Below are 72089 nucleotides of genomic sequence, written 5' to 3' on the forward strand. Positions count from 1 at the left end.
CTTCAGGGTGTCTTTTTCATAGAGACCTCATCTTCCAAACTGGTGAAGCATGGGCCAGTCTGGAGTGGCAAGGCATTCATTTTGTTCATCATATTCAGAAAGGCACTAAGGACAACCACACTGATAATGACCACTTTATTCTGGTCTTTGAAGGGGATACCCCCAAGACAAGGTCAAGGTTATGGCTTATCACTGTGCACTGTGATGTATGTCCTGCCACTGCTAAAATGTTTTTGGTGTTTATGATTTGTACACATGTATTAATCCAGTATGCAATGAATGAGGATGCCCAGGTGTGCCTTTGTTCTACTGACCACATGTATTCATTGTCACAACTGTCGCTGGTTTGTAAGAAGGAAAGAATATATTGGGGTTTACGATCAGCTTCGCCTTGTGTCTACAAAAATCTACTATTGACTCTGTTACATCCTTTCCCCCACCTTATCCCAGTGATGCCTCACTCTTCTCTCCCTCTCCCCTGAACTTACATCTTCCTCCCCTCCAACTGTTGCTCCTTTCATCCACCAGAGAAGTGCCTCTTCTCTGGTGTCTGCTGCCATTAGGGCCTCCTCTCAGTCCAAGAGTCTGCTGGTACACATTGGCCATGGAACCGTTAGCTCTAGCATCCCCAAGGTTGCCTGGTCTCTCTTTATAGAACTAGCAGAAGCCTCTCTCCCCCCCTTACCTCTCTGGCATCTAGCGTGTGTCCTCCTCTACTTATGAAAGGGAAGAAGGAACATAAGTCCTGGGATGAGGACACTCCATTGCTGAGGAGGATGGCATTCCATAGGGTTCAGTGAAGTATCCTTTTCCTCATCACTATTAAAGGACTTGTGACCTCCGTCAAACTGTTGGTCACCCCTGCTCTGCATGTGGATGACTTCTGTGTCTGAGTTATTTTACACTTGGTGGCTTTTGTGAAGTGATAGTTCCAGGGTGCCATGTGGTATGCTTCTGCATGGACCTTCTCACACAGTTTTCAGTTTTCTCCTCTTAAATTGTGGGTGGTGCATTTCTGTCACCATATTGTGTACGATACCTACTGGAGCTCTATCTCGAGACCCAATTTCTGATTGTGGTCCACCACTTCCATTTCTTGGGTCGTCTTATGACATTTACTTGTGTGTGTGTGTGGGGGGGGGGGGGGCGGGAGGGGGGGGGGGCATGGTAGCCAAATTTAGGGCTCAGTTGCTCCTTCCATACTGATCCTCTTGGAGCAGGGCCACCATTGTGGTATCTATCTGATCATCAGTACCTTTTGCACTAACCGTATTGTTTCCTGGTTGAAGCTGGGATTGTCCCCCACTCACTGCCCTTCTGGTTCAACAGTCTAAGCTTCTTGTTTCCTATGCCATCACCATCTTCTCTTTCCCCACACATCCCTTATATTTTATACTTTAGCAGCAGGAAATTGCTCACTCTTCAGGTGAGTTTAACAGTTGGGCTCTAGCTTGCAGTCCTTTGCCATGATTTTTAACTTCCCTCTTTGTCCTGTTCCCCATTCTCTCCAAAAACCTCCTCCCCCTTGGTTAGTTCCTTGATTCCAGTTTCAGAGGGGTCTGTGTTTCATTGTTTGTTCTGCCAGCTTTTATGGGAGTTTCAGGCTGCTGTTGTGTTTTAATGGAATGGCTCTAGGCTCTAAATCTGCTAATTACAAGGAATGTGCCTTCTGCTGGCAAGTAACACCATCTCTTACCTGCCCCATATAGCATGTGTACTGCATAGCTAATGGCCATTTACCAGGTTCTTTAGTATGTTTAACAGTCCTCTCCCACCCACGTTATGTGCAGACTCGATAACTGCCCTTGAGGCTATCAGACAGTGGTTTTCCCTCCCTCTTCTTGGTCTATGACATCTAAGACCACCTTACCAATCTTGACCATGCTGGTTGTTCAGTTGACTTTCTACATCTACTACATCTACATCCGTACTCCGCAAGCCACCTGACGGTGTGTGGCGGAGGGTACCCTGAGTACCTCTATCGGTTCTCCCTTCTATTCCAGTCTCGTATTGTACGTGGAAAGAAGGATTGTCGGTATGCTTCTGTGTGGGCTCTAATCTCTCTGATTTTATCCTCATGGTCACCTTCGGTGAAGGTATGTTCTCGAAACTTTAACAAAAGCCCGTACCGAGCTACTGAGCGTCTCTCCTGCAGAGTCTTCCACTGGAGGTTATCTATCATCTCCGTAACGCTTTCGCAATTACTAAATGATCCTGTAACTAAGCGCGCTGCTCTCCGTTGGATCTTCTCTATCTCTTCTATCAACCCTACCTGGTGCGGATCCCACACTGCTGAGCAGTATTCAAGCATTGGGCGAACAAGCGTACTGTAACCTACTTCCTTTGTTGTCGGATTGCATTTCCTTAGGATTCTTCCAATGAATCTCAGTCTGGCATCTGCTTTACCGACGATCAACTTCATATGATCATTCCATTTTAAATCACTCCTAATGCGTACTCCCAGATAATTTATGGAATTAACTGCTTCCAGTTGCTGACCTGCTATTTTGTAGCTAAATGATAAGGGACCTATCTGTCTATGTATTCGCATCCCATTACACTTGTCTACATTGAGATTCAATAGCCATTCCGTGCACCATGCGTCAATTCGCTGCAGATCCTCCTGCATTTCAGTACAATTTTCCATTGTTGCAACCTCTCGATACACCACAGCATCATCTGCAAAAAGCCTCAGTGAACTTCCGATGTCATCCACTAGGTCATTTATGTATATTGTGAATAGCAACGGCCCTATGACACTCCCCTGCGGCACACCTGAAATCACTCTTACTTCGGAAGATTTCTCTCCATTGAGAATGACGTGCTGCGTTCTGTTATCTAGGAACTCCTCAATCCAATCACACAATTGGTCTGATAGTCCGTATGCTCTTACTTTGTTCATTAAACGACTGTGGGGAACTGTGTCAAACGCCTTGCGGAAGTCAAGAAACACGGCATCTACCTGTGAACCCGTGTCTAAGGCCCTCTGAGTCTCATGGACGAATAACGCGAGCTGGGTATCACACGATCGTCTTTTTCGAAACCCATGCTGATTCCTACAGAGTAGATTTCTAGTCTCCAGAAAAGACATTATACTCGAACATAATACGTGTTCCAAAATTCTACAACTGATCGACGTTAGAGATATAGGTCTATAGTTCTGCACATCTGTTCGACGTCCCTTCTTGAGAACGGGGATGACCTGTGCCCTTTTCCAATCCTTTGGAACGCTTCGCTCTTCTAGAGACCTATGGTACACCGCTGCAAGAAGGGGGGCAAGTTCCTTCGCGTACTCTGTGTAAAATCGAACTGCTATCCCATCAGGACCAGCGGCCTTTCCTCTTTTGAGCGATTTTAATTGTTTCTCTATCCCTCTGTCGTCTACTTCGATATCTACCATTTTGTCAACTGTGCGACAATCTAGAGAAGGAAGCACAGTGCAGTCTTCCTCTGTGAAACAGCTTTGGAAGAAGACACTTAGTAATTCGGCCTTTAGTCTGTCATCCTCTGTTTCAGTACCATTTTGGTCACAGAGTGTCTGGACATTTTGTTTTGATCCACCTACCGCTTTGACATAGGACCAAAATTTCTTAGGATTTTCTGCCAATCAGTACATAGAGCTTTACTTTCGAATTCATTGAAAGCCTCTCGCATAGCCCTCCTCACACTACATTTCGCTTCGCGTAATTTTTGTTTGTCTGCAAGGCTTTGGATATGTTCATGTTTGCTGTGAAGTTCCCTTTGCTTCCGCAGCAGTTTTCTAACTCGGTTGTTTTACCACGGTGGCTCTTTTCCATCTCTTACGATCTTGCTTGGCACATACTCATCTAACGCATATTGTACCATGGTTTTGAACTTTGTCCACTGATCCTCAACACTATCTGCACTTGAGACAAAACTTTTGTGTTGAGCCGTCAGGTACTCTGTAATCTGCTTTTTGTCACTTTTGCTAAACAGAAAAATCTTCCTACCTTTTTTAATATTTCTATTTACGGCTGAAATCATCGACGCAGTAACCGCTTTATGGTCGCTGATTCCCTGTTCTGCATTAACTGATTCAAATAGTTCGGGTCTGTTTGTCACCAGAAGGTCTAATATATTATCGCCACGAGTCGGTTCTCTGTTTAACTGCTCAAGGTAGTTTTCAGATAAAGCACTTAAAAATATTTCACTGGATTCTTTGTCCCTGCCACCCGTTATGAACGTTTGAGTCTCCCAGTCTATATCCGGCAAATTAAAATCTCCACCCAGAACTATAACATGGTGGGGAAATCTACTCGAAGTATTTTCCAAATTATTCTTCAGGTGCTGAGCCACAACAGCTGCTGTGCCCGGGGGCCTATAGAGACATCCAATTACCATGTCTGAGCCTGCTTTAACCGTGACCTTCACCCAAATCATTTCACAATTCGAATCTCCGTCAATTTCCTTCGATACTATTGCACTTCTTATCGCTATAAACACGCCTCCCCCTTCACTGTCCAGTCTATCTCTGCGGTATACATTCCAATCAGAGTTTAGGATTTCATTACTGTTTACGTCTGGTTTCAGCCAACTTTCTGTTCCTAGTACTATATGGGCGTTGTGACCGTTTATTAATGAGAGCAGTTCTGGGACCTTTCTATAGACGCTCCTGCAGTTTACTATTAGCACATTAATATTGTTATTCCTTGTTGCATTTTGCCTACTCCTGCCTTGCCGCGTCTCAGGAGGCGTCTTGTCGGGCCTAGGGAGGGAATTCTCTAACCTAAAAAAACCCATGTGCACTCCACACGTGCTCCGCTACCCTCGTAGCCGCTTCCGGCGTGTAGTGCACGCCTGACCTATTCAGGGGGACCCTACATTTCTCCACCCGATAGCGGAGGTCGAGAAATTTGCACCCCAGCTCTCCGCAGAATCGTCTGAGCCTCTGGTTTAAGCCTTCCACTCGGCTCCAAACCAGAGGACCGCGATCGGTTCTCAGAATGATACTACAAATAGTTAGCTCTGATTCCACCCCGCGAGCGAGGCTTTCCACCTTCACCAACTCCGCCAACCGCCTGTGGTTTTCTTTGGGTTCCCACTCATGTGGGTATCCCAGGTAATGAACTGCTGATCCTGTGGCTGGAGGGTGTGACCCTTTTGTGTGACCTCTCTGGTGCTGGGTTTGCAGCCTCATGTCCAATTCCTTTTTGCTCAGCCTTGAGCTGACTCTTGGAGGCCAACCCCCTGCCTAATAAACTTATTGCGATAAGGGGACTCTTGCCACATGGCCCACTGGGGATCTACCATCCTCTGCGAACTTCGTATTGGTCATACAAGGTTGAATCTAAGCCTCTTACTCCATAATGATCTGTAACCCCCACATTTTATGAGACTCCCCTACCATTTGGCCTTTTGCACTAAACACACTCTTCCATTCTCCATTATCACAGATGGTAGCATACAACCTTACATAGTTACATCTGTCCTTGGTTTTCATCATAAAAGTGGTTTGTTCCCTAGATTTAAGTACCTGAATTCTCTTCCACAATTGAAGGCTTTCATCATTGCTTTCATGCTGGTCAGGTTTTCCTCTCCATTTTGTGCTGTTTCATCACCACCCCCTCTTCTTGTGTCATCCCCCATTGTGTCGCAATCATGGTATGAAGTGGGAACTGGGGTGGGTTAGCAGTGATTCCAGCACCATGTCACACATAGCACCATTGGGGTGTCTTATGATCTCCCCCTTCCTCCCTCCAGTTCTTTAATCTTCCTGCCACCCCAGTGTTCCATCTTCATTTGCCTGTTTTGCTTCGCCATCAAATAGATTGTGCTGTTGGTTTGCTGCTCCCACAGTCTCTGCCACTTTGGATCTTGGGACAAATGATGTCACTGTTTCGTTCCTCTCCTCATTCAGACAATCAATCAACATCTGCAGCCAGCAGGCAAGCAGTGAGACTTGGTATCTGCTCTCTTAGCATCTGTGTCAGGGTGTTACTAGCATTAATGACAAGTTTGAAATTATTACTTGTTTCCAAATAAAAACAGCCACTTTGGTGACCTGGTGAACTAGAACTACAAAATTATATGCTTCAATTTAGGAAATAATGGCCCGCTAAAAACAGAAAATTCTGGAATATGAGTTATTTGGTTACAGATAACTTTTCAAAAAGGGGAATTTTTTTTAAAAAAGTAAAATTATACTGCAAATTGGAACCTGAAAGGCTTTCAGTTGGGTTATATTGCTAATTCATAATTACTCATTCCTAATTCCAACTGCATGTGTTTGTACTGATACTGAAATTATTATTTATTCACCAAATTTATTTTTTGGTAAATGAGTTACATTATCAGGAAAATTGATTGTTCACAATCAGATGTTAGTGTATTCCTTGCTAGAATATGAAAATATTTAATCTGTTTAACAGTTGCACTAGTGTTACCCATCTAGCTAGATCAAAAATAAATATATATTACAAGTTGACGATTGCAACTCACTCTGTTGTCACGTTGGGACAGTTGTCAAATGTGTGGCCATCACCAGCAGTGCGCTGAGCCTCAGTCACAGTCATCACTGCCCAGCACGGCTTGGGAGGGGGCTGACCCAGTGATGCCAGCATTCTAGGCTGCAGGCACAAGCCGCAGCAGTTTCTGGTGGTCCCATGTGTCAGCAGAACTGCCGCACCAGAGGCCAGTGAAGAAGGAAGGAATATCGACATCTGACATTCTGTCAACAGTGAGGCCGTCAGAGACAGAGCATAAGCTCTGACTGTTTCAAGGATGGGGGAGAAAATTGGCCTTGGCCTTTCAAAGGAACCATCCCAGAATTTGCCTTGATTGATCTAGGGAAATAATGGAAAACCTAAAACTGGATGGCAGGACACGGAATAAAACCATCATGTTCCTGAATGTGAGATCAACACACTAGCTAATGTGGTGTAAACCTTCATCCAGAAGTGTTCACAGTTTCTTCTGTATCAGGAACTGCGATGAGTATGCAGCTTGAGGAATTTGTTTTCTTTGCTCAAAACAGTCTCCTCTGTACTGCAAGTTTTCTCTTGTGACTCCTTTGTGGGCTATTGAAAGAGACGCCACTACTGGCATGAACAGCACCTACACTAGCCTTCAGTGAAGTTACCATTTTGTTGGCCAGCTAAACTTCAGTAACTGAAATACCAGAAACAATTTCTGCCAGTACCTCTGTGTCACAGGAACAAACTGGCTTCAGAATTTTCCTCTCCAACATTCATAAGTAGTACATCTGGTAATTCAGAAATTTCAAACGGTTTTTCTTCTATACTCTCTACTTCATAAACATTATGTATATGCTTGCACGTATTTAACTTAATGCTATAATCAATACATGCATAGTAATATCTATGAATTCTTACTTTACAGTCAGTGCACACTAATTTGGAGTTACAGTGGATAATATTTTCTTCCACAAGGTAAACTTCAAGTGATTTTGTGGCTGGTACTTTCCAACCTCTGCCTACCTTTCTAGTTGAGTCCTTATTCATCAAAATACTGGATTCGTGCTTATGGTGGATGTTTTCATTTTGCTTGTTAGTTTTTCTTTCACAATGACAATGAGCCTGTCAAACAGATTTGCTGTTACAAGCAACGTGAATGCAAGTACACCTTTATCCAAATGTTTCACCTGCTTTGCATTACCATGTAGAGTAAGTGGTGGTAATATGCACCCCCCCCCCCCCCTTAATATCTTAATAATATTTAGCTGAACTCTAGTGGTGTATTAACATACCATTATTGGTTAATACTTAGATGCAACCTACTAAGCATTGGCAACAGTTTCAAATAGATTAAAAGTATGGTATTATTGCATTTTTAAGCTGTCTACACTAGTTTACAAGGTGTAAGTGTAATGTGGATCTCAGGGTCCATATTATAAGCAGACCGTAAAATGTTTTTATTTCTGTTTTCAGATGCCTAGGACTAATCTGGCACCTAAATGAACCTGTAAAAGGCAGGTGTGGGATAAAAACAAAATGCGAGAGGCAGTGTCTGCTGTTGTAGTAAAAATCATGGGAGTTAAAAAAGCAAACATTTCGCTGTCCCAAAAACAACTCTGTGCCAGTATGTGTATGAGGCTAATACCTGACAGATGTTGAAACTAAAAAGTTTGGAAGAAAACCAGCTGCCCTAGAAAGAGAACTAGTGGTTTACATACACTATATGGAGGCCAAATTCTATGCTTTTACTAGTATGGATGTTAGAAAAATGGCCTACCAACTTGCAGTTGTGAATGGAAGGGCTTGTCTTGGCCATTTTCTTCGACGTCATCAAGATAAGCTTTCGATTAGAAAGCCAACTGGAACATCATATGCTCGAGCAAAACGCTTTTCGCATGAGAGAGTTAACTCATTCTACGACTTGCTATAAGCTGAATTCTGGAAACATAAATATCCAGAAGATCGTGTATGGAACGTTGAGGAAACAGGCCTTAGTGTAGTTCAGACTGATACTGCAAGCAGAGGTAAACGCCAAATTTGTTCTCTGACTGCTGCTGAGTGTGGGTCTCTAGTAATGGTCATCTGTTTGCTGAGTGCAGGAGGTTCTTATGTTGCCCTGATGTTCGTATTCCCGAGAATGGATGAGGGGAAAGACCATTGTTTCAACTGATTTGCTGTACAAAAAAGAGTTAGAAGTCATTATTAAAGAAAAGAGAGGAAAAGAACTTTGCCAAAGACCCCCTAGTGAGATAAGCTTCTACATCCTTACATTTGTCCTCTAGCCATCCATGTCTGCTTAGCCATTTTGCGCTTCCTGTCGATCTCATTTTTGAGACGTCTGTGTACCTTGTTGGCTGCTTCATTTATTGTATTTTTATATTTTCTCCCTTCATCAATTAAATTCAATATCTCTTCTGTTATCCAAGGATTTCTAATAGCCCTCGTCTTTTTACCTATTTGATCCTCTGCTGCCTTCACTACTTCATCCTTCTACTGTATTTCCTTCCCTTGCCAAAGAAACACACTATATCATAGGATCCAACAAGTTTGCTTTCATGGAGCATCCACTGCCAAATATTCTCGCTGTAGTGAGTCTTAAGTGCACCCATAAATGTACGATCTAGCAGTTGCAGGACTAGAACAATTAGCCTCAATAACTTCGTCATTCTTGGGCGGCAGTTCATAGTTACAATTCGCTGAAACCTGCCAGCTTGGTCACCCAACCTGTTGGCGTCGTCTTTTTTACCTGGTGTGCTAGGTGAAGGAAACTCCAATCGTTCAGCTCCAGATACAATAACCTCTTTATCTGACGGCCTCTCAAGTCCGATGTCAGTTTTGTCTTCCGGGAGGAAATCTGCATCGGTGAATACGGACTGGTCCGTGGGCCATACTCCAGTAGCTTTCAAACCTTTAATAGCAAATAGCATTGTTGCACTTTTGATGAAAAAAGCGTTGAAATTTGAAAGACCACCGCGGCCTGCACATCCCTCGGTCCATACGCGGAGTCAGTGGAGGGGAGAGGCGACAGGTATATATACCACACCGCCCGCCGGCATAGGACGTCAGTCAACAGGAGTAATCTGATGATGATGGCACGCTACGCCGTGACTGGAACACGATAGTGGGAAAAGGAAGAGAAGGAAACGGAGTAGGTGAATATGAATTGGGGTTAAGAAATGAAAGAGGAAGCTGCCTGGTAGAATTTTGCACACAGCACAACTTAATCGTAGCTAACACTTGGTTTCAGAATCATGAAAGGAGGTTGTATACATGGAAGAACCCTGGAGATACTAAAAGGTATCAGATAGATTATATAATGGTAAGGCAGAGATTAAGGAACCAGGTTTTAAATTGTAAGACATTTCCAGGGGCAAATGTGGACTCTGACCACAATCTATTGGTTATGACCAGTAGATTAAAATTGCAAACAGGTGGGAATTTAAGGAGATGGGACCTGGATAAAGAGAAAGAACAAGAGGTTGTACAGAGTTTCAGTGAGAGCATAAAGGAACAATTGACAGTAATGGGGGAAAGAAATACAGTAGAAGAAGAATGGGTAGCTTTCAGAGATGAAATAGTGAAGGCAGCAGAGGATCAAGTAGGTAAAAAGACGAGGGCTAGTAGAAATCCTTGGGTAACAGAAAAGATATTGAATCTAACTGATGAAAGGAGAAAATATGAAAATATGAAAATACAGTAAGTGAAGCAGGCAAAAATGAATACAAACGTCTCAAAAATGAAATCGACAGGAAGTGCAAAATGGCTAAGCAGGGATGGATAGAGGACAAATGAAAGAATGTAAAGGCTTGTCTCACCAGGGGTAAGATAGATACTGCCTACAGCTGCATGCCCGAGAGACCTTCAAGCACATTCATATTATATTAATATCCAGAAAAACTTGAATTTCAGCACAGTCTAACATGTGTTGGACTGTGACGATACGGTAACAACTTTGATACAGCTTCCAGTTTGCGGAACTGGCGGCTGTTTAGGGGAGGCCCTTTGGGCCGGACTTGTTCTGGGTGACATCCTGGCGCTAAGAGCACGTGTCGGTTATGCCATCGGCACCCGGACTGTTCATTCGAACGTAGAGCTTTGAGAATGCCGAGTTTATATCGTCATAGCATGGAAAACGCACGCTGGGGAGTCTTTCCAAACGTGCAGCGCAATATCAAGCAAGACAGCAAGAAAGTGTGTTCGAACATTGACCAAAGAGATGGAAGAACGCCTTGCACGCCATCTTTCTTCAGTACAGACTCGCCATACACCATACTGGCTTTCAGTTGGTGTTGGTTTCAAGGTATACTGTCTGTAAACTCAAGAGCGAGCAGCGCTTTTGGTGGGGGAAGCGGCCTTTTCCGGGAGAACCCTGCCGCTGGCCTACAGGGCCTACAGCGGCGTAGATCGGCGTGCAGTGGTGTACAATACGTCGTTTCTGTTCGTGAGATCCTTGTTGTCAGCATCAGTCACTGACATACTTCGGTATCTGGAAGTGCTGGATAACAGCGTCGCATTGCAAGAAAATTGCAGAAGACGAAGAGGAGCTATTTGCGGAGTACATTTCCCCACCATGTTCTAGTTTTGGGTGGAGATTTTAATTTGCCAGATACACCAGGTGACCAAGAAGTCAGTATAAATTTGAAAACTGAATAAATCACGGAATAATGTAGATAGGGAGGTACAAATTGACACACATGCTTGGAATGACATGGGATTTGATTAGAACAAAAAAAAAAAAAAAAAAAAAAAAATACAAAAGCTCAAAAAATGTCCAACAGGTGGCGCTTCATCAGATCAGAATAGCATGACAAAGCAAAAATGATGTTCTTTACAGGAAATGCTCAATATGTCCACCATCATTCCTCAACAGTAATTGTAATCGAGGAATAATGTTGTGAAAAGCACTGTAAAGCATGTCCGGAGTATGTGGTGAGGCATTGGCGTTGGATGTTGTCTTTCAGCATCCCTAGAGATGTCGTTCGATCACGATACACTTGCGACTTCAGGTAACCCCAAAGCCAATAATAGCACGGACTGAGGTCTGGGGACCTAGGAGGCCAAGCGTGATGAAAGTGGCGGCTGAGCACACGATCATCACCAAACGACGCGCATATGAGATCTATCAGACATTTTGTGAATTTGTTTTTTCTAATAAATCCCCATGTCATTCCAAGCATGTGTCTCAATTTTTACCTCTCTATCTACATTATTCCATGGTTTATCACTTTTTCCAATTTATACTGACTTTTTGATCACCCGTTAGACTGGGAGACTCAAACGTTTATAACGGGTGGCAGGGACAAAGAATCCAGTGAAATTTTTTTAAAGTGCTATATCTGAAAAACTACCTTGAGCAGTTAAACAGAGAACCGACTCGTGGCGATAACATATTGGACCTTCTGGCGACAAACAGACCCGAAACAGTTAACGCAGAACACGGAATCAGCGATCATAAAGCGGTTACTGCATCACTGATTTCAGCCATAAGTAGAAATATTAAAGAAGGTAGGAAGATTTTTGTGTATAGCAAAAGTGACAAAAAGCAGATTACAGAGTACCTGACGGCTCAACACAAAAGTTTTGTCTCAAGTACAGATAGTGTTGAGGATCAGTGGACAAAGTTCAAAACCATCGTACAATATGCGTTAGATGAGTATGTGCCAAGCAAGATCGTAAGAAATGGAAAAGAGCCACCGTGGTACAACAACCGAGTTTGAAAACTGCTGCGGAAGCAAAGGGAACTTCACAGCAAACATGAACATAGCCAAAGCCTTGCAGACAAACAAAAATTACGCGAAGCGAAATGTAATGTGAGGAGGGCTATGCGAGAGGCATTCAATGAATTCAAAAGTAAAGCTCTATGTACTGATTGGCAGAAAACCCTAAGAAATTTTGGTCTTATGTCAAAGCAGTAGGTGGAGCAAAACGAAATGTTCAGACACTCTGTGACCAAAATGGTACTGAAACAGACTGAAGGCCGAACTACTAAATGGCTAATTCACAGAGGAAGACTGCACTGTAGTTCCTTCTCTACACTGTCGCACATATGACAAAATAGTAGATGTCGAAAGAGATGGCAGAGGGATAGAGAAACAATTAAAATCGCTCAAAAGAGGAAAGGCCGCTGGACCTTATGGGATACCAGTTAGATTTTACACAGAGTACGCGAAGGAACTTGCCCCCCTTCTTGCAGCGGTGTAGCGTTCCGAAAGATTGGAAAAGGGCACAGGTCATCCACGTTTTCAAGAAGGGACTTCAAACAAATGTGCAGAACTATAGACCTATATCTCTAACGTCAATCAGTTGTAGAGTTTTGGAACACGTATTACGTTCGAGTATAATGACTTTTCTGGAGACTAGAAATCTACTCTGTAGGAATCAGCACGGGTTTCGGAAAAGACGGTCGTGTGATACCCAGCTCTCGCTATTCGTCCATGAGACTCAGAAGGGCATAGACACGGGTTCACAGGTAGATGCCGTGTTTCTTGACTTCCGCAAGGCTTTCGATACAGTTCCCCACAATCGTTTAATGAACAAAGTAAGAGCATACGGACTATCAGACCAATTGTGTGATTGGATTGAAGAGTTCCTACATGACAGAACGCAGCATGTCATTCTCAATGGAGAGAAATCTTCCGAAGTAAGAGTGATTTCAGGTGTGCCGCAGGGGAGTGTAATAGGACCGTTGCTATTGACAATATACATAAATGACCTTGTGGATATCATCGGAAGATCACTGAGGCTTTTTGCGGATGACGCTGTAGTATATCCAGAGGTTTTAACAATGGAAAATTGTACCGAAATGCAGGAGGATCTGCAACGAATTGACGCATGGTGCAGGGAATGGCAATTGAATCTCAATGTGGACAAGTGTAATGTGCTGCGAATACATAGAAAGATAAATCCCTTATCATTTAGCTACAATATAGCAGGTCAGCAACTGGGAGAACGCATTAGGAGTGATTTAAAATGGAATGATCATATGAAGTTGATCGTCGGTAAAGCAGATGCCAGACTGAGATTCATTGGAAGAATCCTAAGGAAATGCAATCCGACAACAAAGGAAGTAGGTTACAGTACCCTTGTTCGCCCACTGCTTCAATACTGCTCAGCAGTGTGGGATCCGCACCAGATAGGGTTGATAGAGATGATCCAACGGAGAGCCGCGCGCTTCGTTACAGGACGATTTAGTAATCGCGAAAGCGTTACAGAGATGACAGATAAACTCGAAGACTCTGCAGGAGAGACGCTCAGTAGCTCTGTATGGGCTTCTGTTGAAGTTTCGAGAACATACCTTCACCGAGGAGTCAAGCAGTATATTGCTCCCTCCTACGTATGTCTCGCGAAGAGACATGAGGATAAAATCAGAGAGATTAGAGGTCACACAGAGGCATACCGACAATCCTTCTTTCCACGAACAATACGAGACTGGAATAGAAGGGACAACTGATAGAGATACTCAAGGTACCCTCCGCCACACACCGTCAGGTAGCTTGCAGAGAATGGATGTAGATGTAGATGTAACGAGCGTTCGATCGTCTGTTATGTTACAGCGTGTGTTAAGGTGACACGAAAAGAACTGTTACCCGTTCCAAGCAAAGGGCTCCAATTTATGCAAACGTCTGTCACGCCTAAGGAAGGAACGCAAAAATAAACCGCGTGGTTTACAGGGATCGCCACGAAGGAAAACTAGTAATTTTGGGAGGAAACCCGTCGTCGTAGACAATTTCATAAAATCGATCCTTCCACAAACGATGGAGGGCTTTTACATCAATCTAAAAATAGTGCCGACATTACGGAAACTACAAATTGCCGTGAAACAAAAAAATCCAGTTTTACTCGTAACAGGCTCGCCAAAAGGAATATTTAACTTTTCTAAAATTCCATACTCTTTATGTAAGAAAGATTCTCTAATCTGTTTTTACACAAAACAAATAATCGTTGATGCTACCAAAACACATGTATCCTTTTTGACAGCTGATAATAGAGCAAATAGCCAATGCGTATAACATTGTCCACATACTTTTCACGTACGTTTACGAAGGCAGTGACAAAAAATGTAGTGCAAATCGGACTAGTACAACACAAGAAATTGTAAATTTCTTGTTACTTTTTAAACACTCATCGTGTTGCAAGACCTGTTAAGTTTCAACGCAATCCTTCAAAGGAAACTTCTATCCTTTAGTAGAAACACAAAGTGAGAATAATTCTTAAATTCTACAGTTTCATTGCGCTTTATGGGGTAGCAGTAGAGGAACGTACATTCACATGAATAGGCATTCGGTTCCATGTTTGTAGTAAAATCCCGACTTACGTTCATATGTTAATATTATTTACTCTATAGCGTTATGTTTCGGAAGAAGCTATCGTCTTTTGTATTCTTTACGGTACTAAAACACTTGTCTAAAAATTAACGCTGCCGGGCCGTGTATGCAGACGGCGTCGCTGCCGATTTAAAGCGCGCGCCGCGGCAGGGCGGTACTGCGTCGTGAGACAGCCTGTGGAGGCGCCCCGTGACGTGGCTGGGTAGCCAGAGTGGGGACAGACTGTAAACGGGCACAGTGAGGATCCATAAGAAACGCATTGTCGTTGATACAATCTGTCATATTTCAGTGTCAGTTAATAACGTATCTACCATTAAAACTTTCAGTCGGTCAGATTCAATGTATGGCCATTCGAAAGTCACAGTCGGTAGAGCGAAATGATGAGGTAGCTGGTAATGTGATTCTTGTTTGCGCCTCAGTGGATCCGAATATTTTTATTACTAGTCTTCGCTTTTTCTGTTAGGATCTGATACTTTTATTGCACCGAAAAGAAAGTATATTCGATGTTACATATGTACGTTCCATCTGAGGATGGAGTTTGTTCGAATGGTTTAATCTACAAGACAGATTGCACTACATGCAGTAAGATATAACAAGAAAGTGTAAAACAATTCTTTTTTATTTCACATGTTGTGAAGATTCTGCTGCTGAATAGGAACAAATGTAAAGTAAGACTTTGAATCGCGCTATTTGTTACGGAGCTTCTCTTTCTGCCTTATAACATGTCCGTGGACACTACACGCAGAACAACGTGACTCTCACGTGGACAAGAGAGGAAAGGCGCGTTTTAATAGCGCTAGCTTAAGAATTTTACGCCCATGCATTTTGTAAAGTGGGTGATAGAGAGAAACGTGTGACGAGGGCCTCCCGACCGCTCGCCTGGTGCAGGTCTTTCGACTTGACGCCACTTCGGTGACATGCGCGTAGTTGGAGATGAAATGATGACGATTAGGACAACACGACACCCAGTTCCTGAGCAGAGAAAATCTCCAACGCAGCCAGGAATCGAACCCGTCTGTCACGCTGACCACTCAGCTACCGGGGCGGACAACCGGGTGATGTGTGACCCAGACGCGGTCGCGTGTACCACGTTGACACGCACATGCTGTATGCACAAGTCAGAGCGTTCGGCAGCACTTTCAACTTGGCACGCTCAAGACTGACGTTCACAACACCGTCCGTGTAGTGACGGCATTACACTTTCCTAAAACAGTGCACGGAGATCGGCGTAAATACTGTTGAGTGGTACTTAAGATAGGGAAATAAATTAGTGAAATCAAGGTGAAGTGAAGTAGAAATTTAAAATTAATGAGAAACTTCGTTTAGCTTAGAAGAGTTACACTCTGGCAAACAACGGGCAGAGCAGAAGAGGCAATGACCGCGAAGTCAGCACATTCAGGAGAAGCTATCGTCCTCCCCCACGTAAGCAGAAGCTGTCGATTCAGCCGTCAGGGCATCGCCCGTCCGGCTCACGTGTTTCTCAATTGTCACACGTGATCAAAGGCCCTCGCCTACATTCCGAGAGCCAATGACCGACGTTAAGAAGATTCTTCGCGAAGCTTTTCGACGTGACAGAAGAGGCAACGACAGCGATGTTGTTCACCTCCAGTGAAGTGAATAAGTACGCGAGACGCAGTGGGCCCGACAGGAGTAGCTTTCAGTTCAGTTCCGGTACAGTCGGTGCTCAAGACCGTCATGCAGGAAGATACTACATCGTACACAGAAGCACCGAGTCCGCCGCTGTAATGGAATAGCAAGCAGCCTCGGCGCCAGAAGACAGAAGGTATTTGAGGCCAGATTTTTATGTACCCGAGTGACTCGTGAGGACGGGAAGGAGACAGCGCACATCAGCAGTCACATCCGAGTCGTCACCGTCCGATTCACGACTTCTTCCTCAATAATTAAACGGACCACCTCGCGATGCGCGTCTCCAGTCAACTGGGCGAAACGGCGACACGAGATACACACCGCCGTGCGTAATCAGACGCCGCCGCTCACGCAAGCAGAAGGCTTCGCAAACGACACAGTTGCCAGTATCCCAGCCAGAAACCCTTGTACAAAACTTTCAATAAAAGTTATCTTATGTAAAACTGCTGTTTCATTCTACCTCATACCTGAGCCAAGGATGAACCCACCCTGCAAAAATGTTGTTAAGAGAGAAAAAGTAATTTATTTAGTGTTTTTCACCCTGACATAATGCTTTAGAATCAAATGCCCTTTGCAGTAGTGCTCATCCTGACAGATGACCATCACAAACAGAGAAAACCCAGTTACAGTACGGAGTAGAGAGGAGCGGAGAGTATTCGTTGTGAAGGGGTGCCGTCGAGAATAGATACGATGTGTCAGGGGACGAAAAGCAGTTCGCTACAAAATTAACGAAGAATGCCAACAAGTTAGGAATTACTACAATAATAGTGATTGCGATATTTCTCTCGGCAGTTTAAACCGAGTAGGTGAGCGAGTAAGGTAACCAGGAAAATAACAATAGCTACAGTTGTATGCTATAGCATACAATGTAAAGAATTTCAGGCAAATAGTTTCAGATCAAGTAATACTACAGTTAACGGTAACAGTCGAAGACACTAGCAGGAAGATAATTACGGAGTTACAGTTACAAGAACAATAGGTAAAGGCACAGAAACAGAGATAGTTGGAGAGTAGATGCAATTTCAAGATAGCATTCAGAGAAGGAGAGATGTTGCAAAAGATTAGTATTAAATTAAGGTGAGAGGTGCTAGGTTTTCGCTTTGGCTCGCATAGTTTCTCTTGATGCAGTTCAGTTCTGACACGTTTCTAAACGCATTCTTTTCAGGGGGGGGGGGGGGCGGTCTTAATTATGCTGCCGCCCAGAGTACATACATTCTGAAGGCCGAAATGGGGTGTGGCGTTGTTTTAAATCCTTAGATGGTCCTTTGTACACTCCTGGAAATGAAAAAAAAAACACATTGACACCGGTGTGTCAGACCCACCATACTTGCTCCGGACACAGCGAGAGGGTTGTAAAAGCAATGATGACACGCACGGCACAGTGGACACACCAGGAACCGCGGTGTTGGCCATCGAATGGCGCTAGCTGCGCAGCATTTGTGCACCGCCGCCTTCAGTGTCAGTCAGTTTGCCGTGGGATACGGAGCTCCATCGCAGTCTTTAACACTGGTAGCATGCCGCGACAGCGTGGACGTGAACCGTATGTGCAGTTGACGGACTTTGAGCGAGGGCGTATAGTGGGCATGCGGGAGGCCGGGTGGACGTACCGCCGAATTGCTCAACACGTGGGGCGTGAGGTCTCCACAGTACATCGATGTTGTCGCCAGTGGTCGGCGGAAGGTGCACGTGCCCGTCGACCTTGGACCGGACCGCAGCGACGCACAGATGCACGCCAAGACCGTAGGATCCTACGCAGTGCCGTAGGGGACCGCACCGCCACTTCCCAGCAAATTAGGGACACTGTTGCTCCTGGGGTATCGGCGAGGACCATTCGCAACCGTCTCCATGAAGCTGGGCTACGGTCCCGCACACCGTTAGGCCGTCTTCCGCTCACGCCCCAACATCGTGCAGCCCGCCTCCAGTGGTGTCGCGACAGGCGTGAATGGAGGGACGAATGGAGACGTGTCGTCTTCAGCGATGAGAGTCGCTTCTGCCTTGGTGCCAATGATGGTCGTATGCGTGTTTGGCGCCGTGCAGGTGAGCGCCACAATTAGGTCTGCATACGACCGAGGCACACAGGGCCAACACCCGGCATCATGGTGTGGGGAGCGATCTCCTACACTCGTCTTACACCTCTGGTGATCGTCGAGGGGACACTGAATAGTGCATGGTACATCCAAACCGTCATCGAACCCATCGTTCTACCATTCCTAGACCGGCAAGGGAACTTGCTGTTCCAACAGGACAATGCACGTCCGCATGTATCCCGTGCCACCCAACGTGCTCTAGAAGGTGTAAATCAACTACCCTGGCCAGCTGGATCTGTCCCCCATTGAGAATGTTTGAGACTGGATTAAGCGTCGTCTCACGCAGTCTGCACGTCCAGCACGAACGCTGGTCGAACTGAGGCGCCAGGTGGAAATGGCATGGCAAGCCGTTCCACAGGACTACATCCAGCATCTCTACGATCGTCTCCATGGGAGAATAGCAGCCTGCATTGCTGCGAAAGGTGGATATACACTGTACTAGTGCCGACATTGTGCATGCTCTGTTGCCTGTGGTTCTGTCAGTGTGATCATGTGATGTATCTGACCCCAGGAATGTGTCAATAAAGTTTCCCCTTCCTGGGACAATGAATTCACGGTGTTCTTATTTCAATTTCCAGGAGTGTAAGATCTTGTCTTATTGTAAGCCCTGCCCTTGCTAACTATTTTTTCTCGTGGCTGAAGATCTGCGTCCTTTTTCGGTGTGAGACAAATTTGACAATTATTGGATGAGATTTCGAAGCACCTTATAATCCACGTACCGTCCAGTGTCTACCTTACCTATGTCAATGCCTAATATTTCTCGTGCAACCTGTATAAGGAGGTCATCTGTGTCTTCCGGCTCATCTTCGCCGCCGGCTATTTTTCCTTTTTATGTAGACTGTAGCGAGGAGAAAGGAAACGGAAGGAACTATTAAGGTAAGCTGCACTGAGACCTTGCGCGGAATCAGCGGCAATGAGAAAAAATGTATGCAACCCTGGAACTCGAACCCGGGGTCCGCTGCTACATGATTCATTGCTCGTAGAGGCGAATCAGTTATATGAAAGCGTGCTGTCCGTTTATTCAAACATGTCACAAAGAACAGACATCGCGTATGCCTAATATTTCGCCTTTACTGCCCTCTCTGAAATTCGTCACACACAAATTATTCTCGGGACCGAGAGCTGTATAAAGCTCTGAAATGTTTAGCGATTCGTGAAACGTGTAACGAAAAGACATGTTAAACGCCACTGATGGGGAAGCGTTTACCGAGGGCGACAAAAATGTTGTTTCTACTCAAGTCGGATTTCAGTGTGGCTGTGAAGTTATCTGGTAACGCACAACAGGTCTAGGTGAAAAGAAGGTAATTGTTGGATGTTATTAACGGCCTCCCGATTCCGTCGAGACAGAGTTATTCAAAGAAAGTCTACGCTCAGTAGTGCGGAAGTACCCAAATCGTGCAGTATTAGTTCCGAGCATAGACAAGGACACCGAAGGATTCATTACAAGGTTTCCACATAAGTAGCCTTGCAGAGTACTGTTGAACATGTTTTTTCGAAAACTGTCTTGAGCACCTAGTTCGAGAGAGCACATACAATGGAAATACACACATAAAAAAAAATTGCGTGACCCCGGTTACCAGAACTCGGGAAGATAAACGTTGGCTGTGGATATCGTATCAGATACACAGTCCCTTTGACTTTTTAAAGATGTCACTAAGCCCGACCACAGATGTGAGCAACCGTGTATGAGCAGCGCCTATTAGACAGACGGGGTCCGACAGCCGATCCGTTCCAGTCATTCCACCACGAAGGAGGTACACGGCTCGTGTTGTCTGTAGTTCAACCGTGCCTACACCGTCAATACAGCGGTCCGCATTGTTCGTTTGTGCCAGGAAGGGCTCTCAACAAGTGAATTGTCAAGGCGAGTCGGAGTAAACGAAAGCGATGTCGATGACATGTCTCGCTCAGGATGCCCGGGGGCGACTACGGCAATCGATGACCGCTGCTTGCGGATTATGGCTCGGAGGTACCCCGACAGCAAAGCCAACATGTTGAATAATGCCTTTCGTGCAGCCACAGGACGTCGTGTTAAGACTCAAACAGTGCACAGTAACCTGCACGATGCACGTCTTCACTCCCGACGTCCGTGGCGAGGTCCATCTTCGCAACTACGACACAGTGCAGCGCGGTACCGATGGGCCCAACAACATGCCGGATGGACCTCTCAGCATTGGCATCACGTTCTCTGCACCGATGAGTCTCATATATACCTTCAACCAGACAATAGTCGGAGACGTGCTTGGAGGCAAACCGGTCAGGCTGAAAGCTTTAAATACACTGTCCAGCGAGTGCAGCAACATAGAGGTTCCCTGCTGTTTTGGGGTGGCATTATGTGGGGCCGATGTACTCTCTCGTGGTCATGGAAGGCGACGCAACGGCTGTACAATACGTGAATGCCATCCTCCGACCGATTTTTTAATTTCGTTTTTAGTGCAACGAGATCGGCAGTATACAGTAATGGCCGAGGCATTCGTCTTCATGGACGACAATTCGCGGCCCCATCGTGCACATCTTGTGGCTGACTTCCTTCAGGATAACGACATCGCCCGACTAGTGTGGCCAGCATATTCTCCAGACATGTGCCGGCCGGAGTGGCAGAGCGGTTCTAGGCGCTACAGTCTGGAGCCGGGCGACAGCTACGGTCTCAGGTTCGAATGCTGCCATGGGCATGGATGTGTGTGATGTCCTTAGGCTAGTTAGAACTAATTAGTTCTAAGTTCTAGGCGACTCATGACCTCGTAAGTCAATTTGCATAGTGCTCAGAGCCATTTGAACCATTTTTCTCCAGACATGTACCCTATCGAACATACCTGGGACAGACTGAAGAGGGCTGTTTATGGCCGACGTGACCCTCCAACCACACTGAGTGATCTACGCCGAATCACCGTTAGGAATGGGACAATCTGCCTTGATGAACTTGTGGATCGTATTCCACGACGAATACAGGCGTGCATTAATTCAAGAGGACGTGGTAGTGGGTATTACAGGTTCCGGTGTGTACACCAATCTGGGCAACCGACTCTGAAGGTCTCGCTATACGGTGGTACAACATGCCATGTGCCATTTTTATGAGCAATAATAAGGGCGGAAACGATGTTTATATCGATCTCTGTACAAAAAATTGGAATAGTTTCCGGAACCAACCGAAGTGATGCTAAACTTTTTTTGATGTAAGTATTTTAGAGCATGTAGCTACAAAGATGCCTGGACTCACCGAGGGTGTCACTACAGAGACAGGCGTTAGTGATAATGACGTTGCCGTAGCGACGATGGTTACTTAAGTTATTAAATCAATCAAGAAAGCTAGGAGAGTAGTTGAGCAGAAAAGCGGTTGTTAGAATTTCAAACAGTGAATGGACATTATTTAGTTCCAGTATGATGGGTGTAGAGTAATTATAAGCCAAGTTTGAACAGATTCTAAATCGTGCTGTGGAAAAGTATGTGCCTAGTAAGCGAATGAAGGATGGAGAAGATACATTGCGGAAAATGATGATGAAGCAGAGACTGTTGCACACTCAGTTCAACAGAGAGCACGCTAACAACAATTCAAGGTTAGTAGAGATTCGTGCGTCTGTGGAAAGATCGAAGCTCGAGCATGAAGCTGCCGCCGTCATACCTCAACAAATTATCTTGAAGAGATCGCGAGACTATTCTGGTCCTGCGTAAAACCGCTGAGTGGGGGGCGAAGCTTCAGCCTGGTGTGCTAGTAGAAAACAACAAAAGGAATGCTCAAGTTTTAAATTTCATGTTTAAGGAATATTTCACGCAGCAGAATCGTAGAAACATGCAGTCGTTACACTCTCGTGTCGACACCACGGTAATGGACATTCCTAGCCTAGAGAAGCAGCTGGAACATTTGGTAGCAAATAAGTCGCCAGGTCCTGACCGAATACCGATTCGGTTTCACAAACAGTACTCTACGGCATTGGCCCCTTACTTAGATTGCATTTATCGTGAATCTCTCGCATAACGCAAAGTCCCAAGTGACTGGAAAAAAGTGACTCCTATGTACACTAATGGCCATTAAGATTGATATACTACGAAGATGACCTGCTACACGCGCGAAATATAACCGACAGGAAGAAGATGCTGTGATATGCAAATAATTAGCTTTCCAGAGCATTCACACAACATAGGCGACACCTACAACGTGCTGGCATGAGGAAAGTTTTCAACCGATTTCTCATACACAAACAGCAGTTGACCGGCGTTGTCTGGTGAAACGTTGTTGTCATGCATCGTGTAAGGAGGAGAAATGCGTGCCATCACGTTTCCGACTTTGATAAATGTCGGATTCTAGCCTATCGCGATTGCGGTTTATCGGAGCGCGACACTGCTGCTTGGTCGAGATCCAATGACTGTTAGCAGAATATGGAATCGGTGGGTTCAGGAGCGTAATACGGAATGCCGTGCAGGATCCCAGCGACCTCGTATCACTAGCAGTCTAGGTGACAGACATCTTATCCGCATGGCTGTAACGGACCGTGCAGCCACGTCTCGATCCCTGAGTCAACAGGTGGGGACGTTTCCAAGACAACAACCATCTGCACGAACAGTTTGACGACGTTTGCAGCAGCATGGACTATGAGCTCTGTTACTCTTGACGCTGCATCACAGACAAGAGCGCCTGCGATGGTGTACTCAACGACGAACCTGGCTGCACGAATGGCAAAACGTCATTTTTTCGGATGAATGCAGGTTCTGTTTACAGCATCACGAAAGCGTGTATTCGTCATCGCCATACTGCTGTATCACCCCGCGTGATGGTATGGGGAGCAATTGGTTACAGGTCTCGGTCACCTCTTGTCCGCATTGGCGGCACTTTGAACAGTGGACGTTACATTGCAGATGTGCTACGACGGAAAAAATCGCAACACCACAAGCAGTTGTGAGAGATAAACGAAAGTTGGTAGGCGTGTTTCTACAATTGAAAAATAGTGTCGATTTAAATTTCGCGCCAGTCGCATAAGAATGGTGTTAGTAGGGGGGGGGGGGGCACTGTGAGGGTGCAGATCAGGTCTGCTGTAAATACACGCCGTGGCGGTTGTGAGTGTTAGTTACCTTCTAGATTGGACGTGGTGGTTTGATCTTAGCCAAGAATGCCTTTGAGGAGACAGAGACGCCATTACGATCATCTTAACGAGTTTGAACGAGGTCGTGTAATAGGGACACGAGAAGCCGGATGTTCCTCCAGCGATTTCGCAGGAGACTTGGCAGAAATTTAGCACTGTATACTGGCAGCGGTGACCGCGAGAATGTACGGTCGCAAAAAGCTCGAGAACCCGACCGGTCACGTGGCGCTACCAAGAGGGAAGGCAGTCGTGTCTGGCGTACGTCTCTGGCACATCACATTTCTTCTGCAGTAGCAATTCGAACAACAGTCGGCGACATAACGAATTAAAAATCGATTACTTCAGGGACAGCCCCGAGCCAAGGCGCCCAGTAGCATGCATTTCACTGACCCCCAAACCACCGGCATTTGCGACACAAAACTGACATCGCACACCATTACAACACAATGCATGCCCGTTTCAATGTTTGCATTCAACATTCTGATCGTTACATCTGTTATTAACTTACCAGCATGTCACTTTTGCAACGGCTTATTTCGCGCTTACGTTGCCCTGTGATGCTGCAATGTTAATTACTTAAATATCCTACATAGACAGACGTATTCCCGAAATTTCATTACTCTACATGATTTTTTGTTCGTTTGTTGCTGTGATTTTTTTTTATCGCCAGTTCATTTGTCCAGTCGCGGAAGCCGTCAGGCTCTGATGCCACCCTGCAACATACCTCTTCCAGGCAGGCTGCATAGAGCATAGCCCCTGTAAATCAGTAACTGCACAGTCCAGCGAGCTAAGAAAGTTGCAGCTCGGTCCGCAGAGGTCCTTCGTGTACACGAGACACTAGAACAGGTGGTGCACGCATCCGCGACAGGGTCACTGCTGCATTCACCGTGACACGTGCGGCCACTGGAGTGTGAGTGTGCCTCCCGGGCAGCCGACAATTGGTGCCCACCGCTACGAACCCAGCATCGCCTCCGACTGCACGCCGCCTTCGCTTCCTGTCCACAGTGTTAACTATACAGACGGCGCTTCTACGAAATCGGCAAAAAATTATATACACCATTTAAAGAATATTATGTTTTTGAAGAAAACTACACTGTCAAAAATTCCCTTTAACTAACAGCTAAAATTAAAAACTTTTCCATTTCTGATGATGGTAATTCCGTATCCTTTAACGTAGTTAATTTACTTGCTAACATTCACATTTATGAGACTATTAAGATTACTGATGAGAATCTTCTCCAACACAAAAACCTAATGTACAAGAAATTAAAGATGTCATTAGGTTATTACTTCTGATACTCTCCTACAACTATTTCCAGTTTAACGCTGAAATTTTTTTTACGACCTTAAGCCTTTGCCGTGCCCATTTGTATAACAAGTACGCTTGCCAACAGTTTTGTTAAACATCACAAAAGGCAGTACTTTAAGAAATTGGTGTGACCTGAGCAATTTTCCAGTCTTTAGGTACGGATCTTTCTGTGAGCGGTTGTATATAATTACTAAACATGGAGCTATTGTATCAGCACACTCAGAGGAACTTGACTGGTATACAATCTGGAACGGAAACCTTGCCTTTAATAAGTGATTTAAGCTGCTTTGCTACACCGAGGATATATGCTTCTCATTTTGGCACTTTCTGTTGACTGGGCTTCGGGAATGCTTACTTCGTATTCTTTGCTGAAGGAGTTTCGGAAAACCACGTTTCTTAACTCTACTTTAGTGGCACTGTCATCAGTGACTCCACCGTTACTTTCGCGCAGTGAAGGTACTGATTGCGTCTTGACACTGGTGTACTCTATGCATGAACAGAATCTCTGGGTTTCTCGCCAGATTTCGAAACAGAGTTTTGTTGCGGAAATTATCAAGAGCATCTCGCACTGTAGTAACCGCTATATTTAGAACTTCTGCAAAACATTGCCAGTCTTGCGGATTTTGGATTCTTTTAGATTTGGCATGCTTTTTCGTTACTTCTGCAACAGCGATTTCACCCGTTTTGTCCATGGGGGATCAGTACCATCACTTATTAATCTATGTGGTATATATATCTCTCAATTGCAATCGATACTATTTCTCTGAAATCATTCCACACCTTTTCTACGCTTACATGATCAGATCGGAAGGAGTGGAGGCTGTTTCCTTAAAAATCGTTAAGAGCATTGTCAGCTTTTTTTAAACAGATGTACTTTAAGTTTCTTTTTGATGGTTGTAGGTGTTACACTATTCAGTGTACAGGCAACTGACTTGTGGTCGCTAATCCCTGTATTCGTCATGATACTACCTATTCATCCAGGAATATTTGCTGCTATGAGGTCAAGTACGCTTTCGTAACCATTTATGCTTCGAGTGGGCTCACGAACTAATAGTTCAAAATACTTTTTTTAGAAAGCATTCAGTACTATTTCAGGTGACGTTTTAAGCCTGCCGCCGGCTTTAAACGTGTAAATTTTCCACCATATCGAGGATACATTGAAATCACCACCGACTATAATTGTGTGAGTGGGGTACCTTTTGAAATGAGACTCACGTTTTCTTTGAACTGTTCAGCAACTATATCCTCTCACTCGGGGGTCGGTAAAACGATCCAGTTTAGTCCGATTGACAAGTACAGCCTCCACCCAAGCTATTTCGCAGGAACTATCTACTTCAGTTTCACTACAAGGTAAACTACTTCTGACAGCAATAAATACTCCAGCACCAACTATGTTTAATCTATCCCTTCTGAACGTTGTTAGGTCGTTTGAAAAAATTTCGGCTTAACATATTTCCGGCTTTAGCCAGCTTTCCGTACCTATAACTGTTTGAGCTTCAGTGCTTTCTATTAGGGCCTGGAGCTCTGGTTCTTTCCCAACACAGCTACGATAATTTACAACACCGATCGTTTCTACAACCTCCTTACTGTGTGTTACCTGCCCCCTTTTAGACAGACGCCATTTCTATGTTTTCCTGAGACCCTCTAACCTAAAAATGCACCCCAGACGCCCCCACTACCCGTGTAGTGGACTCCTGACCTATTAAGCGGAATCCAGAAACCCACTACCCTATGGCACAAGTCAAGGACTCTGAGGCCTACACAGTCACATAACCGCCTGAGCCTATGATTCATACCTTCCACTCGGCTCTGCACCGAAGGACCACAGTCGGTTCTGTCGATGATGCTGCAGATGGTGAGCTCCGCTTTAATCTCGCAAGCAAGACTGGCAGTCTTTACCATTTCCGCTAAACAAAAGGAGAGAGAATCTCCTCCAATCCAAAGCGACACAAGCCATTGGCACCGACTGGGGCCACCACCTGCAGTTGGGTGCACCCTGTACTCTTCATGGCATCCGGAAGCACTCTTTAGAAATCAGGACTGACTCCTCCACCTTGTGCACACTGCCATCCTTCCACACCTTGGCAGCCATGTTACTAAGGGGGCCCAATTACGCGCCTATTACTGGAGTTCCGAACCACCAGCAAACTCACCTTCTGTGAACACCACGAATTTGCGTTCCAAGAAGGTTCCTCTGGAGGCCCTACGATCGGCCCCTCGCAAAGTCTTTTGCTGCCTGCCATACTTTGGAATGATCTCTCACTCGACCACAGGTGAGGGATCAACCTCAGCGCTGCAGACCAACATAAATGTAGGATAATGACATCACTGCTGCTCAAAAATCTGCAGTCAGAGAAGACAACTCCAAATGCAAGGGGAAAAGACACAAGAATGCTATAAGTAAATATCAGAAACTTATCTATTATAAAGAACATTCCTAGATGTTGAAAGCGACCGAAATTGTTAATTCTACTTACGATGTTTTAAAAGAATTAACTTATATGGTAAAATAAACCAAGTCTGCTTTTCTTCATGGTTACGTGACGTTACGTATATATCTGTTTTGTATTTTTATTCGTCCATGCCTTTCGTTTAAGCACTCACTCAAGCTAAACAGGTCTCTGCTGCCAAGTCATTATCAATTGTCATCGATGAAGGGTGAAAACAAAGGAAAGAGTATTCACTTTCTTTTGCCTGATGGCGGATTTAGGGAGTTGGGATGCATGGCAAAAGCGCATTCTTACGCGACTTTTATTTTTACCAAAGTACTTTTATACCGTAACAGCGTTGTGTACGTTGATTATGACTCTATGATCATACTGATATACTAAAAAGGACAACCAAACCAGCATCCACTGCAACGTGGATAGTAGTACGAAAAGATTTGTTTTTACTTTTTAGACATTACTCCTGACTCTAGAAAATTCGAAGCGCAAGGGACCGTTACAATCGAGTCTGCACAATTCGAAGTTCGAATAATTAATTCTATTTAACTCGACTTTACTCTAGATGAAATCAGGCAAAATCGAAATAAAATTTTGATTTTCTTTTTACTAACGTATTTCCAGTTTTCTTACATGTTATTTGCTTTAGTATTGGAAATGGAAGGTACACACAAATGTTCGAAAATACATACATTCAGCTTCATTCATTTTTCAATACTGAACAAACTGTTACGAATGGATGCATTTTGTGAACTAAATTTCTTATAAACCACCTTATGCCTTTGGATTTAGCGTGTCACTTCTTATTTGTATCTGAGACTTCGGTTCCCAGACTAACCGTTAATGATTTAGCGTTCCGGTAAGCTATAACCTCCGACAAATACCTTTTGTACCCTGCATTGAGTAAGGCAATACTATAAACTTTCGTCTCGCCCGGTCTGCTTGCTCCCGCTTTTTAATACTTATGAGCAACATTATCTTTCCGCTCGATGATCGTTTGCAGCTTGGATGGTGGAATCCCGAAACAATTCGTTACCTGCTACTTCTCGTTGCATTCCACAGCGTCGAAACTCGTTTCTGTTTTACGAATGTCGGAAACTTCCTGGAAAATATCCTAAAGTGAAAAACGTCTACTTTCTCCGTGGTCGAAGTTCCTTGTGTGACAAAATGGCGTCAGATTTGAATCACTATTAATTACGAGACTGACAGTGCGCAAACAAAGGTTAAGTCCACGTGGTTGTCACTTATTGCCTGTATTGGCATATGCGGGTCATTGTTAGGAATCATCTTTATGTAAAATTATAAACTGGTGAAGCTGTTAGCTAGGATTCTCATTTGTGTGTCATTGCGATGAACAGCTTAGGGAGCGCCGCTAGGAGTAACAGAAAATAAAAATATTCGCTGGAATATAAACGAAAATCTATATTGAGTTTAAACCTACGACACATAGGAAGAGTTCGTCTCAGGACTTGTAAATATGCTCTAAATTACAGAAAACGTGAGAAAAGCCCTCCCAGAAGCCTAAATAGGGCAGCGCTGAGAGAAGGTGACAGCTCCCTCAGAGTCGGAAAAAAAGGAAGAAATTGCGCAACGCGATAACGTACTCAAAGGCTATATCGTACCCCAGCCACTGAAAAGTCCAAAATTGTGAGTGTGACCACTGTAATAAAGATATTGTTAACTAAATTTCATATTAATATGAAACACATGTTACGATTTTATCCCGACGTTTTCACGAAAACTCTACGGCCCAGACCTGAACTGCACACACAGAAATTTATTTGCAACGGATTAATAATATGCTGTGGTATTTCGTGCACTGTTAAAACAACTGATGAAACAGACAGAATTATCTGGTGTAAGCTAGGCGTTGACTTGTAATTATAGAATGTCTGCGGGTCGTTTTCATATGACAGTCGCCTCGATTAGTGAAGAAGTTGCTTCGGTTTTCTCGAGGCATTTGGGAACAGGTTGAAACAAACGATTAACAACCGTCGACTGCATACAGTCGCAAAGGCTGATTTCAAATGTCTTTGGTAACTGTAAAGCTACTTCACCTGGGTAGGGGGGACAGCTACCAGTCGGAGGTAAACACTTCCCCCTCACAGCGTTCTAATGTTGCCGGCTACACTATGCCACTCAGCGTCCGATGCAAACACAGCCGACAACAGGAAGTGTGACAGGACTACCAGACCGAGTTCAGAGCAGGAAACGGCCGGGGTCCCCGGTGGTCTAGTGGTAAGGGGGTCTGGAACGTTCCAGCGCCTCGGCTGGGGCTATTCGCCCCAGCCGGGCCGGGGTTCAATCCCCGGCCGGCGCTGGAATTTTCAGATTTCCGAACACTAGCCTCCACCTCTGCCCTGGCATGTGGCGCATGCCGGGCACCCCCGTGGGGTCCGTGCTTCGGATCCCACGTGGAGCTCACTCCCACACTACAAAATATACCTCATTATGCTGCTGCAATCACTTATTTTAAATTTTAATACGCACACTTTCTTCACCAGACCACATCTGCATATATTTTCCAGGTACTTTCTACATATTATATCTCACTGTCAAAAGAAACAGCATAGTATCATGAACATTTGTAGGATTACAACAATGAAATAATATCCTTACTAAAAAAAACTAATACGTTTTATTTTCGTTTTTGTTCTAAATGCTGCTAAGATAACTACAAGAAATTGGAAGCTGTTTTGGTATTTAATAATCAGTAATTAGAAAAATAAATTTGGCTATAATACTGATACATATATTAAATATTTACTTAGTACATTCTCAGTGCAGGAACAGGATAAATTGTTTCAATGTCAAAAGAAATGCAAAATATTATATCAAATTTTTTTTTAATTATTCAAGAGTCAAAATGAGATTATGATATGACACAGGTCACTAATGAGGTACTCTCTTTCTTTGTATGAAAGAGGATAATTATCCTGGTTTTATGTGAGCTAAATGTTAAATTAAACAGATAACATTTAACATTTAAAAAACGAATTTCTTGACGATTTTACTGACAGGTCTACATGTTTCATATTATATTTCTGACGGTAGTTAGCTGACATCCTCTCAGGCTCAGCTTTATATGAAAGTATCTTGCAGGTCAGAAAAGAAATTTTATTACTACCTCTACAGATTCAGTTGGTCTATTGTTGTTGTACTATTGTTGCATTGCGAGAGAGAGACTGCTACTATAGCTGTTTTCTTTTTCTGTTAAATTCCGTGCCATATCTCCATTCTAAATGCTAAAAATCGTGGATAAAACTCTTAGCAATACTATTTCCTTTTCACCACATCGCTGCTAGGTGTCGCTACTGGTCCCTCACACAGTCAGTTGTCTGTAGCGCAGGGCTTCGCTACCAGTGGACTCACTCTGCCGGGATTTGCTGCTTCATTCCTGAACGAGTACGCCGGCTGAAATACCCGCTAAATCCTCACACTAAACGAGAAGCGTAATAGCACCAATACCAAATAAGGCAACTCGTGGTCAGTGCGAATATTTTCAAACCACCACTATGATAACTCCTAGCTGAAAATACTGATACAAACTATTTGCAGAGGAATGGAGCACCTTACAGAAGCTGATTTAGAGGAAAATCAATTTGGAGGGTACAGCACCCATATTTATAACATCTTTCGATACAGAAAAAACTTTTGACGATGTTGACCAGAATATACAGTTTGAATTTAAGATGCAACCAGGAATAAAATATAGCGAGCGAAGCATTACTTAGAACTCCACCAGAAACGAGACAGCAGCTGTACGAGTTGAAGGACATGAAAGAAAGGAAATACGTGACAAGTGAGTGAGACAGGATTCTAGTCCATTCCCTGATGTTATTCATTCTTTATACAGGGTGTTTCACAAATCATGCTTCACACTACTCAGGGCTGTTCAGGGGACGTAACTGATGAAGTTTTACATAGGAATCTACTTCTGAAAGTGTCATCCAGCGACGCTACAGAGCGTCAAAGTTATAGATACCGGTGCCTACAAAAATAGAGGGATCCCACGAAGATGTTACAACCTTTCTAAGATGATGCAGATGGAAAAATGCATAAATTTGAGATTATGTCCTTGTATCGGAAAATTATAACAGAGAACCTTTCTGTTACCTCAGTATGTACCGTTATCGTTGTTGCTAAGATGTAGGACAGGAAACTTTCAGGTGTGGTGGTACGGAACGAGAGAAGAAAACAATGTGCTGTACACATAGGCTGTTACATGCATACATCAGGAACCATGAGCACTTGTTCATCTTCGCTAGCGTTCTTTGTAGGAACTATATCGCTTCTGTCCGATATTTTGAGAATGATACAATTATTTTTTCCTAAAACCTAGCAGCTGAATAGTGCTTGAAACGATATAAATGGTACTTATGATTTATGGTATGGAGACAGAAACGGTAGTTCACTTTAATGATAACAATATAGAGCAAAATTCTGTATTGTTTCTGCAAAATGCCATAACACCCAAATCCTGAAATATAATCGGATATTTCGAATGTGGTACGACACCAGCTGTACAGTTTACTGGACAGATACAGAGTTTTCCGAAATTCTAGCACTTTTAGAGGGAACTAAGCGACAATATTTTTAATTTGAACCCCCGTACGGAAACGTATACTTTCCGTGCTACAGCCGTTTGAATACATGTTTGCTACGTGGGTAGGCAACAGGGTAGCCATCGTGGGATGGCGGAAGGGGTGGGGGAAGATGCTTACGTCGGATGTCATTCACCGTCAGCCCTGCCACTCTGACAAGGTTCGTGCGTCACTCAAGTGTCTCTCAGTATTAGAGAAATATTGCGGAGTGCACTTTTGCCGAATACACCGATATGATCCTACTGTATGGCGAAGTTCGTCGCCTTTATCAAGCTCGTTCTCAGCAGCGTCCAACTTCACGGCATACGCTTTTCGCCACAACTGCGCAACGACTTTGAGATAATGGTGCGTTCACCGTCAGCACGGGTGACTGCAGTGCTACAAAGAGACGCAGCGCACCTAAGTTTCAAAAGGCCGTATTGTAAAGAAGAGTGTTTCTGAAAACTTATCAAGTTTCCTTTCAATGAGTGGAATTGTGGAACTATCGATGTACTGGGTCACAGCTAATGACTTACTTGTACAAGTGGTCGCGTTACTAACATGTTTTCCGACGGCTGTAGCGAGGAAACGGTGCGTTACAGGAGATGGGTTCCAATTCAGAATACGAGTATTGTGTACTCATTCCCCATCTACACTAGGAGTTTGTAACGGAAATTTCGGAACATCGTGCATGTTTCCGGTATATTTTACAGTTGTTGTTCCACCATAATAGAAATTTCGAATACATTTCATAATTTCTGAGAGCTCATCAGGCGCGACTACCGTGTCCGCAGTATAAAACCCAGGGGGCCTCTTGCGTACGGGGGCTCTGACGCCCACGAGAACAACTGTAGGTAGAGAGCGCAACACAGCTTCTTTGATGGACATTTCACTCTAATGCTGCCAGATGTGTCTATTTTTAGAGGTATCTTGAACCGCCTCGCACCAGCTTTAAGCTCAAAGCCGAATGTCCCAAATTCTGGCCACTGCTAACATTCTGAAATACACTATCGGATCAAAAGTATCCAGACACCTGGTAGTGGACTTCAATATGCGGTATGACCACCTTTTGCCATTACGAGGGGTTAACCTCTGCTGGGAACGCTTTCATTGTAGACGATATTTTATGCATCACACATGTTGAGAGTTTCATCTGTGTGTACGTACGTGACAATACACTGGCCAACAAGATCTCCACCTCTCTCCCCAATTTTGGAGCTATATGGGATTCTCCTTGCAACCAGGTCGAGATTTTGACGATGTAACAAATCAATTGAACTGAATATGGTACGACATCCGTCAGGAGGACATCCACCAACTTTATCAATGAAGATCAAGTCGAATAGCTGCTTCCTTAAGGGCCAGAGGTGGCCCAACGCGTTATGACTTTCTCCTGAATGAGTCACCCAATTTAACAGCAATTGTTATCATTTGTTTGCCTTTACACGTACATCACATCTAACGATTTCCTTCACACTGGGATAATTTATTGGTGGTACTGTTTAGAGTGTAAATATGCAGGGTGTATCAAAAAGTATCAACCGATTTTTTTAAAAAAAGTAACTATTATGTTGTTCGACATATGTGCGTGAATAGCGTACTGCTGGAAAGAGCAAACCCTACGGCTTTACATGGTTACCGCTTGGCAGCAGCACTGTCCGACCATTTCAGTCCTAGTAAAAATGGTGTCGCGGCGTCAGGAAGCGTTTTGTGTTCTGCATTTTGCGCAGTGTGGGCAGTAATAAGTGTTCGACGTGACTTTCGTACAAGGTACGATGATGATCCTCCTACAGCACAGAGCATTAGATGATGGCATCAACGATTAAGAGAAAGAGAAGGTTTGCGGAAAGGCGAATCGCCGGGCCGTCCCCGAATGCCTGACACAGACGTCAAACGCATCCGCCACAGTTTCACGAGGGGTCCGCAGAAATCCGTTCGCCGTGCAGCTCGAGAGCTCAGCACGTCCCCGATGTCCGTCTGGCGTCTCTGCGTCGACGTTTATGCATCAAACAATATTAAATTTAGCTAATGCGAGCTGTTCGTGAGGGCGATACATCGTGTGAAGTTCCATAATTTCACTCTTGTCAAGGTGGAGGATGGCCGTTTTCTCCCACAGTTAGTGTTTAGTGACGAGGCAGCACTCCATTTACACAGAGAGGTGAACTGTCATAATGTGACAATATGAGGTACGGGACAACCACATGAAGGTGTACAACATAAAATAGACTCTCCTAAATTTAATGTATTTTGTACAGTTTAGAGGGAAAATGTGTATGATTCATATTTCTTTGCCGGAAACACTGTTACAGTAAGCATATATCTCGATATGCCTGAAAACTTTCTCTTCTCACAGTTTGATTCGAACGACTTCATTTTCCAATGCGATGGGGCACCGCGACAGTGGCATCTGGAAGTGTGGGAATTTCTAAATCAAACGATTGCTGAACGATGGATCGTTCACACTGGACTAAATCACTCACCCTTAGACTACTAGACTCCAAGGTCACCGCACCCGACTATATGTGATTATATATGTATGGTTTTGTAAGAGACTCTTTATGTACCTACATTACCAACAGCAATAAATGAACTGAGACATCGCATAACAGCACCTGTGGAAACTGTAACTCCAGACATGCTTGCTGCAGTGTTGGTACAATTTGAACACCGCATTGACATGTTCCGTGCATCTCAACGATGCATATTGAACACCAATGAAAAGGATGAAAATAACTTTTTTAGTTTTCGTACATCAAAGGACAAAATTCATTGTATTCATTGTATATGTTTCTTAGTTCCAGAAATATAGACGGCCCAGGTCGGATGATTGTTTTTGATACACCACGTATAGATAATGCACTTCAAAACCTCCCAATAATTAGGCCACTACCAAGATGGGAGACAACAAGTAGTCACACATGCGTCTTTGCATGTGTTGGATAAAAAGTGGTAGCACAATGCCATAATATGACGGATGTGAGTCATTCGGTACGCACACTTTCTGTTGCTGACAGATGGTGGGCTGAAGTAGTAAAGTCAGCAGCACAAGTCGTGTTTGAGTCAGTTGCAGTGTGTACTCTCTCAGAGTTGGAGAGGCTAGCTCGAGTGCCTTAATAGTATGTTTGGGAAACACGAAAAACGTGCTTGGGTGCAGACTGGAAGGGCACGTGGTCGGAGCGCGCAACAATCTTTCCCTCCAGTGCTGCATTCTACCAACTTACACGACGCCAAACGACGAGCCCTGTGCAGGAGCACCGCATACGTGGCAGCGGGACATACTGGGACATCCACCGTATTCATCCGGTAGAGTCCCCCCAATTATGGCCTGATCACCCAAATGAACGAAGTATTTCGTGGCACGTCTTACAGCAAATGATAAGACACCATATGGCGGTCCTAGCGAGACATCATCACAGATGGATGCACAGACAGTGTATGACATCTTTCATGTGGATGTGGAAAGTGATCGAGACGCGAGACGGAAATGTGATAAAGTGAATTTTAGTCAATGAAGACTGACATGAATTATAGCCAAACTGCCACTACTTTTCATTCACCTCCATGTATATTACCATACCCGTTTATTTTTACTCATAAAAATTTGTCAGTAATCTTGTATGAAATGTTTTCACAATTTTGGTTTGTTTTCTAGATGTATAGCAATTCGGTAAGAAAAATGGAAGAGTTTGATTTTTACTTACAATACTGCTCTGGCTGCACATTTTTCTGGGATCGGAACTGATGCCCTTAGCGTGAATGTACTTTGGCTTGCACCACAGCACATTTACTTGACGCAAAATACGACGAAATACTCTGCCAATACAGTTCGATTACCGTCTCGTAACTGTTGGACCTGGTGGTCTACCGGCATAGCGCGTGCCTGCAAATCGAGAATCTCGGGATCGAATCCCAGATGAACAAATAAATTTTTCTGTCTGCTTTTAATACAGCCTTCACCTCTCAATGATATGAGGAGTCGGTAGAAACAACATGTGGTGCGGATTCCACGTTAAACTGCCGATTCCCTTTCCCCGGTTGGACAACTGGAGTACGTTAATGATAAGCATGTCTTCAAAGTGCCGTCCAATTGAAAGACTTAAACGAGGGCACTGAAATAAGCGAAATTTATTATTATTATTACACTGTCCAGTCGCAGTAATCTGACCACGTGTTAAAATACCGAATAAACACCTTCTGCAGCACGAGACGTACAGGAATAGAGTCAATGATGTAACGACAGTCATAAGAAGCCATTCCTACCCCAGTACTTGTCATGCTGCGATAGAATTCTATCGATTGAGGATCCGTGGCACAAACTACTCGATCGAGGTGACCTTTCAGATTCTCGATTGGGTTTAAAGGCGGAAAATTTGGTGGTGAGGGCAGTACGGTAAATTCATCCTAGAGCTTTCAGAACCACGCACATACACTGCGAGCTATGTTACACGTGCATCTAGGGGTGGATTTGGTCCCCAAGGATAGGTGCGTACTAGGGTTGATCCATTGTGCCTTTCAGAACAACGAGATCACCCAGGGAGTGCCACGAAAACATTGCCCACACCATAACACTCCCTCAGGGTTGCAGGGCGTTTGCTTTCAATCTGTCCGATGGAGCACAAAATGTGATGAATATGGAGAGGCCACCTGTAGCACTCAGTGGACTTTCAGTTGTGGTACCGGCGTGCAAATGCAAGCTTTCAACGCCAATGAAGAGCAGTCAGCGTGGGTGCAGGGACCAGGTGCCCACTGCGGAAGCCCATAAGTTGTTGAGGAAACATTGGTGGCAGCCCTCGGTTCGCCTGGGCTGTCAGCTGCACAAAAGTTGCACGTCTTCTCGCCAGCACACACATCTGCAGCTATCGTTCACCTGTGTCGCCTACTGCCCGTAGTCCAACACACTTGCCTTGGAGCCGGATTAGAATACCGAGATTTTGCCACTCACGGTTTACTTTACATACAGTGGCATGTGAAAAGATTACAGATTTTGCCGTTTCGGAAATGCTTCCACCCTTGGGAAGAAAGCCAACGATTATGCCCTGTTGGACGTCACATAAATCGCCCCTTTTACGCATTATGACAACGACTTCACTGTTTCCAGCCTCCTCCCCTCACCCCCATTCATCACCTACTAATGCTATCTCCTGGAGTCTATGGGTTATTACACGTTGACCTCGAAAATAGGAGTTGGTCATATTAATATGACTGGATCTATTATTATTATTATTGAAACTTCCTGGCAGATTGAAAATGGGTGCCGCACCGAGACTCGAACTCGGGACCCTTGCCTTTCGCTGGCAAGTGCTCTACCAACTGAGCCACCCCAGCACGACTCACGCCCTGTCCTCACAGCTTTACCAGTGCCTCGTCTCCTACCTTGCAAACTTTACAGAAGCTCTCCTGCGAACCAATTATTGTTATTATTTCGTTGTTGTTCAGTTGCCTACAGTAATTTACTTGCTACAGTAACATTTTCTTTGCCTTTGCTGGAGTTGTCTTTCAAGTTTGCAGGGTCCGGCGCTACTGGACTGCGATATTACTGTTATTTCAAAATGTGCCGTTTGTTACTCTTAAAACTAACAAGGAGAGCCCCCAGCGGTGGGATCGACTTTTTGAATCCAAATAAGCCGTAGTGCAACTTAAGATCCCTGCATCCAGGTGGCCCTCGGATTGAAAGTAACTGACGGAAAAGATTTCAAAATTTTGCCTGATGCTACATAGCGTGAAGAAAGTCGTATTCCACAGTCTGGTTACGTGTCATAATGGTTACGATAGAAGCTTAACCATGCCTCGTCAGGTGCAGTAAATTTTTTTAAAAATCTTTATCGAAATGACTTTGATGTTTATTTGTACTCTATTTATTGGTTTAAATGTAATTTCTTTCGTTCTATTCTTTTGTCACATCGTTTTAGTCACCGTATGAACTTTTCCATTTGTTTAATTTTTCTTCCAATCGGAATTTTTGTGAATGTGTAATTTATTATACCTATCTGTTTGACTATTGAATTACTTCAAAACTCCGATAAATGAATTAAAAAACAAAAGACGAAATAATCTATTTATATTGACTGTGCATTAATGTGAAAAACGTTTTTCTTTGGGAGACGTGCCTTTTTTTGCATGGTAATCGACATACAAATATTTAAAACATAACATAAAATCTTTGTGCACTATGGAAATTATAGTGTAGATGAGGACATAAATGAGAGAATGTTTTCTAAGTAAAATAAAATTCAAGCAAAGTGAGAAATCGATATAATGTACACAATAACGTAGACGAAAATACAGGGTAATAAAAACAGGAGGCATTAAATCGGAATTGATACATGAAGATAATTAAAAGTTCACAAACAAATATTTCCAGTGGAGAAGGGATGATAAGAAGAAAAACTAGACCAAATGAAGAAGTTCATATCACTATTGAATCACGTGACCCAGGAGTGGAACTAAAAATATATATATATATTTACATCAGTTGAAGGAATATGATTATCAATGTCACTTCGATAAAGACCTAAAATAGATTTATTTCTCTGGTGAGATTCGAACCCACAACCTCATGCATGTGAAGCTAGTATCCTTTCAATTATCCTCATAACCAACTTATGTCATTCGGCTTTCTTCATACTATCGAGTCTCACACAAAATTCCGAATTTCTTTTCTCGTCACTTCCTCGCTAACGTCGACTCACCAGGATGAATGGCTGCAGTGTGCGATACTTGGGTGCTTAACCTACATAACCGTATAGATGGTTCCAAAAAGTCGATCCTACCGCTGGAGATATCTCCTTGTAAGGCATGATGAAAGAGGGCCGCCGTTTCATTATATACCCTGATATGGTGGTGGATACACATTTAGTAGTGTAGCAATACTAACACAATCGGTCTGAAACCTGCACGATCTAAGCAACAAGGAACGACTTCATACTTAGTCCAAAGGAAAATCTCCAGAATTACTAGAAAACTTATGGCCAATGCATCGAGTCCCATGCAGTCATTTAGTCCGCGGCGACTGCTGAGAACCTTCAGAGCAGTCATTAGGATTCGCACTCGACTACTTCGATGTTACACGTTCGGTGTCCTACTCTATGGAGCTGAGTCATGGACTGTATTAGGCATTTGAAATGCGATCGTATCGAAAAATATTAAGGATACCATCGACAGAGGGGTAAAATACAGGGAGCGAAAGGATATTTACAATTTGTACAGAAACCAGATGGCAATTATTAGAGTCGAGGGGCATGAAAGGGAAGCAGTGGTTGGAAAAGGAGTGAGACAGGGTTGTAGCTTCTCCCGATGTTATTCAATCTGTATATTGAGCAAGCAGTGAAGGAAACAAAAGAAAAATTTGGAGTAGGTATTAAAATTCATGGAGAAGAAGTAAAAACTTTGAGGTTCGCCAATGAAATAGTAATTCTGTCAGAGACGGCAAAGGACTTGGAAGAGCAGTTGAACGGAATGGACAGTGTCTTGAAAAGAGGATATAAGATGAACATCAACAAAAGCAAAACGAGGATAATGGAATGTAGTCAAATTAAATCGGGTGATGCTGAGGGGATTAGATTAGGAAATGAGACACTTAAAGTAGTAAAGGAGTTTTGCTATTTAGGAAGTAAAATAACTGATGATGGTCGAAGTAGAGAGGATATAAAATGTAGACTGGCAATGGCAAGGAAAGCGTTTCTGAAGAAGAGAAATTTGTTAATATCGAATATAGATTTATGTATCAGGAAGTCGTTTCTCCGAGTATTTGTTTGGAGTGTAACCATGTATGAAAGTGAAACATGGACGATAACTAGTTTGGACAAGAAGAGAATAGAAGCTTTCGAAATGTGATGCTACAGAAGAATGCTGAAGATTAGATGGGTAGATCACGTAACTAATGAGGAGGTATTGAATAGGATTGGAGAGAAGAGAAGTTTGTGGCACAACTTGACTAGAAGAAGGGATCGGTTGGTAGGACATGTTTTGAGGCATCAAGGGATCACAAATTTAGCATTGGAGGGCAGCGTGCAGGGTAAAAATCGTAGAGGGAGACCAAGAGATGAATACACTAAGCAGATTCAGAAGGATGTAGGTTGCAGTAGGTACTGGGAGATGAAGCAGCTTGCACAGGATAGAGTAGCATGGAGAGCTGCATCACACCAGTCTCAGGACTGAAGACAACAACAACACCATCGATAGATATAGTCAAAAATATAGCGGTACGAAAATGCAGAAATTCTCAACAGCATCCACATAGCAAAACTCGATTGTTTTGGTAGCGCAATTTCGCAACAATAAATAAAACTTGTTGAAATTAATAATTCAATGAAACATTAATGGCCGGACATTGTGGACGAGCTGTTCTAGGCGCTTCAGTCTCGAACCGCGCGACCGCTACGGTCGCAGGTTCGAATACAGACTCGGGCGTGTGTGTGTGTGTGTGTGTGTGTGTGTGTGTGTGTGTGTGTGTGTGTGTGTGTGTGTGTGTGTGTGTGTGTGTGTGTGTGTGTGAGAGAGATGTCCTTAGGTTAGTTAGAACTACTTAAACCTAAGTTCTAAGGGACTGATGACCTCAGATGTTAAGTCCCATAGTGCTCAGAGCCATTTGAACCATTTCTTTGAAAGATTAATGGCATACGTGACCCACGACGCACAGGATTATCCAGGCTAAATAACTCAGACCAGCAGTTTGGGTTCAGCACTGAATCAATGGTCTGAAAAACCATGGACGGACAACAGATCATGCTATCGATCGACAGTGTTACTGGAAGACGAGGCACTTAAGAGAGGAAGAATGACAAGGCAGAGAATGTTTAAAAATTACATAAATGCTCACCATTAAATCTAATAGTCCACTCATATAATCGCGCTAGCTGCCATTAAAATTAATCTGCAATTGGCATACAGTTAAAATTTTTTGAACCTAGTGCTGTTAAAAGCATTCATGTTAACACTTATTTTGATCAATGTACGTATTTTTTGCGACATCCATTGTACGAGGACGTACAGAAAAGTAATGTTGACATGTTTTGAGTGAAAAGTCACAAAGATTTTTAAATAAAACAAACTTCATGAACATTCTGCATCGGTATTCTTCACGTCAATAAATTTAGTTTTCAACACACTCACCCTCGGAACCAGCACAATTTCCCCAACTAGATACTATTTTGTTGACACCGTCACAGTATATTGTTTGACTATGTTAACAGAGCCACAACCTTACCTCTGCTTGCACCGCTTGAAATAATTGAAGTGCTCGAAGGTTTTCTTAGTTTTGCACATAGACGAAAATCGAGACTGTGTGTAGGATGATCGACGGCAGTGAACCAAGGACGTCGGCTTGCTGCAGATGCCGCAGCGATCGTGTGTAGTTTGGCACTGCCGTGCTCAAGGAGAGTGTGCTCCACATGCGGACGAAGTCTTCGAATTCGTGCTTTTAGTGTTGTGAGCTCTTTCTCACCCCCAACATAGTCACGTCACACACCGCTATGTAACGCGGTACGAAGCAGAGGGCTGCAGATATCCATAGTAAAGATGTAGAATGTTACTGACTTCAAATAAAACAGACCGAGTCATTATCTTCTCAGCACGCCGTCGTGTTATAAGCACAAAAATCAAAAAAATTGTTTCCGAGCAAAGTATGCTGTATTTTTAAGTAAAGATCTTTGTAACGTACATCTGTGGTAAACGTTATGCTTGTGATATATGGTGACAATTCGTATTTATATTTACAATGGAAAGAGATTGACCAGTGGCCAACAGACAACTAAAACGCAAGTTGCTAGATGGATATTAACTGCAATAGCGCCCACGCTGCCACGGTAAGTAGGTGTTTTGGTTTCGCGATACATGTCGCCGTTTAACTGCCGCTCGTGGCGATACATTAAAGAGTGCTCTGTCTTATTGTCAAAGAGCCAGTACCCAGATTCACTCTAAAGACATAAAGACTCGAATTCTGTGCGCCACATTTTCAGATGACCCTCAAACGGTTCCAAAACTAGTTAACCCGAATTAAAAAAAAATATTCAAAAAGTGAGTTGTGTCAGTTTTCCACATTTATGTTCAGTATACATTCACAGGCAGTTGAACAGTGGTTCCCAGCCTTTCTTAGACCGTTGCTCCTGACTGTCATCAGACATTTGCCAGTACCCCCTGTCCTACCCCCCCCCCCCCCTCCCTGAGGTCTGTGGCCTTCCCTCCCCCTCCCCCACATTATCACTAACTTTGGCACATAAATAAACTGTACAGTGAACAACTTTTCTAGGAACACTTTTATTTTCAAAATCATGAGAGGTGGAGGGTATTGTGTGTGGGGGGGAAGGCGATATTAGACTGAACGACGAAGGAATTCGTGATGCATTTCAAGGGCTAGCCACAATTACTTCTCAGATAAGAAAGCTAACTATCCAAAATAAGGATAAACACATGTTCCAAACGCTTCTCTTGCTCAACCTCTCTACAGTACGGTACTTGCTTGATCTGCACGTTGCAACCTCAATTAAAATCAACGGAGCAAAAATGTGTGCACGTACTGTTCATAAATCACTTGATTGTTACGCTCCTTGCTTCTGAAATATAAGACTTCAGGCTTTTAAATCTTGGTATCCGAACACAACATGTGAAGCTATTATCCTTTCCATTACACCTCACAACCAACTAACGTCACTCAGCTTTCTTAATGCTACGGAGTGTCACACAAAATTCAGAATTTCTTTTCTCGTCAGTTACTCGCAAACGTGGAGCCACCATTTTGAGTGGCTGCAGTGTCTTAACCTACATAACCGTACAGATGGTTTCAGACCAAGTGTTACTTGCAGAGCAGTAGGATAACGAGCTATCGGCCTGGCAATTGAGTTTGAGTTTGGCCGAAGCAACTTTAGGCACGAAGGGGATAATGATGTGTCCCTCCGAAAATAATTTCGCGTGGGCTGTAAGCGGCGCACAGCTCAGCGTTTACGTAGTTTTCCAATTACATCTCACACAGGGAATATTATTATTATGCCCAGTTTCAACAGCAGCGAATGGAAGCGAACTCAAGCGTACGAACATTTGCAGACCACTTGCCTGTATTCATTACCTTTCGTCTAAGAGGTCTGTTTAAAAAATTCCGGAACTTTGTCCACAAAAATTTTCTACGCTTACCTTCACATATTTGTATATGATCACCCCCACGACTGATAAACCGTTTCCACTTCTGGGAGCAGACTTCGTTCGCCTTTCGCTGGACCGTGCGTCTATCGTTACAAATCTTCGTCCTCTCAACTTGGTTTTCAACTTTGAAAATAAATGTCTGCAAGGGCCAAGCTGACCTGACAAGCTATTTTATATGTTGATCGTTCAGAACATTTCCCTACACATTGTGAAGATTGAACCTTCATGTCAACGTCATAACTGCAGACCCATCACCAGTTATAATTTTCTTAAGGAACATCTCGTTCTCATTTGGGTGATCCTAAGGCTCTTCTCAGATTGGGAGGTGGAGGTCTTTCTGCTCTTGACTCGTGAGCCGTGGCACGAACTTGGCGGCAACACGATACATTGCAAGATGCTGTATTAGGATTTCACGATCCAACTGCAATGTTACATTCTTCTGCAATCTCTCGGACAGTCAGTCTTCGTTCAGCACGCACAGGATCGTTGAGTTCCTGACACAAGCGTTGCTGGCAGAAGTCGGAGGACGAGCGTCGTCTTTAGCTTCCGTCCGGCCGTTCTTAAACCGTGTGAACCATCCGTAACACCGAGTGCGGCTTAAGCACTCATCACCGTAGGCTTCCTGCATCATTTGGCGTGTCTCTGTAGAGGTGTTCTTGAGTTTAGCTCTTATGTTCGTATGGGACCAACTGCTGATGTCATCAGTCCCTAGGCTTGCACCACTTACACACACCCACGCCCGAGGGAGGACTCTAACATCCGACAGAGGGGAGCCACACGAACCGTGGCAAGGCCCCTAGACTGCGCAGCTACCCCGAGCGGCGGTTTTCTTGAGTTTCACGCAAAATTTATTGCAGGCGCATTGCTCCTCTAACTATACACTCTCGAAGTTCGCCAACTGTGCGACACAACGTTCTAGTCAATACAGCACTGAACAATAAGCTAACAGACATACAACAGTGAAACTTCCCGCAGTTACACATTAAGCACACGCGCGTGCAGGGATGTCAACTGCATTTCGCCCCAACACGCCATTGGCGCGAAATTACGAACGTTCCCAATTTTTTTTTTAACACACCTCGTATATTCAAAATTTACGGTATGTTCTAGAAATTTGGCAAGTAAGCTTTCTCGGGATAGCTTATGTGTATTTTCAGGCATCTCCCAATTTCTTCAGCATCTCTGTTACATTCTCCTGTGAGCCAAACAAACCTGTGCTGACTTTATTATGAACAGTTCAATATCCCCTGCTACTCGTATATGGGACAGGTCCCACACCATGGAGCAATATTAGAGTATGGGTCGCACCAATAGTTCAAAAAAGATCATCTTTGTGCACTGATTATATTTCTCTTTAATTCTAACAATAAATTACAGTTCGCCACCACCTTTATCTTTGACTGACACGATGTGATGGTTCCATTTCTTACTTCGTTATCACCAATGTTAAGACTCTCGCTTTTCCCGTTTATGCTTCATCTCATCACTATTGTCTTTGATTTACTCTGACCCCTACTTCTACACTCATTATATTGTATATTTCATTCATCAGATCCTGTAGTAATTCACTTTCACTGACAACGATAATATTATCAGCAAACATTGTCACTGGTATCCTTTCAACCCGTATTTCAGTGCGAATCTTGAACCTCTCTCTTATTTTCTTCATTGCTTCTTTGATGCAAACATTGAACAGTATAGGCGAATAACTATATCAAAGTCTTACTCTCTTTTTAATCCTTGCACTTCGTTCTTGGTCTTCCACTCTTATTTCCTCTTGGGTCTTGTACTAATATATACCCGTCTCTGCCTAGAGCTATTTTCTTCACAACTTCGATCTTGCACCATTTTACATTGTCGAACGCTTATCCAGGTGTAGAACTCGTATGAACGCGTCTTGAGTTTTATTCAGTCCTGCTTCCATTCCGTATCCTTACAATGTGTTACACCGAGGTATTTGTGTGAGCTGACCGATTGAAAATGAGAGTTATTGATGCTGTAGTCATAGGATACTATGATTTTTCGTTTTGTGAACTGCACAATTTTAGGTTTTCGAACATCTAAAGCAAGCTGCAAAAACATCCGGAATTCTGTTTGATTCTACGTACAAAAATGCATTGTTAGGAAAACAAACTAAACCAAGGAGGGACAAAATATCAGTAACGAACAACGTAGAATCTCTGTGGTTAATCTGGATTAAACTGCTCCATCATCTTCAGCAACAACCAGGGCACAATCCAAGGAGGGATCTACACCCACATGGATATTGTGCAAATCATATCTAAGTGCCAGGCATAGGGTTTATCGAATCACCTTCACAATTGTCTATTATTCCAACTTCATGTTTTGAACTGCCCAAGGTGTGGTGAAGACTAAAACGAGTCTGTCACGGAAGACTGTATTGAGTGTGATGTCTGCTCCCAACAGTGGCATGAAGAATGCACAGTTTACGAAGGTCATGGTGCATTTTCTTGTTATTGGTGTTAGTGCGTACTCTTGTCAGATGATGCAGCTACGAGCAGTGTCATATATATGGCATTTAAGGTTTGGGTTAAACGTTACTCAGCTGTATCTGATAAATGTTGTTCCTAAATAAATGGTTTGCTACTTGTTTGTTTTAACTTTCTCATCAACTAGAAATGACCGACTAAATACTAAGCACATACTCCTTCGTGAGTTTCCCCTGCAAAGCAAATTAATGAAGTCGAATAGTCCGTAGGAAGAATTTTTGTAGTTTCATGACTTTAGGATGGCATGACTGTGATGAGCTAAGAGCGGCTGACAAAAAATAATTGTTTTATTTATAACCTTAATGTTGCAATTGAGAATGGCGTGTCCGGTTGAAGTATCCACATTAACTGAACAACGTTCAACGATGCGTTTTCCCTTTCAGAAGACGGAAAACGGCCGAAATATTTTCTCTAACGTTTTTTCAGTATGGTCGAAGCTGTGCGAACGACGGAAATTTTTGATAAATGCGTAGGACAGTTCAAAAACAATCTAACTTCAGTGACTAATAAAAAACACCGTGGCCGGCCAATTGAACTGTCTCCTCCTTCGCTTAAAGCCGGCTCTGACATTACTCCTGATGGCCGACGTGTTGCAGTAGAACTGAATAGCAAAATAGCTGCAACAGGTAGTGGCACAGTCCATAACGTCGTCATTGACATGCTCAAGTACAGCGAAACAAGTCCAACGTGGGTCCCGAGAGAATTCACACAACACAAGGAAACAAAGAGTGCTATGAACGTGAAGGTGAACCTTTTTCGAACGAGATTTTAACGTGTGATTAAACTTTCGTTCAAAATGGGGAACCCGACTCGAAAAGACAAGGAGTGAAATGGAAGCACACTAGTTCACCTGTCCGAAAGGAATTCAAACTCGAGCATCAGCTAGGAAAGTGATGCTGACCATCATTTGGATGCCAAAGTAGTTGTATTTTGGTGATTATTTGGAAGATCAGCGTACAGGATGCAGCGCTGACCACTCACACATATTGATGAGCAAAGTAAAGCCGAAAACGAGAGGAAAGGGTCGCCAATGTCAAAGAAAAGACGTGATACTATTACACAACAACGCTCGCCCAAACATAGCGCAGCTGATCCAAGAAACCACTGGAAGGGAAAAGAAACAGTAATGGGTTGGGAGACTCTGCGTCATTATCGCTACAGTCCAGATTTGACTTTCGTGAATTTTCATTTTCATATTGCTGATATTATTCAGAATGGAAGCTGTCTGCATTGTACTTGACTGGTAAGAAAAACTTCAAAAGTCAACCTCACTTGTAGAGCATTTATTGCTACCTGTTTGACCCGCTCAAGGACGCATCGCTTGGAAAGGATTCGGCGACAGCGAAGAAGTTAAAACAATTTCAGTTTTACTTACTTCATTCGCATTTATCGCCTTTCTCTTGCCCAGCAGTATTTCGCAAAGGACTGGCAAAAGCGCAAGTTGCAGCCGTATATAACGAGATCAATATACATTTGCCTTCTGAATATTACACCTGTAATGGGTCCAACTTAAGGCAGTTTAAAAAATCGCCGGTGACACTCGTGTACAAGAAGAGTAAAAGAAAGGATGTGCAAAATTACAGACATCGATTTTCTGCAGAATCCTAGAACGTATTCTGAATATGATTATAATAAATTTCCTAGACACCGAAAAGCTTACGTCCAGAAATCAGCACGGTTTTAGGAAGCTCGTGTGAAACGCAGCTTGCCCTTTTCGCACATTATATACTGCGAACCACGGATGAAGGGTCCCAAGCACATTGCACTCTCCTATATTTGAGAAAAGCCTTTGGCACGGTGCTCCACTGCACACTGTTAACCAAGGGCCTCGTATGAGCATACGGAGTCGGTTCCCAGATATGAGAGCGGCTTAAAGTCTACAACAGATACCAGTACGTTCTCGACAGCGAGCGTTGATCAGACACAAGGGCATCGTCAGGAGTGTCCCAGGAAGTGTAACAGACAGCTGTTATACTGTATAGACATAAATGAGGTGACAGGCAGAGTGAACAGCAGTCTGCGGCTGTTGATGATGCTGTCGTGTACGGGAGAGTGTCGTTATTGAGTCACTGTAGGGGGATAAGATTAACGGGAAGCGCGGACAACTGAGAAACGCGCAGGAGTCAGTGAGGTACTGAGCCATGCCGACGCCGGTGCCTTAGTTAGCTGCGCTACGTTTTTCGGTTGAGGACCCAGGATACGAAGAGCTTCATCGAGGTGGTCCCACATATTCTCGATTCTGTTAAGCCCGGGAAGCCTGGTGGTCGGCGGAGTACAGCAAACTCATCCTGGTGCTTTTCACACTGCAAGCTGTGTCACAGATTTAGTTGTTCTGCTGGTAGATTCCGAGGGAAAAAAGACTCGATGTAGGTGTGGCAACGGTTCCGACCGATATTTCTGCTCATCCACTGTGCCTTCCAGAACGACGGGAGTGTCACGATAACGTTTGTGAGATCGTAACGATCCTTCCTCCTGTCCTAACCCTGCCGCCGACTGTTGCAGGGTGTTCACTTTCAGGTGAATCGCGCCCTACACGCCAACGTCTGTCTGTCACTTGGAAAGCCCGCAGGTCACCGTTCAGTGGACGCCCAGTCGCAGAACTGGCGTGAAAATTCCAGCCTTCGTCGCGGACGAACAGCAGTCAGCATAGGTGTGTGGACCAGGAGTCTGCTGTGGAGACCCACACATAGCATTTTTCGCTGAGTGGTCTTAGAGGAGACACTGTCGGTAGGCTCTTTGGTTCACGTGCATGGTCAGTTGCTCAGCAGTTGCACGTTATTCACCTGCGGTCTCCTTTAACTCCTGTCCTCTGTGGACCGTGGGGCACCACAACGGCCTCAGCGTCGGCTCTCGACAACGCCATGCGCGGAGTGCTTTAAATATGGCAACACGCCAACATTTTACGAACTCTGCCGTTTCGAAAATGCATCCACCTGTGGCCCGAAAGGCAATGATCACGTCCTTTTGGATGTCACATAAGTGGCTGAGTTTCCGCGTTACGCATACCCTACTCATTAGCGTCGGACACAGGCGGTGATCACGTTAATGTGACTGGAGCCTGTGGTTAGAAAAAGGAAAGGAAAAGGAAAAAGAAAGGGGAAAGGATGGTAAGCGGTGCCAGGAGCACCGGAAATGTGGTAATTATACGAATTGCTTGTACAGGAACTCCGAACGGAATAGGAGCAGCGGCAGTTTAAAAATTGTAAATGGTAGACTCACGGCTCAACAGTAAGTTTCTCGCCCAACCTGACGAAACAGATGTGGATATTAAGAAACGAATGCATAACTGCTGGGAAACAGTCTGCGGTGAGTAGACAGTGCCTTTTTTCGGAGGGTTTAAAGAGCAATTTCAAGATTTGCGAGATAAAGGTTTAGATTACGTCGCAAGTATAACGAATTGTGAGAAAGACGGCAGTAGTTCAGGGATTCGGCAGCACGAAGATATTTTGAAAGTGACTGAAGTTTTTAAGGAGACTGATAATAACCCTGTTCCTGACAAATGAATCCTGGTGATCAGTTACGAAGAATGGGAGAAAATGTTTGAAAATAAAGCTCTTCTTATGGACGGACATTTCAGAGGTGTTCGAAACAACTTGTTGATACCTGAAGCACGGAAGACTAGCTTTTTTACCAGAGGAAAGTCAAAATAATTGTGAAATATTTTTTCTCAACCGAGAAATGTCATAACTTGGTTGTCATTTAAAACTGCATTGCTTTACTTCGAAATGGCTGCAAATTAAGCTATGAAAACAGTGTTATCCGAGACATTTATTTTCCAGTTGTAATTTTCATTTCAAGCAATGCCTGTGGAAGACATACAAGAACTGCGATTAGTGGAGCAATACAGGGATGAAGAAGTAGTTCGTTTGTCTTGCCGCACGTGTGCTGTAGAGTCCATCTTCCACCGGACTGCCTTGATGAAGCATGGAGAGTAACAGCGTAGCAAGTGCCCAGTGGCGTAGACTATTTAATCAGTCAATAGATGGAAAATGCTAGTACACAACCTGAAATGTGGAATTGGTGAAGACAGACAGTCGACCGAAATTATTTCGAAATAAATTCACTCTTAGGTTGGCTTCAGTTGCGTTAGATAATACCTCGATACCTAACACTACTGTATCAAAGTTATCTGCGTTCAGACAATTTATTTCAAAGTGATTTCGGTCAGCTGTCTACCGTCATCAATTCGATGCACAGGACAATGAATGCTGTCGAAGTTTGGCATAGCAAACGATACTCAATAAGGCAAAGGTATCTTAACCTACAATTTCTGTTCAATACGCTAAAGGAGAATGCAATAAAACCAATACCTGAAATTGAAAAAAAATCTGTTGGTCAGCTTCTTCAGTGAAAGAGGTAAAAGATACATATGTGTTGAAAAAGAGTTAAAAGATATTTTAAGAATACATAATGACTCGGTGGATCTAAGAAGTTTAAAATTTATATCATTCCTACGATAAAATGTGGAGAGGCGTTCTTATTACAAAACGGCACGCAGAGCCTCCCCATTGTCGCGGCTTCCTTTGCACGTCGGAGAACCCGCAGCTAAAATGTATGTGGTCAGAAACACCGCGTTGGCTCACGGGTCGCCGAGTCCACGGCTGCAGAATCCCATGACACCCTTCAAGAGGCGGCGAGGCATCTTGTACAGTAGTTATTTGAGAGTGAATTTTTTCCTCGCTCCTCAAGAGACGTCATCAAACGGATCTTCCTGCTTCTGGAGTGTCTACGCGACTATAAGGGAATCCCGAAACGTTACATCTTATTTTAGTTCTGCTCTCCGTTCCACACCTTCATGGACCCACTTGTTTTCTGTGGAACTCGAACACTTGTACTTCTCCGATGTCATTTTCGTGAGGGATTTATGTACTGTGCTTATGCTTTATTGAGAAAACACGGGAATTTTTTTAAGTGTGTAGGGGTGAAACGATTATCTTAATAACCGATAAAACAACTCCAGATATCGAGTATTACGTACCGGCTGACGCTTCATTACAAAATGTTTACGGGCTGTCTGTTATCCCAGTCGCTTCCGTTTATGAAATGTACCGAACACATGAGCTTTCTTCGATAAACAGTTCTGACATGGGTCTTGACAACACGATCGAATTACAGAGGTTCAAATAGTGAGTTGCGACTGCGTGCAACTGCATAGGCAGATTTTCATTCCCTGCATATAATTGTAACGCAACTAAGGAGATTATAGCGACACGAACGTCAGCCGGGTAAATAAGTCGTACACTAAGTGGACATCCAGCGGACGCAAGTAAACACTTCCTGTTACACCACGCCACTGCTGCCTCGGTGTAAACACGGAGGACAACAGGAAGTGCTCTACGACCACTATCTGGACTATGGAGCAAGAAACAGCCGGGGTCCCCGGTGGTCTAGTGGTAAGGGGGTCTGGAACGTTCCAGCGCCTCGGCTGGGGCTATTCGCCCCAGCCGGGCCGGGGTTCAATCCCCGGCCGGCGCTGGAATTTTCAGACTTCCGAACACTAGCCTCCACCTCTGCCCTGGCATGTGGCGCATGCCGGGCACCCCCGTGGGGTCCGTGCTTCGGGTCCCACGTGGAGCTCACTCCCACACTACAAACTAAACCTGATTATGCTGGTGCAAGCATTTTAAATTTTAATTCACACACTTTCTTCACCAGACCACATCTACATATATTTTAAGGTACTTAATATATCTCACTGTGGTATCAGTAATATTTGTAGGAAACTATGAAACAAAAACCTTACCAAAAAAATGATTTTTGTTATCCTTCGTGTGCTGAATACTTCTGAGGTACCCAAACATCTGCCATTTTCTTGTAGTTAACAATGAATATTCGAAAAAAGTTTATCATACTGATTCATATATTACATAATGTATTTTACTCATTCTCAGTGTTGAAAAAGCAGTAATTATTTCAAAGTCATAAAAAAATGCAAAATATTGTATCACAAGCCAACAAGGTGTTCTTTTTAGTATCATGATTTACTATGCGATTAATAAATTCTGTATAATAAATCGTTTCGTAACAATTGACAATACCTTTTAAAAATACATTGTTTTCACTTATTGCATTTTCAAAAACTAAAACAGGCCTTTTTTCTCAAATTATTCTGGTGTCAAAATGAGATGTTTGATATTACACAGGTCACTAATGACATAAACTGTTTTTTTTTTATAAAAACGATATTTCTCGTGGTTTTTGTGAGCTGAATGCTGAATCAAACAGATAACACTTAAAATTAATAAGAGGAATTTCTTGGTGATTTTACTAACACGCCCATATAGTTCATATAATATTTCGATTAATAGTTACATGACTACCTCTCTGCCTCTACTTTTTGTAAAAGTATCTTGTAGATCAGAGAAAAAATTGTATTACTACCTCTCCAGGTTAAGTGCAGTTCAATGAAAGAGATTTTAAAGGCCGTGCCGAAGATGCAGAATATTACGTTCTCTGCAAGGCATTTGCCATCAGTAATGAGTGAAACTGTAAAATAGAAAAAAGGGCTGACAAACGCCTATTACTGTTGTACTATTATATCACTAACGTTGCATTGCATAAACTTACTTACAGTTCTCGTTGCTGTTCAATATTCTTTAACTCACTATACCGTGCGATTATGTTGTTAACATTTAATGTAACAGTAGTCCTGTTTCGAGCCACATATCCATTTTTAATGCTTAAAAGTGTGGACAAAACTATTAGTAATACTAAATTACGAAGAGGGAATGATGAATGTAACATGCTGCGTACGTTAATGTCGCTCGAGATGTAGTTTGCATTATATGTTACCAGAACAGAATTATTTTGTAATGTGTGAAATACACAAAAATACGGTAACAGACTAACCGAGCAGTGATGCCGTAATCTGTTTTGTAATAATAGTGTAAAGGAAGAAATAAACAGCAACTAGACATTTAAGTCACTCAATTTTCGCGGCCATTTTGCTGTTCATCACTTCGCTGCTAGATGTCGCTACTAGTTCCTCACACACTCAGTTGTCTGTAGTGCAGGGCTTCGCCACCAGAAGGCTCTATCAGCACCGGCGAGGACTCATTCTATCGACGTTTGCTGCTTCACTCCTCAACATCTATGCTAACTGACGTGACTGCTAAATTTTCAGACTAAACGAAAAAAATAACACCAACACCAAATAAGGCAAATAGTGATAAGTGCGGATACTATCGAACCATCACTTTCATACGTCCTGGCTGAAAATACTGATCCAAAATATTTACACAGGAATTAGAGGAGACGAGCTAGAGGAAAATCGATTTTGAGAGAACACACTAGACGCTAGAGATCGGTTGAAGAAATTCAACCCATATTTATAACATCTATAGATGTTACAAAATTACTTCTGACAATTTTGAGCAAAATATACAGTTTGAATTTAAGATGATGCAACCAGCGATAAAATACAGTGAGCGGCATGTTATCTAGAGCTCTGCCAGAAATCAGACAGGAATTTTAAGACTTAAAAGACATAAAGGAAAGCTGGCAGTTGATAGTTGAGAAGAGAGAGTGAGAGAATGAAAGTGAGAGAATGAGAGAGACAGAGAGAGAGACAGAGAGAGAGAGAGAGAGAGAGAGAGAGAGAGAGAGAGAGAGAGAGAGATAGAGATAATGGGAGGGGGGGGGGGCGGTTCTGTTCTAGCCCATTCACCCATGTTATTCACTTTGCATACAGAATGTTTCACACGTCGTGCTACACACTTATCGCGTCTGTAGAGGGGACCTACCAGATGAAGTTTTACATAGGAATCGATGTCTGGAAACGTCATCCAGCGACGCTACAGGGTATCGAAGTTACAGGCGCTGGAGTCTGTAAAATATGTGTACACAGAAAGATTCAATGAAGATGTTACCAATTTTCTATGATGATGGAGATGGATAAATCTATAAATTTGAGGTTATGTCCCTATAACGGAAAATTGGAAGAGAAGACATTCCTGTTACGTGTGACAGGATCTACTGGTAGTGTTGTAGCTGAGATGTAGGGCAGGAAACTTTCAGAGGTGGTAGTATGGACCGAATGTCCAGTACACATGGGCTGTAAAATGCATACCTTAAGAGCTGTGAGGACTTGTTCACTAGCATAAAACATATCTCCACTGCTGAACAAGTGCTCATAGCTCCTCAGGTATTCATTTTGTAGCCCATGTTTACCGGACATTTTTTCTTACTTTGATCCATACTACCACCTTTGAAAGTTAGCAACAACAGTACCAGTACTTGTATTCCGCCGTCAGAGGTATGTAACTTTCGACTCATTCGTTTCCGGATCATGATACATGATCAAATTGATACATGATCACGGCATCACACTCTACTTACATACATTTGCCGGAGCTGGCGCCTGTATTTTGATGCTCTGTAGCCTCGTTAGATGACGTTTGCATGCATGAGTTACTAGGTAAAATTGCAAGCTCTAGAAATGTGAAACACCTTGTATAAAGAAAGCAACATACGAAACGAACGAGATATTTGGGAAATTAATCGAAGATAAGAAAGAAGAAATAGAAACTGTTTCCAAATCGACCTTTCATTTCGCTGCTGCTGATTTGAAATTTTGTGGCATTTATTCGCTCTGAAGAGGATCGTTTAAACGATGGTCGGAATGTAGTTATTTTAGTTGTTTCACTGTTTTATAATGACATGGCCTAGAACCCAAAATGATTTTCTCCAAGTTGTTTGTAGGAATTCTATCGCTTCTCACCGATATTTTCAGTATGGTACTGGTATTTTTTTCCCTACACCTACCAACTTTAATAGTGCTTGAAATGATGAAAATTGTCTCCATATCAAAAAGTATTAGGTACTGAGACGGTGCTTGGTTTTAATGATAACAATATACAGGAAAATTCAGCCATGTTTCTGCGAAGTTGCATTACGCCGAAATTCTGAAATACATCCGTATATTTCGAATGTCGTACAACAGCTGTAGGTAGGAGACGGGGTACTGCAGAAGTAAAGCTGTTTAGACGGGGCGTGAGTCGTGTTTGGGTAGCTCAGATGGTAGAGCACTCGCCCACGAAAGGCAAAGGTCCCGAATTCGAGTCTCGGTCCCGCACACAGTTTTAATCTGCCGGGAAGTTTCATATCGGCGCGCACTCCACTGCAGAGGGATCTAATTCTGGAAAGAACTGTATAGTTAGTGGAGAGATACAGGATGTTGCAAAATTCCCGTTAAAAACTTCTAGGGAACTGAGTGACGATATTTTGAAGAGGAGCCCATGTATGGAAAGGTATATCCGTGCTACAGCCGTATAAATACACCTTCGCTAATGTGGTATGCAACAGGGTTATAATCACTGGAGGGGGGGGGGGGGGTTACTTACGTCTGATCCTATGCTGTCATTTGACGGCTGTCTCCTCTCTGACCTGGATCGAGTCTCGTTCATGTGTCTGTGAGTGTTAGAGCAACATTTCTGAGCACACTTTTGCCGAATACACCGACACGAGTATTCTGTGTGGCCAAAGCGCACAGTACTGGAAGAGCTGCTGGTCGCCTTTATCAAGATCGTTGTCCACAACGTCTGACTCCTCCCCACACGCTTTTCGTTAGCATTGCGCAACGTCTTCGAGTAAGGGTGCCTTCACCGTCAGCAGGTGCGTCTGTGGTGCCCCGTGGAGACGCAGCGCACGCGAATTGGAAAATATATTTATATGGATATTGTGTCTGTTCTTCCGGACATGTGCGAAAGGACGCTACGAATGTAGTGTGTGGACATACAAAGGTGAGAATGCGGGTCTCGCGGGAGGCGTGCACGAGACAGTCCCTGTAGTCTCACTATCCTCTGTGCCGTCGGTGGCTCAGATGGATAGAGCGAATGCCATGTAAGCAGGAGATACCTGGTTCAAGTTCCGGTCGGGGCACACATTTTCACCTGTCTTCGTTGATATCTATCAACGCCCATCAGCAGCTGAAGGAAATAATATCATTCTAATTTCAAATTGGAAAACGCCCTCCTGTAAAACCAGTGTCTCTGAAGACCGATTTTTTTGATTCTTTGGTTATTAAAGAGTGAAACTGTAGAACAATAGATGTACTCGGCCACATCTACACTGAAATGCCAAAGAAACTATTATAATAATGCGTATTCAAATACAGAGATATGTAAACAGGCTTAATATGGTGCTGCCGCCGGCAACGCCTATGTAAGACATGTGTCTACCGTAGTTGTTAGATCGGTTACTGCTGCTACAATGGCAGGTTATCAAGATTTAAGTGACTTTGAACGTGGTTTTATACTTGGCGCAAGACCGATGGGACACAGCATCTACGAGGTAGCGATGAAGTGGGGATTTTCCTGTACGACCATTTCACGAGGGCACCCTGAATATCAGCAATCCAGTAAAACAATAAATCTCCAACATCTCTGTGGCCAAAAAACATCTGAAGAGAATCGTTCAGAGTGGCGATAGTGCAACCCTTCCGAAAATAACTGAAAATTTCAATGCTTGACCATCAACAAGTATCAGCATGCGAACCATTCATGGAAACATCATCTACATGGGCTTTCAGAGCCGAAGGCCCACTCGTGTACCCTTGCTGGCTGCACAGCACAAAGCTTTACGCCTCATTTGGGCCCATCGGTACGAACATTGGACTGTTGATGACTCGAAACATAATCCCTGGTTGGACGTGTCTCATTTCAAAATGTATATACAGTATGGACGTGTATGGGTATGAAGACAACATCATGACTCCATGGACCCCGCATGTCAACTGCGGACTGTTCAATCTGGTGGAGGCTCTGTGACGTTGTAGAGCGTGCGCATTCGGAGTGATGTGGGATCCCTGATACGTCTAGATACATCCTGTCTGATCACCTGCATCCATTCGTGTCCATTGTGGATTCCGACGGAAGTGGGTAATTCCAGCAGGACAATGGAGAGGCCCACACAACCACAGTTGCTACAGAGTGGCTGCAGGAACACTCTTCCGAGCCTAAACACTTTCGCTGGCCACCAAAACTCCCCAAACATACTGTACGTTTCTAGTAAATTTTATAGCATTAACTAGCATATCTGGAATGCCTTGCAACGTGTTGATCAGAAGAGACCTCTGCTCCCTCTTACCGTTACGGATTTATGGGCAGCTCTGCAGGTTTCATGGTGTCAGTTCCCTGCAGCGCGACTTCAGCCATCAGTAGAGTCCATGCCACGGCGTGTTGAGGCACTTCTGCGTGCTCGCGGGGACCATAAACGATATTTCTTTGGCTCCTCAATGTAACAAATTACTTGTCAAAGTGACAGCGTTACCAACATGTTTTCAAGTGGTTCTAGTATACGGTACGTCTCGGGAGACAGGTTACAATTTAAAATATGAGTATTATGTATTCAGTCCCCTCTACAAGTTGTAGCAGGTAGTGATGGGAATTTCAGAACATCCTGTACGTTTCCAGCAAACTGTATAGCCGTTGTCGTATTACAATTGGTATCTGCGAATACATTCCATAATTCGTGACAGATCGCGAGGCGCGACTGCAGAAGTCCGTAGCGTTTACCCAGGGGGCGTCTCGGCTACGGCAGTTCTGACGGCTAGTTTGAAGGCCACTTTGAACTAGTGTTGCCAGAGGTGTCTCTTTTTAGAGATTCTACGACTCGCCCCACGTAAGCTTTAACAGGAAGACCAAATGCTCCAACTTCTGGCCTCTGCTAACATTTCGAAATACACTATCCTATCAGTGAGTGTACAGACACCTATTAGTGGACATTAATATGCAGTGCGTCCACCCTTTGTCTTTATGGCGGCTTGAACTCTGCTCGGGACACTAAGTGAGGTGCCTACCGACAATTTACGCACCACACACGGATATCTTACCTACGTGTTTGTACACGCAAGGCAATACATTGCTCAGCAAGATCGCCATATCTCTCACCAATTTTCAACATCTGGAGCACAATGGGCAGGTTCTTTAAAGCAGGTCGCGATTTTGATGATGTAACGAACCAACTGAACTGAATTTGGTACGATATCCGTCAGAAGGGTATCCACTAACTTTATCAGTGAATGTCAAGCTAGTAACTGCCCGCGGAAAGGCCAGAGGTGGCCCAACACGTTATCGACTTATCAATTTGTGAAGCTCTTTGTCTTGAATTAATCATCCAGTTTTTCTTCAACTCTAATCATTCATTTGCCCCTACACGTACAGTCATGCTCAAAACTATCCTAACGCCCGAATTGAATTTCGCCTGATTCACATGCAACCCACATAACGCAACTGTCTAGCAGGTCCCCTTATCGCTCCTTGGTACAGTCGTTTGACTATTGAAAATGGTTCCAACAAATCACCACCAGAAAACACTGTTCTGTATCGCAATAACTCAAGATGTAAAGTAATACCACGATACTACAAATATCACGGAACACCTTATCACAGATAAGACTGCCCTTAAGGCTTGTAGCTCACATTTATTACAATAAATAACATACCTGACATTTTACCACTCTCATTATTACGTCAGATAGGTAATACACGTAGTAAATTCGTCGTATTCATGATTTACTCTTCAAAGTAACATACCGTACTTATCATTGAACACAAAATGAGATTAAAAATTGAAGTTATTCACGGGCAACCAGTTGAGAATATGTATGAACTTCAAATGACACGACGAACCGTCTCATTTTGCATATGGATTCAAACCCAGGTCATGCAGACTAAGCAAAGATTTCGTGCCTGACGGAAAATAACAATCACTCCTGATTAGGCATACAGAGAGTGAAAATACCTCGATTTTAGAGAGAGCCAGTTTGCAAATACCAACTTTAAATTACAAAGCGCAAGCATTTTTGCCGGACACGAATTCCTACCCAGCACCTATTGTCCCTGTTAACGAACGACGAGAGATGTTGAATCTTGGTTCTTAACAAATAACTTACTTGAATTGCCGTGAGGTAAGGCTTTGTACTGGGCAGGGATTCGAACTCAGAACTTAATCGAATAGATATCGACGCACAATCAACTGTGACATTTCGGATTTTCTCGGCAGTAGCTAGATGTTTTAACTGAAATGACGAGACGAAACATACATTTTTTTCCTTCCCAAGACTCCAACCCGGCATCTATCGCTGTTATATTCTAGAGAAAACGAACGTTAAATATGGGTTTGTTGCACCAGCAGCGACATGTGAGCGTGTTTGAACTAGAAATAATATGACGAAGAGTTCAGTGCTCACTGGGAATACAGCTCCACACATCATATCGCTTTTGACTACACACAAAGATACGTCAGCTTCCGAATTTTTGTCCAGCTCGGACTAACATCTTGAACTTACAGTGATCTCGCAAATAGTCCTGTGTCTCACTGGGTGTCAAAACGTCACATATCGTTAGTGTTGACAACGAATGAAATTACATTAAACATTAAAATAATTATCCACCAGCAGATAGGTGTTCTCATGCTAGAGCTTGATAATACATAATGAAACCTATAGTGCCGGGCCAGGATTCGAACCCATTCACGCGCAGTATGTGGAGATGTTGAGGAATCTGCAGTTCTGAACAAACAACAAATAGTAGCCGTGCTGTATTCTCACGAAGGGATCAAATTCAGCGTTAAGTACGGTCTAAGTTGCATTCCCAGTTTAGAACCGATTTTATCGACATACAGAAGCTCAGATAAAATATGGACTTAATGTCCTTTGAGCGTTATTTAAGCATCACAAGACTGCACATACATGCAATCGATTTCGAGGTGCAAAGTGTTTATCTTACTTTGGTGACAGGTGGGCATAAGAGATTTCCAAAAACTTTTTATCGTACTGAAATAATCTTTTGTCGGAAAGAAACAAGGTAAGTGTTTTATTTGTATATATTTTGTAGGAAACTGTAATCGTGATGGAAGATTATACACCTTAATGTTTGACACAACTGCTAGGAGAAAACGCTGCATCCTAACCAAACCCTGCGGTTCCTCTCCATATCCCCGTAAGACACAAGCAGGGGATTCTCCACGCATACCGCTACACAGCTGTTCCTAGCACACCTGAGATTTGGCAACATCGTCACAAACATTAGGCAACACTGTGACAGTGCAATCACTTCCGCCTATGGTACTGAATTGGCTCACTAAATTTACTTGATATTACCTTTCCATTTGAATGGCTCATGCTGTATAATCCTTACGTAAACTAAGATACTGAGGCAGAAAATTCAATTTTTTGGCTAAAGAAATGCTATTCTTCACATAAGTGGCAACTTTTATTATCTTTCACGATGCGTTATGAGGCTGAGCGACCAATACCATGATGAGAGTGGTGCAAAGGTAGCAGTGTGTCTGTAACCCGGTGGTACCGCCCATGTCTCGTGTCAGAACGGCTCAATCAGTCGTCAGTTCCAACTGAGGTAGGGACCATCGTGTGCGAGCTTTTTTTTCAAGGAGCTGCGAATTTCCAGAAAAAATTCTGTATCGAAATCGGAAGAAAACCTTTACACATCAAATCTTCTTGGTAGCTCGACTCAGTAAGTTGTGTTAATCGTCATAGATCATGGCGTTCTGACTTCCAAGCTGCTTCGCAATACCAGCGTCTCTGAAGAATTTCGAATCGACCATCAACGATACGAATTTCAATATTGTTCTTCACTTAAGACTCACATGCCAGTGTGATAAGTATGAAGGAAATGAGCCTCTTGATTACTCTATGCTAAACTTCCCTGCAGACATGTGCTGACAGTGTCTCTAGCAACTTACTTTTTCTCTGGGTAGCTTCAAATATGGGCAATTTTTTCGCCTTAAATCCAATTGAATATTCTTAATATCATTTGTGAACAGCGTTCACTTCTCCATTAATTAATTTATGGACCTCAAAACAATCAATTTGCCTTAGTAGCTATAGAGCAGGTTCTGATAGGTATTGACGCAATCTTTTTCATCCATTTACCATAGAAAATCAAAGAAAGAAACCAAACACATTACATTGCATTTACTCCCTGTGCCTTGAGTAACACACATGAATCCATGGCAATAATAGATTATTTGAAGAATCTCCTGTGCAAGGAAAAGAACAGAATGTGACGCTTTAATTATAGCGCACTGGATCAGAAACAATGAAATTAATTCTGTGTCACATTGATGTACTGCATTCTAATGTAATAAAGTAATCATCAAATAAAAACGGTTTTGTGCCTCCTTTGCTATGAAGAGTGAAACACAAATCGTAGGCAGATTTTATGGGTCACTACTCAACAACATTAAAGCATTTTACATGGTTGAGAGTGTGGAGTGGAGCAGATGTTGTCGGCAGAAGGCAGCGCAGTGCCTCAGCCCCCGCCGGTAGGCAGCAAACGGGTCCCAGAGAACTCAGACGCATGCGGTGTTCAGAGGCAGGTGCTCGGTAAAGAAATCTTTCGCTAAAACATTGTTGAACCAAACTATTATTACCAGTGTGACACAAAGCGAAATATATTGTAGATTCGCTTGAATTACACGCATAGCTTCAGCACCGAGAGGAAAGGGGCGATAAAAATTTTGTCGTTGTCTGCTTCCGGTCGCCAGACGTCATATTAGCTAGTCTCGCGTTTTACCTCAAGACTACGGCCTTAGTCAAGAATAATGTACTAAGACTGAACTCAAGACTTCCTCTGGGAAGTGCCGCAGTCTACAATGTTGCAGATCGAGCTTACTGCCGGACACAGGATCCTGAGAGGAGCACGACTGTGTTGTCCACCTTATGTGGACGGCTCGGCGGTCAATGTTTTGCTCTAAGGCTGTATCTACAACACATATTGCATCCTGAACACCTAGAAGAATTAAAAAAACAAAAGTAGTTTATGAGAGCAACGTTAACTATGGCGTTCGAAGTATTCATAGTGTTGTGTACGTGTGTGCAAAAGCCTTCCAATGCCCACTCAAGGAGGACAAGGATGCAAAGTCTAGCTTCAGTATTATAAATTCGCTACAGTCGGCGGATGAACTCAGACTTAGGTTGATAATTAATTTGAATATTTAGCAATACTATACCCATTGGTGTTAAACTCGTTATTAACCAATGATTCCCAAAGCTACAGGGACACTACTTGTGATACTTAGGCAGTGCTATCAGACGAAAAGATCAACCTGACACAAACTGTGGGAAGTTTGTTTTACAAACTTCGTACCAGGATAATGAGCTTTTACGTATTTGGGATGTCTGTGAACGTTGCTGCTTGAGACGATTTAAGACGAAAGTAAATTCCTTTAGCAACGACAATGTTTGAAGAAATCGTCTTAACGGGACTAAATCGTGATTTGTAAATCGTTTACCGGCCGTACTCTACCGCATTTCGCTGATTGGAAGGCAAATAGATTACGGAAAAATGTCACAGAAGGAAAAGGGAGAACGAAATGTCTCCCACTGGAAGGTCATGTTGTCTTATTTAAATGATTACAAAATCAGGTAAAACGACCAGTCAGATTGTCAGTATAAGAACATTACTGTTGTCAGTATGATGTAGCACTGTCCAGGGCCTGTAACGATAAAGGGCCCGTTTAGGTCAGTCATATTGTATACAGAAGTGGGAGAGAGAGCACCGCTAAATTCTACAATCCGTATGCATTGCAGACACACAGAAATTACTGTTACAGTGTACTAATGGAGCCCAATTAATGAGTGAACTGCGTATTTTCCGGTGAGAGAGAGCACTGGCAAATAGTCTTCGCTATATTAGGTTACTTAATCTGGTGTCACTCTGAGCCAGAATTTATGGCCGGCGGCTGAATGTAAGGTCAGTGGGCCGGATCCGAGTTTTGCATGTGCGAAATACTTTCCTACATTATAGAACCGAATATTTAACTGGAACTAATATTCCAAAAATTTTGAACTTGGATAGCTTAGAATGAAAATCTTTTTCTTTATTGCAAACGAAAACAATTGATTTTCTAAAACATTCTCTGTCATACACAATTTGAAATAGGTCACGTCGACCAAATCTAATGGAAAAATTGACAGCGTCGTATATCGGCAAACAGTAAGATCTCTTGGCTTTTGGTTTGGCAGTACTCGACAGCCATTTCTAGGCGCAAGTAATAGAAGAAAGGCAGCGCGTTTTTGTTATCAAGTAACGTCTTCATCGATTGCTTTAGTTTTAATGTAATCTATGAGTAATTACTGATGTTTGATATTAACATGAAAAGAATTCTGTAGACAGAGAAAGAACCTCTTCTTGGGAAACTACTTGTATAGTGACCAAAAGGCACGAACTGATATTCAAGTACAGTGTTCCAGCAGCGGCAAGAAGAAAATGATAGTAATAATGACGGTAACAATCCAATTATCCGGTAACTTCACACTTCCCAGTGGATCTTCACGAACTAAGAAAATATCTGAATTTGTGAACATTTCAAAATGGCTTCACATCGAGCCTATGATGCCTACAAGGGTCTTTACATCCTGCTGACATGAGAATAGCATAATCTCCGCATCAGAAACTTGTTTCTACTTAACCATTTAATAGACTCGCGTTTTTTCCACCGTGACTACTTTTGTAAGCTCAGCACATCATCCGTTGCAGAATACTCCTGGGTCTGGGAAATGTGGGCACAATGGTCTGGTGGAACTATCACAGGAGCAATGCGTGGGTTCAGACATTTACTTTTAAGAAGCACAAACAGATTTACTTTGCGTCTGGTAACCTCAAGAGAAAGACGTTATAATCCAGAATTCGCAATACAAATCACGTTCCATCATTACCAACTGGGCAGAGCCAGGTTACGTTGGGAAATGACATAGCGGAAGTCATCGTAAACAGAAATACAGTCGCCAGTAAACTTACTTACATTAGAAAATTTTATTTTATTTTATGAACCGATAGCCATTTAAAGGATGGGGCTCTTATTTTACTTGTAATTTATTGAACTAGAGACGTTGAAAAATTTGGTGCTGGACTGTGATTCGAATTCGTTTCTCCTCTTTCGAGGATCTGAATCTCTCGGAACATTATAGTTCAACCATTTCGTTCCTTTTCGCAAGACTGCAACCTTCTCTAGGTCTCCTCCAAAGGTAAGTATGTGGGTCCGAATCCTGATCCAATACCAAAATATTCATAGTTTCAGTTCAAGCCCTATAACGTGCACACCGTCCCGCTAGTGAAAACCAACGTACGCTTTTAATGTCTATTCATGTGTTGCCAGCAATCGCAATAGTTGTCATTATTTCTGGTCAAACACGCACACACCTTACCGTTGGTGAGTAAGCAACTGATATTTAAGTTATATTTGTGGATGCACGGTAGGCGTGCAGTTAGATTGTCGCTTAGGTACAAAAGTTTGTATCCTTAGTTTAGATTAAAACACCTAGCAGCTGGTAAGAAAAACCGACACGTAACATTTGATTTTACTTAATTAACAATACGATTACGTGTTGGGTTCGTATCTCCGTCATGTAACTTCACATCATGCACTTAATCTTTAAATGCATGCGCTCTTTGTTACTTGAGCATGGAGGTATATCAGACATCTTTCGTGGTTAGTTAACAGGGACGAAAGGGTCTTGTTAGGAGTCCCGGTTTATTACAAAAATTGTCCTCTTTTATTTTCAAGTTTGGATTTCATTACTGGTATTGGCAAAAATTTTGGTAATTCATGACTCTTCATGGATAGCCATCAATATGATATGATTAGATTACATTAGATCAATTCTTGTTTCATAGATCATGAATACGATATTTCGTAATGATGTGTAACGTGTCATTTTAATGAAAGATTTCTTTACATACCATGATTCAATTTCTTTACAACAATTTCTTACTCTCTCTCTCTCTCTCTCTCTCTCTCTCTCTCTCTCTCTCTCTATCATACACACACACATTCTTTTTTTCTTTATTTGTTTGTTTTGTTCGACTATCGGCGAGGCATGAAAACGTCTCTGAATGAGGTTCTTAGTTTTTAGTACAAATACGAAATAAATATAAAAACAACTGTGAGAGTTACTGATATATGGTGCTTAGTTTTCAGTCAGTTCCGAGTATTATTAGTAACCACGTCCCAGTCCCTAAACCTAGTTACAGAAATGCGAATCAGACGCATTACGTATTCCAGGCCGTAGCAGCCGCGACTTGGAGACACCAGCTATGGTCACTTCCCAGCCCGCTGTACGATCACATCGGTTCGTCTTCTTTCTGCTGGTACTGTAACTGAGATTTGACAACAAGGCAACGTATGTTTGGCAACTCTGTGATCGACGAGTTCCTTCCTGGTGCGCACGGAATTTATCCTCAAAGTTCACTTGATTTTACCTGTCATTTCCATTGAATAATCTGATTTATTATCACGTTGTTGTTGTTGTTGTCTTCAGTCCTGAGACTGGTTTGATGCAGCTCTCCATGCTACTCTATCCTGTGCAAGCTGCTTCATCTCCCAGTACCTACTGCAACCTACATCCTTCTGAATCTGCTTAGTGTACTCATCTCTCGGTCTCCCTCTACGATTTTTACCCTCCACGCTGCCCTCCAATGCTAAATTTGTGATCCCTTGATGCCTCAAAACATGTCCTACCAACCGATCCCTTCTTCTAGTCAAGTTGTGCCACAAACTTCTCTTCTCCCCAATCCTATTCAATACCTCCTCATTAGTTACGTGATCTATCCACCTTATCTTCAGTATTCTTCTGTAGCACCACATTTCGAAAGCTTCTATTCTCTTCTTGTCCAAACTAGTTATCGTCCATGTTTCACTTCCATACATGGCTACACTCCAAACAAATACTTTCAGAAACGACTTCCTGATACATAAATCTATATTCGAAGTTTACAAATTTCTCTTCTTCAGAAACGCTTTCCTTGCCATTGCCAGTCTACATTTTATATCCTCTCTACTTCGACCATCATCAGTTATTTTACTTCCTAAATAGCAAAACTCCTTTACTACTTTAAGTGTCTCATTTCCTAATCTAATTCCCTCAGCATCACCCGATTTAATTTGACTACATTCCATTATCCTCGTTTTGCTTTTGTTAATGTTCATCTTATATCCTCCTTTCAAGACACTGTCCAGTCCGTTCAACTGCTCTTCCAAGTCCTTTGCCGTCTCTGACAGAATTACAATGTCATCGGCGAACCTCAAAGTTTTTACTTCGTCTCCATGAATTTTAATACCTACTCCAAATTTTTCTTTTGTTTCCTTTACTGCTTGCTCAATATACAGATTGAATAACATCGGGGAGAGGCTACAGCCCTGTCTCACTCCTTTCCCAACCACTGCTTCTGTTTCATGCCCCTCGACTCTTATTACTGCCATCTGGTTTCTGTACAAATTATAAATAGCCTTTCGCTCCCTGTATTTTACCCCTGCCACCTTTAGAATTTGAAAAAGAGTATTCCAGTCAATATTGTCAAAAGCTTTCTCTAAGTCTACAAATGCTAGAAACGTAGGTTTGCCTTTTCTTAATCTTTCTTCTAAGATAAGTCGTAAGGTCAGTATTGCCTCACGTGTTCCAACATTTCGACGGAATCCAAACTGATCCTCCCCGAGGTCTGCATCTACCAGTTTTTCCATTCGTCTGTAAAGAATTCGCGTTAGTATTTTGCAGCCGTGGCTTATTAAACTGATAGTTCGGTAATTTTCGCATCTGTCAGCACCTGCTTTCTTTGGGATTGGAATTATTATATTCTTCTTGAAGTCTGAGGGTATTTCGCCTGTCTCATACATCTTGCTCACCAGCTGGTAGAGTTTTGTCATGACTGGCTCTCCCAAGGCCGTCAGTAGTTCTAATGGAATGTTGTCTACTCCGGGGGCCTTGTTTCGACTCAGGTCTTTCAGTGCTCTGTCAAACTCTTCACGCAGTATCGTATCTCCCATTTCGTCTTCATCTACATCCTCTTCTATTTCCATAATATTGTCCTCAAGTACATCGCCCTTGTATAAACCTTCTATATACTCCTTCCACCTTTCTGCCTTCCCTTCTTTGCTTAGAACTGGGCTGCCATCTGAGCTCTTGATATTCATACACGTGGTTCTCTTCTCTCCAAAGGTCTCTTTAATTTTCCTGTAGGCAGTATCTATCTTACCCCTAGTGAGATAAGCTTCTACATCCTTACATTTGTCCTCTAGCCATCCCTGTTTAGCCACGTTAGGTGTAACAAAAGATTGTAAATTTACGGTTTTCAGCCCAGGAAAGTCGTTGCACGTGGAAATCGCAACTAATCTCGTCCTTCAAAAAGCGGTTTACGAGTGCTAGACATTATCGAACTCGTAAGAGTAAGCTAAGACACGTACTTCTACGCCAGCTCTATGGTAATGCGCTGACCTGAGAAATAGCATCTGTTATGGTTCGCACTTCCAGTCTCACTGACTGTAACGTTTTTATCCCTTCTGTGAAAGAGCTACAAGCAGTCAGATAAAATATCGATAACGAAATCGCAAAAAAATACTTCGGCTCATAGTGCAATGGTGAAAACTTACAATGCTGCACAACAGGTAACTCCTCTTCCCGCCGCTGACAAGAAAATTTTGGGTTTCTAGGAATACAAAACTTTACTTATGAAATGCGACATTTGCACTGCACGACGTTTTCAACAAAGAGATGGCGCAATACAGTAGTTCAAGTGGAAAGAAACACTTCCTATTTAAATTTGCGCATCCTAGACTGTTGGCTGTTCTGTGTAGGTGGCAGGTACGTGATTTTATTTCGGTGATTACAAAATAAAGTCGAATGTATGCACTGGGTAGTCGAGGCAGCTAGTTCATTGTGATTCGGTCAACCAAGTAAATGAATTTACTGAACCTGCTGCAAATTACTACAGGAAGCCTGTGTGTCAGAATTCTCATCCAGTGTGGTGCAACGGCGTTACGATAGAAAAATGAGCCACATACTTACGATATGCTTGTATATCTATGGACTGGGTTCGATTCCAACTTCTGTCAATGATTTTAGATAAGGAGATTCCATTCTCTTCTGGCTACACCAAGTGAAGAAGATATAATGACATTGTGGTCTGAAATTAATATGAAAAATGATATTCCTTTTCTACAAAGTAGACGTTAGGATGAATCACAATTAGACTGGAGCGGCGACACGTAGAAACCTTTCTTATACTTGTTATTTATTTCTAGTGACGAAACAAATGCTATGTAGGCTCACAGGACATTTAGTCCATATTTTATCTGAGCTTCTGTATGTCGGTAAAATCGGTTCTGATCTTGGAATGCAACTTAGTCCGTACTTAATGCTCAATTTGATCCCTTCGTGAGAATACAGCACGGCTACTATTTGTTGTTTGTTCAGAACTGCAGATTCCTCAACATCTCCACATACTCCGCGTGAATGGATTCGAATCCTGGCCCGGCACTATAGATTTCATTATGTATTATCAAGCTCTAGCATGAGAACACCTATCTGCTGGTGGATAATTATTTTAATGTTTAATGTATGTGACGTTTTAGACACCCAGTGAGACACAGAACTATTTGCGAGATCACTGTAAGTTCAAGATGTTAGTCCGAGCTGTACAAAAATTCGGAAGCTGACGTATCTTTGTATGTAGTAAAAAGCGATATGATGTGTGGAGCTGTATTCCCAGTGAGCACTGAACTCTTCGTCATATTATTTCTAGATCAAACACGCTCACATGTCGCTGCTGGTGCAACAAACCCATATTTAACGTTCTTTTTCTCTAGAATATAACAGCGACAGATGCCGGGTTGGAGTCTTGGGAAGGAAAAAAATTTATGTTTCGTCTCGTCATTTCAGTTAAAACATCTAGCTACTGCCGAGAAAATCCGAAATGTCACAGTGATTGTGCGTCGATATCTATCCGATTAAGTTCTGAGTTCGAATCCCTGCCCAATACAATGCCTTACCTCACGGCAATTCAAGTAAGTTACTTGTTAAGAACCAAGATTCAACATCTCTCGTCGTTCGTTAACAGGGACAATAGGTGCTGGGTAGGAATTCGCGTCCGGCAAAAATACTTGCGATATGTAATTTAAAGTTGAAATTTGCAAACTGGCTCTGTCTAAAATCGAGGTATATCACTCTCTGTATGCCTAATCAGGAGTGACAGTTAGTATCCGTCAGGCACGAAATCATTGCTTAGTCTGCATGACCTGAGTTTGCATCCATATGCAGAACGAGACGGTTCGTCGTGTCATTTGAAGTTCATAAATATTCTCAATTAGCTGCTCGTGAATACCTTTAATTTTTAATCTTATTTTGTGTTAAATAATAAGTACGGTATGTTACTTTGAAGAGTAAATCATGAATTCGACGAATTTACTACGTGCATTACCTATCTGACGTAATAATGAGAGTGGTAAAATGTCTATTGTAATAAATGTGAGCTACAAGCCTTAAGGGCAGTCTTATCTGTGATAAGGTGTTCCGTGATATTTGTAGTATCGTGGTATTACTTTGCATCTTGAGTTATTGCGATACAGAACAGTTTTTTCTCGTGGTGACTTGTTGGAACCACTTTCAATAGTCAAACGACTGTACCAAGGAGCGATAAGGAGACCTGCTAGACAGTTGCGTTATGTGCGTTGCATGTGGATCAGGCGAAATTCAATTCAGGTCGTTCGGTACTATTGGGCATGAATGAACATCACGTGTATCGATTTCCATCGCGCTGGTGTAAGTCCTCCGGGATACGTTTATTCTCCTTAGTGTGTAAATATATTTGGAGCATGTCATTCAAAAACGTTTGAAACGACATAGACTGGAGCGGGTTGTTGTTAGGACAGCAGAATGTATTAGACTCGCGGATCATGTGGTGTTATTGGCAGAGAGCGAAAGAAGTAGGAATGACATGTTAAAAGAATTCAACAAGAGACGTGAGTAAATTGGAATGAGTAATAATAAGAAAAACGCAAAATGTCCGGTGATAGGTGCAAGAAAAGCAAGAACAACTATAATGTTAGGCAGGACGATACACAACAATTTAGTGTTTTTAGATAACTGCGACGTGCTATTATGGACGACATTGGAAGTAATAAGGAGGTGAAAATACGTATAGCGATTGCCAATGAGACGCTTCATAACAGGAGGCTTTTATGTGGGTCCGTTGATAGGGGATAAAATAGGCAGGCACAGTGAGAAATGAGGTGGTGTTGAGTGGGAGAACAGAGAGAAATTTTAAGCGTAGCAGGATGAGCAAATACAATTGGCGTGGACACTGAATGAGAAGAGATTGTTTATTGATGGTATGGAGGAAATGGTGAATACAAGAAGAAGAAGAAGAAGAAGAAGAAGAAGAAGACGCAGAACATACCAGCTGGCGGACAGCGTAAGAACAGAAAATAATTGTGAGAAAACAAGAGGGTAACAAATGATGGGACTGCATGGAGAGCTACATGTGAAGACCTGCCTTAGGGCAGAACACTCATGGTGGTGGTGGTGGTGGTGAAGAGGAGACTTATGTAGGACATTTTGCAAAACGCCCATTTTCTTGTAATCCAAATTTAAACAAAACATAGGCAGCTTATAATTTGTAGTCTATAAACGACCGTGAATTGCGTGACAGATGGAACTTGCCAGTATACCAGTTATTAGGACTTATTCCCACTCCACTGACGTATGGAGCGTGCGATCTGTGGCTGCTTAAAAGCCTCTGTGCGTGCTGTGCTTAGTCTCTTCTGGTCTTCACGCTTCCTACAGTTACAATACGTAGGCGGTTTAAGTATATTCCATTCCTACTTTCATCATGTAACGTCAGTTCTAGAAACTTTCTAATTAGGTCTCCTCGAGATACTTTACTCTTCCACGGGATAGTCTGTGTCTACCATGAACTGTCCGTTAGTCAGTAAGTGGAATAACTGGTTTTCCGGCACATGTCGCCATGTAACTGTCGCTCTGTCTCCACGTCAGAGAGACGGAAATTCTATGTGCCACATTTGAAGATGAGTCTGTAAAGGTTACAAAACTAGTTAATGGAATTACAAATACTTCAAAAAGTGAGTTTTTGCAGTTTTCCGTATTTACATTCAATGCACTAGTCACAGGCACTGGGCGATCCTTAGGGGATATGCTTCATCGGTTGAGAGCGTGATGTGTCCCTCCGAGATTAATTTCACCTGGGCTTTAAGCGACTCACCGGTCAGCATTTACAGAGCTGCCAACTACATCTCACACCGGGAATATTACCAGGATTAGTTTGCATCGCAGCCTACGGAAGAGAACGCAAATCGAACGAGCATTCGCAGTCATTACCTCCATTGACTACCATTCGCCTATATTCAACAGTTAAGGATTCCTCCGGAAATATTCCAAGTAGACTTTCTCTGGATATTTTACGTTTGTTTCCAAGCGCCTGCCTGTTCAATTTGATCAGAAACTGTGTGACATTTTCCAACGGGTCAAAAAACCTGTGACCATTCGTGCCGCCCTTCTCTGTATACATTCAGTATCGCCTGGCAGTTGTATCTGATTAGGATCCAAGAATCTCGAGCAATATTCGGGGATGGGTCGCAAGCGTGATTTGTAAGCAATTTCTTTTGTACACTGATTGTATTTTCCTAGAATTCTACCAACGAATTGCAGCCATCCACCGTATTTCCCTAAGACTGCGACTATGTGACGGTTCCATTTCAAATCTCTAGAAATTTTTACACCCAGGTATTCATGTGGGTTGAGCGATAGCGAATTTGACTCGCTGCACTATACTCGTAGGATAAGGTTATATCGTTTTGTGAACCGAACAATTTTACATTTCGGGAACATTTAAACTAAGTTGTCATGCTTTGCATTACACTGAAATCTTATGAGGGCGTGGCTTCTTTCAAACAGAACTTTATTGCAGGCAACAGCATCATTTGCGGAAACACTGAAGTTCCAAATAGACCGCGTAACCACCGCCCCCTTCTCCTCTCCAAATTGCTGTCTGAAAACGGAAAGTCCCATATGTAAACCACCTTCAGAAGTTCGTTCACTTTCCGTATCAGTTAATGTGTTAAAAACTTGACCTGAAGAAACATAACCCTTTGCAGTTGAAGACGCTCTGTTGTAAGAGAAGCTAGTTTTTCGAAAACGTCTCAATATTTATGTACTGAACTAGGTGTTGTACAATTCTATAATTTTCAGGTGCATTCGGCGACGTATGTGGATACTGTCTGACAAATGTGTTGCGAATAAAGTGAGTAGTAAAGAAGTAATAAAGTGAAACATCAAGCCTGATGCTGACACCTTACTGCACGAACAGCGAAAATGTAGAAGTGATAAAAGTCTTTTTCCTTTCATCATTCTGTCAGGGATGTCAGAGGGAAAAAAAGTTTCGCCAAGTTTCGAAATTATGTGTGAAGTTTGTTGGAAGTCGCCACGTGCTGCCTTTCACAAATGCTCGGTGAATATAGTCTCGATAATTTGCGCGCCATGAAATTATGCTGCCTTAGACGAGTACGCAGTTTTTAACTTTTAACGCCCGACTTATTGCGTAAACCTATGCCTTTAAATGAAGGACGGAAGGAGGATTGCATTTAATGTGCTATCAATGTCGAGGTCATTAGAGACGGAGCAGGAGTTGGCACTGCGTCAGGGAAGGGTAAAAGAAGTCCGCTGTTCCATTTCAAAGGAACCATCCCAGCATTTGCGTGGAGCGATTCAGGAAAGTTACGGAAAACGTATCAAGATG

Source organism: Schistocerca gregaria, unplaced genomic scaffold, assembly GCF_023897955.1.
Source record: "Schistocerca gregaria isolate iqSchGreg1 unplaced genomic scaffold, iqSchGreg1.2 ptg000317l, whole genome shotgun sequence".
In the NCBI taxonomy this organism is placed as follows: domain Eukaryota; kingdom Metazoa; phylum Arthropoda; class Insecta; order Orthoptera; family Acrididae; genus Schistocerca; species Schistocerca gregaria.